General features: G+C 43.2%; 1 protein-coding gene across 1 annotated transcript; it reads right to left on the reverse strand.

Moving 5' to 3' along the window:
- Positions 1-19,536: 19,536 nt before the first annotated feature.
- On the reverse strand, positions 19,537-55,731 carry LOC144693841 (erythropoietin-like). The gene is made up of 5 exons (XM_078563926.1): positions 55,564-55,731; positions 55,128-55,255; positions 38,377-38,457; positions 33,627-33,791; positions 19,537-20,698 (listed from the first exon to the last, which is right to left on the reverse strand). The coding sequence occupies exons 1-5, from the start codon at positions 55,574-55,576 to the stop codon at positions 20,546-20,548; spliced, it is 540 nt and encodes a 179-aa protein (XP_078420052.1). The 5' UTR covers positions 55,577-55,731; the 3' UTR covers positions 19,537-20,545.
- Positions 55,732-72,089: the final 16,358 nt, after the last annotated feature.

A 72,089-nucleotide genomic window follows, 5' to 3' on the forward strand; every position in this document is an offset into this window, starting at 1 on the left:
AAAGATGAAAATGCTTGCACGAAGCTATGTCTGGTGGCCATGCATTGACAGTAACATTGAAAGCATGGTCAAGCACTGTCTCCACTGTCAGCAACAGTTGCCTGTTTTAGCTCTGCTGCATCAGTGGGAGTGGTCTTGTTGACCTTGCGTTAGACTACATATCGATTATGTAGAACCATTCTTAGGTACCATGTTTTTGTTGATTGTAAGTGCACATTCTAAACGGATGGATGCATACGAAGTCAAATCACCAACATCGAGTGCAACTATTGAGAAGTTGCATCACTGTTTTAGCATACATGGCCTACCTGAAATTGTCATTTCTGATAATGGTACAGCCTTTACCAGCCCAGAGTTTCAGAAATTCATGAATCTGAATGGAATCACACTTATTAAAACAGACCCTTACCATCCCTCATTAAATGGTTTAGCCGAGAGACCTGTACAAACTTTCAAGTCTGGTATGAAAAGGTTATCAGAAGGTGCTCTAGAATCTCGACTTTCCCGTTTTCTTCTCAGTTATTGTACAACGCCACATTCAACTACAGGTTCATCACTGTATGAGTTATTGATGAAACACCGCCTACATACACAGTTAAGCCTGGTGTTTCCAAATTTAGAGGGGAAGGTAGAGCGGAATCAGAGTAATCAAAAATTTACTCACAATTTACACAGAAAAGCTCGCACATTCAGTGTAGGTGACATATTATTTGTGTGAAATTTCGGAAGTGGACCTTGTTGGGTTCCAGGAACCATTGTCTCAGAGACTGGTCCATTATCTATCCAAGTGCAAGTGGAAGATAGAATCATCCGTAAGCACGTAGATCATATTCATGCTAAAGACATTCCAACAACCAGCTATTCTGCCTGTGATTAACATCGGACCGTCAATTCCTGAGGTGAATGATCGACCTAGAGTAGACGTGCCCAATGTCTCCGTAGAATTGCCAAACCCTGAACTGCCGCTTTCTAATGATGTGTCTCACGCTGCAGTTCCAGATCCTGTTGATCCTGTTGAGGAACCTGAAATGGTAGAGTTACGCTGCTCTAGCCGTATAAGGAGAGCACCTCAGAGACTTGATCTTTAATCACCTGAAGTTGTATATGTATATATGTTGTTGGATCTTCAAATGTTTCCCTGTAAATAGAAAATATAAAAAAGCTAAAGGGGGAGAAAATGTAGTAACTGAGGGTATAGCTCCTCCTGCTGTCTAGGGGTCACATGATGTTCTGGGAGGCTCTGACCATTGAGCCCTAAGCGCGAGAAATCCAGGGAGTGGGGCTTCCTGAAGAGACTCCTGATCAAGCATGTAGCACCTGAAAAGCTCTCTGTAATAAAGGCTGGTGGAGGGTGCAGGTGACTACTGTAATGGCTCTACAGGTGCACTTTCTTCCTCCTCCCAGTGTCCTCGGTCCTTTGTTGCCTGGAGGTACTGCTGGTCAGGCCTTCTTCTTCTGGCCTTCCGCTCTTCCTGCTGGCACTTGTAGGTAAGAAAGGAGAGAGCGAGTGACTGCATGAGCTCCCTCCAACATGGAGGAACATGTGACCCTTAGGTTTCTTTGTGACTACATTATGCATAGATCCTTCCTGGATGGAGGCTGCCTGCTGAATTCTCTGTCTGCACAGGCTTGGTCTGGTTCCTCCCATGCCAGCTCGGCTGCTCGCTTCTCGAACTCTTCAGTTCAGGCAGGTCACCTCTGATTTTCTTTCTCTCTCTCCTGTTGTGCCGTAACTTTTCCTGCGCAAGGAGAGCAATTAGGTTTCAGGTATCTTTCTCATGAGGATTGTGTGCCACGTGGTTGATGCACTGCAGGTTGTCCACAAGGATTTTGGGGCAGCACCTTCCAGAGCAGTGAGCCCATGCAGATAGAAGGATAGGATAAGGTTCACAGAGGCATATCATTAGCGGTGCTTACTGGTGCCCTCAATGCCTAACCCCCTTCCCCGTCCCCCAACATCCCAGACAACATCTGATCTCTCTGTGTGGAAAGGTCAGGGACCCGCAGTGGCCTCTCCACCTGTAGACTAGATGAACTGCAGTGGGGCTACCTTATCACAATGAGTAGCTCTTTTATGCATGGGCTGCATGGATTGTGCCCTTGCTACTGAGGCCCATGTCCTCTCTACCATTCAGGGAGGTGAGTGTGAGCAGTTGAGGGTTCACTTACCCTGGCAGCACAGATGAGGTCATTCATCCGTTTCTGGCAATGCAGGACCGTCCTCCGGTGGAGGCCTTGGGCACTGACCACCCTGGCAACTTTCTTCCATGCAGGATTGGTCAAACGGCTCAGCCTCCTCCTTCCAGCCCTGGGGTAAGGACGCCCCTCCTGGCCTCCACTGCATTGAGCAGCACATGAAGGGAAATGTCACGGAATCTGGGGGCCGAAGCTCCCTGGGACCTGCAGGCCATCTCCTCCTTCCACAAGGTTTGTGGCAAAGAAATTGATGTCCGGGTGTCTTTTAAATATGGCGCCCTGATATGATGGTGATGCGTGTGTCATCCAACTTGCTCCCCCCCCCCACCCCCCCCCCACCCCCCGCACAATATGTCAGGAAACCCCCGACTGCATAATTAATGAGCCCAGCATGGTGCAATTCAGCGCAAATTCCCAATGGGCTCTGCGGCGGGAATCACTCCCAATTCCTGGCCCTGCTTTGGGACTTAGGCCCAGGATGGAAAATTCTGTCCACAGTTGCACTGGCTTATTTCTCTGCATGTCTACTGTTTAAAGATATTGGTTGGGATCCAGCCAACGGGAGTCTTACCCACTGTTCGAAGATGGCAGGGAACCACTGTCAATCCCACAGGGGAGGTCCAAGTGAATCAAGTGCATTTCATGGTCTTCCCTGCGATGGAGGTTCCCGGTGGCCGAAGTCCTGCTTGCTGTGAGCTGCCAGCCAATCAGAGGTCTCGTCATTGCTGCCAGCATCGGCACCAGCAGTGGCTACTGGCAGCACTGCACCTACCAAGGTCCAAGATTGTGGAGCGACCCCGAGCCAAAGGTGAGTAAAGGCGGGATGGGAGTTGTAGGGTGGGAGAGGGCAGGAGAGGGGAAGAGAGGGATCAGAGGAAAGAGCAGGGGTGTTGGCTTTCAGTGACCACTCCCCTGCCCCATGCCAGGGCCCTTGATCAGGCACAAAGTGCCTAAAAGCGAGGAACACCCCCCCAGCACCCCCGCATGTCCCGGGATGCCTCTGGAGCCCCAAGCTGCCTCCACCGCTAAATTGGGTGGGCTCAGGGATAATGGGTGACAATTGGCTCATTAATTAGCCTTATTGACATCCCGCTGGCAGTGGCCAGGAATCCCACATCGATCCCTTCCTCCCTTTGACTTAGTCTGGGGGTTCCCTCTGGGAAACTGACACGGGGCCTCTTCCACAATTAACTGTGCCCAGCGGCCTTCGTTCCCACCAAATTGTATAAAACCCAGCCCATTGTGTGTATCTGCATTTGGTCACATACAAATAAAGAATATTCTGAAACATAACCTGGTTTGGGAATCAAACTTGTCACCACAGGACATACCTCTGGGCAATTTTCCACTTTGTCAAATATCTTTAGATGGCAGTGCTGTTGATATACTGAAATAGCTTGGCTAGAAACACAACTAGTTTTGGAACACAAGTTTTCAGCACTACAATTGGGATGTTGTCAGGACCTTTGCTGTATAGAGTGTGCTTGGATGTTTCTGGAAATCATGCGGAATTAATCTAATTGGCTGAGTGCCATCTGTGATGGTGGGAACCTTAGGGGAGGCCAATATGGATCATCCACTTGGCACTAAAGGTTGGAGATATTTGTTCAAGGTTGCTTCAGCCTTGTTTTAGCACTCGTGTGCTGGGCTCAACCATTACCGAGGATGTGATGTTCATTGAGCCTCCTTCTATTCGCTGCTTAATTGTCCACTGCCATCCATGACTGGATATGGCAGGACTGCAGAGCTTTGGTCTGATCTGCTGGCTGTGGAGTTGTTTCACTCTGTGTTTAGTATGCTTTTAAAAAAATTATCTTGTGTTGTAGCTTCACTAGATTTGCTCATCATTTTCAGGTGCTGCTCCTGTTCTGTGGGCCACGAGTCACATACTATTTAGGCCAGAACAAGTAAGGACAAGTAAGGTTTCCTCCTAAAGGACATCAGTGAACCAGTTCTATTTTTATGACAATCCACTAGCTTCACGGCCAACATAACTGATACTGGCATTTTATTCCAGATTTATTTAACTGTCTTTTTTTCAACTGAGTTCGAATTCACAAACTGATTTGAACACATTGGGCTGTAAATTCCAAGTTCCAGGGCATCGTATTGGTGGGGGGGGCGGCTACCTTCAGAAGTTCACAGGTAAGATTTGCATGACAATTGCCCAGAAGTACAAACTCCCTGTGGGCAATTGCCCTGCACTGGGAACCATCTGAAAACGCGATTGAAATCGCAAACTTCAGATGGTTGGAACTGGGTCATAGCAATAGTTACCCAGAAAAAGTTAGAAGAATTAAAATCTCTTCTAACTTCTGGGTAACTATTGTACAGACATAGACCAAGCCCCCCAACCAACTCCCATGGGACACCCCCACACCCCAAAGCCCCAGGAGGCTCCCCACCACTCCCAACCCTCAGGTGACCCCCCCACCACCCCCTGACTACCCTCCCAATGGGAGACCCCTCCATCTCCAGGGACTACACCACCCGATGAAACTCCCTAACCCATGGGATACACCCAGCCCCACGGGGACTCTTCCCCCCTCATACCCGCCAGGCCTGACTCTCACCCCGCCCCACTGCAGCCAAGCCCAACTCTCACCACCTCCCTCCCAGGCCTGACCCGACCTGACCTGACCTGACCTGACCCAACAGCCACCCTCACCCCACCTCCCAGGATCTTCAAATGTACCTGGTTTACGGCAGCAAGTGCCATAAAAAAGGGGGCGCGGTCTCATTCCCTTCGACTGAGCGGCCCTTCGAAGCTAGGCCCCGGGGACACAATGCCCTACTAGGATCTCACTCAGCCTGAGTCGGAAGGTTGGGTGAGATAGGATGGAATAAAATTTAAGGTAAAAACGAGGAGCAGAGTGGCAATCCGATTCTGATTGCTTCTCTGAGGAAATTCAGGCCCACCATTGTCTACAGATTGTTAGTCCAGGTCTCTGGATTACTTAGTCCATTAACATATCCACTACACCACTGTACCCTGGATAATGTTCAACCTCTTCGACCACATCTTTTCACTTCCCAAGTTCCGTATCAACTTAAGTCATTTTAACTGCAGCAATGAGTTCAGTATTCTTTTACGTCATGGGTCTGATCCAATTAGGTCTCATTAAAATCTAAAATATCCAAGTAATTTGAAGAAAAATTACAGAAGATGGGCAAAGGAAGTGGTTACACACTCAAAGATTAAAAGCACAGTAGCACTTACCATTCACAAACACAAAATGAAGCATTCTCTGCAGTTTGAACAGATATAAAAAATACTATTAGCACTTAATGCACCTAATAAAATACATCAGGGCACACGATTTCCCACTTGTAACCAGAGGAAGATAGATTTCTTGATCTGTAAAGTGAATGTTTTCAGTTAATAAGTGCTAAAACCATACAAGGTATTAATTAGATCTAAAACTATACAAGGCACTAGTTAGAGCTAAAACTATACAAGGCACTACTTAGACCATACCTAGAATACTGTGAACAGTTTTGGTCCCCTTATCTAAGGAAAGATATATTGGCGTTGGAGGCAGTCCAGGAAAGGTTCACTAGGTTAATCCTGGGTATGGAGGGATTTTCTTATGAGGAGATGTTGACTAGGTTGGGAATACAGTTATTCTCTCTGCAGATGCTGTCAGACCTGCTGAGTTTATTTTTGTTTTTGTTTTGGATTTCCAGCATCCGCACTTTTTTGCTTTTATCTTATTTGAGTGGGTTGGGCCTGTACTCATTGGAGTTTAGAAGAATGAGAGGCAACCTTATTGAAACATATACGATTCTTAAGAGATTTGACAGGGTAAATGCTGAGAGTCTAGGACGAGAGGGCATAATCTCAAAGTAAGGGGTCGCCCATTTAAGACAGAGATGAGGAGGAATTTCTTCTCTCAGAGGGTAGTAAACCTGTGGAATTCTTTACCGCAGAGGGCTGTCAAGGTTGGGTCATTAAGTATATTCAAGGCTGAGATAGACAGATTTTTAAACAGTAAGGGAATCAAGGGTTATGGGGAAAAGGCAGGAAAGTGAAGTTGAGGATTATCAGATCAGCCATGATCTCATTGAGCAGACTCAATGGGCCAAATGGCCTACTTCTGCTCCTATGTCTTATAGAAACATAGATTCATAGAAACCAGGAGCAGGAGTAAGCCATTCGGCCCTTCGAAACTGATCCGCCATTCATTATGATCATGGCTGATCATCCAACTCAATAGCCTGCTCCCGCTTTCTCCCCATACCCTTTGATCGCTTTCACCCCAAGAGCTATATCTAACTCCTTATTGAAAGCATACAATGTTTTGGCCTCAACTTCTTTCTGTGGTAGCGAATTCCACAGGCTCACCACTCTCTGGGTGAAGAAATTTCTCCTCATCTCAGTCCTAAATGGTCTACCCCGTGTCCTCAGACTGTGACCCCTGGTTCTGGACTCCCCCACCATCAGGAACGTCCTTCCTGCATCTACCCTGTCTAGTCCAGTTAGAATTTTATAGGCTTCCATGAGATCCCCACTCATTCTTCTGAACTCCGGCGAATATAATCCTAATCGACCTCAAGCTCTCCTCATATGTTAGTCTTGCCATCCCAGGAATCAGTTGGGTAAACCTTCGCTGCACTCCCTCTGTAGCAAGTACATCCTTCCTCAGATAAAGAGACCAAAACTGCACACAATATTCCAGGTGTGGTACAATTGCAGCAAGACATCCCTGTTCCTATACTCGAATCCTCTGGCTATGAAGGCCAACATACCATTTGCCTTCTTTACCGCCTGCTGCACCTTCATGCTTATCTTCAGCGACTGGTGTACAAGGACACCCAGGTCTCGTTGCACTCGCTGCAGTACCCCACTAGTCACTGCCTGCCATTCGGAAAAAGACCCGTTTATTCCTACTCTTTGTTTCCTGCCTGCCAACCAGTTTTCTATCCATCTCAATACACTACTCCCAATCCCATGCGCTTTAATTTTACACGCTAATCTCTTATGTGGGACTTTGTCGAAAGCCTTCTGAAAGTCCAAATAAACCACATCCACTGGCTCCCCCTCATCAACTCTACTCGTTACATCCTCGAAAAGTTCCAGTAGATTTGTCATGCATGATTTCCCTTTCATAAATCCATGCTGACTCTGTCTGATTCTGCCACTGTCTTCCACGTGCTCAGCTATTAAATTTTTTACAATGGACTCTAGAATTTTCCCCACTACCGACATCAGGCTGACTGGTCTATAATTCCCTGTTTTCTCTCTGCCTCCCTTTTTAAATAGTGGGATTACATTAGCTACCCTCCAATCTGGAGGAACTGTTCCAGAGTCTATAGAATCTTGGAAGATGACCACCAATGCATCCACTATTTCTAGGGCCACTTCCTTAAGTACACAGGGATGTAGATTATCAGGCCCCGGGGATTATGGCCTTATGGTTTGCATATTTTGGACAATAGACAGACAACACAAATAAAAGTTACAGTTACCAATTATTCATTAAATTATTTTCTATTATTTTAAAATTGTAAAGCTTGTAACATGTGAACTTTACAAGAAATTCTCTATTAATTAGATGAACTCTCCCAGTGCTGTACATGTGGAGTCAAGACTAAGGTCAGCAATATTAGAGTGCAACATAATTGAACCTGGGCAGGGAAGGGAGAGGAAGCAGATTGGAAGGGGTAGAGAGATGTGAGGTGGGAAAAAGAGAGAGGGGAGGGAACAGGGAAGGGCAGAGAAAGTGAATTGGGAGGGGTATTGGAATGGAGCGAGGAAGAGAAAAAAGAAGGCTGGGGGAGAAAAGAGGAGGAGGAGGAGTGTTGCAGTCAAGGTGAACAGAGATATGAGTAAAATGGCAGAGAAGTGGGGAGAGGAGAGGAAGGAAGAGATGGGGGACAGGAAGGGTAGACAAGATGGGAACAGGGAATAGGTGGGGTGGGAAGTAGAACAAGGGATGGGAAGGAAAATCAGTGGAAGTGAAAAAGAGAGGGAAGTGGGTCTGGGAAAGAAAGAGGGGAAGGGAGCAAAAAAGGGAAGGGGGCAGGAGAGGAGGGAGATGGGGCAAGGGAAGGAGATGTGTCAGCTGGGGATGGGGGATCTGAATGTGAATTTATTGACTTGGTGGGCACGGTGTGGGTTACGCTTATGATGTTTCCTGCAGGATGTTGCTTTTTCCTTGACCTAATTTTCCACCACACATAATCATAGTAACACAAATGAGAAGAGAAAGCATGTATTGAACTCATCATGAATAAGTGTTCATTCAATTTAAAACATTTTTATACACTGGCCCAGATTTTGTGGTCAGTGGCAAAGTGATGGTGCTTACTGCTGACCTCAAAGAAAGCTGCCCACAAAGATCCAGAGATCTTGGTGGTGTGGATTTCACGTCCTCAATGTTAATTTCAATCTGGCGCCCAAGTTCAGGGAATCTCCAGGTATCCAACAACAGTGTTGTAATCAAGCAAAGTAAGCAACATTGAAGTATTCTCATAGACAGCAAAGCGGGAAGAAAAATGGCTTGATTATTTTGAAAATTTTTCCAATGAGTGAAGTAAATGATTGGGATATAAACATTAAAAGCTGAAACATCTTAGATAAACTTTTTAAAAATTCTGTATTAAAAAAACTCGGAGGTTTTATCTGTAAGGAAATATTTGACATTGTACAAATACAAATTTAGTTTTCCAGGGCCAGAGTGGTTCTCCAACATTAATTATGACTTAGTACCAGTAAAAATCCAGTTACACCTCATCATCAAGGCATGACATTTTTGGGCTATGGTGGGGTTTTAAGTGATAATATGGTATAAAACTACACATTCTAATCAATTCAGTGATTTCTAATTCATTCAAATCTGCAGGGACGTCAACAGTGCACTGCATGGAGAAACTGCGAGAATCACTGACAGCAACGTCTGGATTTTATGTTTAACTGCGCATGTGCAGACTCCAGAAGTTTCTCTCAGTTTCAGAAGTGTAATGATACAAATGTTGACAGTTTCCACACTCAAATCCGCAATGTTTTCATAAAATTCAGGTCAATGTCAGGTCTTTTGAAAAATTCTGCCCAAATATACTTATGCACCAGAAATGCCACTAGGTGGTGCTATCTTATTACTAAACTGTACAAAGTTTTATTCAAATATAAGATGCTTGGAAAATATATCACTGAATCTTGAGATAATTCTGGTGTATTAAGTTGGATATATCATTCGATGAAAAGGTGAGGGGAAATTTGCAAAGACCCAATTATTTTTTAGGGTTCTGGTAGGGCTACATTTAGGGATTTCTGCACATTTGGTATTCTGGTTAAGGTGCATGTGGAATTACCATGGCTAATACTTTCTTTGTGTAAAATAAAGACAAACTGATGCTTGCTCCAGCATGTCCTGAATAAACTAGGGCTCACCAGCTCTAAAAGGAAAGACTTACATTTATAAAGCACGTCTCAGGACCTCAGGGCATCCTAATGCACTTCGTAGCCAATGAAGTAATTTTGAGTGTATTCAGTCTTGTAATGTTAAAACGCGGCAGACAATTTTGGGCTCTGCAAACTTCCACTAACAGCAAGGTAATAATAATTATATACTCTATTTTTAGTGATGTTTTTTGAGGGACAAATATTGACCAGGACACTTGAATGTTCCACATACCCCACAAAAAGGCAGGCACAGCTAGGGCCTACGCGAGTATCCATAGCAACACCTTTCATTTGGAGGAAGTGAGTTGAGTTGAAGGAGAAGTTGTTTAATGTGAGAACAAGTTCAGTTGGGCAATGGAGGGCAGTGGTAGATAGGGATTGGTTGGGCCTCTATTCAAGGAAGAAGTGGATAGCTTCAGGAACATCCTGGTGGGGATGGAGGTGTAGAGTGATTGATTAAAAGTCCCCACATTGGACAACTAAGATTAGAAAGTAAATAACTACATTTCAATTAAATATGAGAGAAACATAATTTTTATTTCTAAAATTACCTGCATAGAATTCAAGGGAGCTGGGCAAAGATTTGGGGATGAATTTTATGGGGGTGGGGGGGATGTACTGCCTTACCGGAAGAAATGTTGGTCCAGACTAAACTGATTTTAAACAAGGTCACTCCACAGCCATAATGCACTCCGGGTGACTTTAAGTAGATGAAAGTGGGACTTCTCTTCTGCATGCAGGACCAGAACTCAAAGAATTATAATTGTTATAATATAATAATTTATAACAAAGATAAACCCAGTAGTTGGGACCAATGGTGAATGCTTCAGATGAAAACAGAGAATGTTGAAAATACTCAGCAGGGTATTCCCCAACCCTAGTTTCCCATGAACAACATAAAACATCTGCAAGCAGTCCTGAAAGAAAGATCGTGGATGCTGGACTTAGAAGTAAGTCTGGGGTTATTGGTTGTGGAGGGATTGGGGACCCTAGGGAGGGGGGGCAAAGTGGTGGAAGGATGTGTTTTGGTATTCATGTGGAAAGTGTCAAAGGGGAAGAGTAACATCTTGGGGGGAGGGGTGACTCGATGTGCATAAGGTACCCTCACGAAGTATGCTACCTCCCCTTCCTTCCTGCCTTTTAACCAGTTTGGTTAAAAACGGCCTGCTCACTTCTGCCTGCCTGCTCACGCCAACCATATTATGGCATGGGAAGCGTAATATTCAGGTCAATTGGCTTATTAACAAGCTCAATTGCCTGTTAATTTTTTTTTAAATGGTGGATAGGCTGCCAATTTCAGCGCCCTCCTGGCTATAGTTTTATGGGGAACAGGTCCGGTGGGGAGTGGGGCGGGGAGCTAGCAAGAAGGCAGTGGGCTAGCCTCCCATTATATTTGATATGCTCCCTGCCGAAAACACACTCGGTGGGGGCCGTAAAATCCAGACCTTGCAAAATTTAATGCAGAACCACCTAGTGCTCAAAGGCTGCAATCATGACCATAAGACCATAAGACATAGGAGCAGAAATTAGGCCATTTGGCCCATCAAGTCTGCTCTGCCATTCAATCATGGCTGATAAGTTTCTCAACCCCATTCTCCCGCCTTCTCCCCGTAATCTTTGACCCCCTTACCAATTAAGAACCTATCTATCTCGGTCTTAAATACACTCAATGACCTGGCCTCCACAGCTTTCTGTGGCAATGAATTCCATAGATTCACCACTCTCTGGCTAAAGAAGTTTCTCTTCATCTCTGTTCTAAAAGGTCTTCCCTTTACTCTGAGGCTGTGCCCTCGGGTCCTAGTCTCTCCTACTAATGGAAACATCTTCTCCACGTCCACTCTATCCAAGCCTCTCAGTATTCTGTAAGTTTCAATCAGATCCCCCCTCATCCTTCTAAACTCCATCGAGTATAGACCCAGAGTCCTCAAACGTTCCTCATATGTTAAGCCTTTCATTCCTGGGATCATTCTCGTGAACCTCCTCTGGACCCTCTCCAGGGCCAGCACATCCTTCCTGAGATACGGGGCCCAAAATTGCTCACAATATTCTAAATGTGGTCTGACCAAAGCCTTATAAAGCCTCAGAAGCACATCCCTGCTTTTATATTCTAGTCCTCTCGGAATAAATGCCAACATTGCATTTGCCTTCCTAACTACCGACTCAACCTGCAAGTTAACCTTCAGAGAATCCTGGATTAGGACTCCCAAGTCCCTTTGCACTCCAGAATTCTGAATTCTCTCCCCATTTAGAAAATAGTCTATGCCTCTATTCTTCCTATCAAAGTGCATGACCTCACACTTCCCCACGTTGTATTCCATCTGTCACTTCTTTGCCCATTCTCCTAACCTGTCCAAATCCTTCTGCAGCCTCCCCGCCTCCTCAATACTACCTGTCCCTCCACCTATTTTTGTGACAGAGGAACTTGATGCAGCAGATAAATCCAATGTTAATATTGACAGTGGAACATTAACACAGGGATGTCACCAAATATCATGGAAAATGGAAGTAAGATTGATGGATAGGTAGAACATGTCATGTACATCATTTTTAATGAAGTAGATAGATATTGCCAGTTTTGTTATCTGATCAGGCAAATTACAAGTTTTATGTAGTTCATGTTTCTTTGGCTTCCTGATGCCTTGGTCGGTAAACACCTCACTTTGTGTAGCTCTAGTCCCTACAAAAAATTTCTTGTTTGATTCTCTGTGTTGGATATATAAGGGTATAAGATTTGATGGTCTTCATGTCAAATAACATATGGACATTGATTATCTGGGATCTCACATGAAGGAAAAAGAAAAGAAAGAATAGCCATTTTGGTCTAATGGTTTTTGAACCAAGTCAGTGTTTATAGGAGAGGATGTGAAAACTTGACAAATTGTTTTTATAGCACAAAAATCCTGAATATTCCAATGATTAGATGTAGCAAAAAAAAGGAATGAAACCGGATGGACCATTCAGTATCGACCTAGGCACCGGAAACGACAACGACAATCTCAGCCTAGTCGACCCTGCAAAGTCCTCCTTACTAATATCTGGGAGCTAGTGCCAAAATTGGGAGAGCTGTCTCACAGACTAGTCAAGCAACAGCCTGACATAGTCATCCTCACGGAATCATACTTACAGATAACGTCCCAGATACTACCGTCACCATCTCTGGGTATGTCCTGTCCCACTGGCAGGACAGACCCAGCAATGGTGGCAGCACAGTGGTATACAGACAGGAGGGTGTTGCCCTGGGAGTCCTCAACATCGTCTCAGGCCCCCCATGAAGTCTCATGGCATTAGGTCAAAGATGGGCAAGGAATCCTCCTGCTGATTACCGTGTACTGCCCTCCCTCAGCTGATGAATCAGTGCTCCTCAATGTTGAACACCACTTGGAGGAAGCACTGAGGGTGACAAGGGCGCAGAATGTACTCTGGGTGGGTGACTTCAATGTCCATCACCAAGAGTAGCTCAGTACCACCACTACTGACCGAGATGGCTGAGTCCTAAATGAGATAGCTGCTAGACTGGCTCTGCGGCAGGTGGTGAGGGAACCAACAAGAGGGAAAAACATACTTGACCTCATCCTCACCAATCTGCCTGTCGCAGATGCATCTGTCCATAACAGTATCCGTAGGAGTGACCACTGCAAAGTCCTTGTGGAGACTAAGTCCCAGGCGATCAAGCCTGATTTAATGAAGAGTGCAGGAGGGCATGCCAGGAGCAGCACCAGACATACCTAAAATGAGGTATCAACCTGGTGAAGCTATAATATAGGACTCCTTGCATGCCAAACAGCATAAGCAGCAAGTGATAGACAAAGCTAAGTGATCCCACAACCAATGGATCAGATCTGAGCTCTGCAGCCCTGCCACATCCAGTCGTGAATGGTGGTGGACAATTAAATAACTCACTGGAGGAGGAGGCACTATGACTCTATGGCTCCATAAATATCCCCATCCTCAATGATGGAGGAGCCCAGCATATCAGCGCAGAAGATAAGATTGAAGCATTTGCTACAATCTTCAGCCAGAAGTGCCGGGTGGATGACCCATCTCGGCCTCCTCTGGAGGTCCCCAGCATCACAGATGTCAGTCTTCAGTGAATTTGTTTCACTCCATGTGATATCAAGAAACGGCTGAAGGCACTGGATACTGCAAAGGCCAAGGGCCCTGACAATATTCCGGCAATAGTACTGAAGACTTGTGGTCCAGAACTTGCTACGCCCCTAGCCAAGCTTTTCCAGTACAGTTACAACACTGGCATCCACCTGGCTATGTGGAAAACTGCCCAGGTATGTCGCGTACACAAAAAGCAGGACAAAACCAACCCGGCCAGTTACTGCCCCATCAGTCTACTCTTGATCATCAGGAAAGTAATGGAAGGGGTCATCAACGGTGCTATCAAGTGGCACTTGCTTAGTAATAACCTGCTCACTGATGCTCAGTTTGGATTCCACCAGGTCCACTCAACTCCTGACCTCATTACATCCTTGGTTAAAACATGGACAAAAGAGCTGAGCTCCCGAGGTGAGGTAAGAGTGACTGCCCTTGACCTCAAGGCCGCAGTTGACTGATTGTGGCATCCAGGAACCATAGCAAATCTAGAGTCAATGGGAATCAGGGAGAAAACTCTCCACAGGTTGCAGTCATATCTAACACAAAGGAAGATGGTTGTGGTTGTTGGAGGTCAGTCACCTCAGCTCCAGGACATCACTGCAGGAGTCCCTCAGAGTAGTGTCCTCGGCCCAACCATCATCTGCTTCATCAATGACCTTCCTTCCATCATAAGGTCAGAAGTGGGATGTTCGCTGATGATTGTTCAATGTTCAGCACCATTCACGACTCTTCAGATACTGAAGCAGTCCATGTCCAAATGCAGCAAGACCTGGACAATATCCAGGCTTGGGCTGACAAGTGGCAAGTAACATTTGCGCCACACAAATGCCAGGCAATGACCATCTCCAACAAGAGAGAATCTAACCATTGTCCTTTGACATTCAACAGCATTACCATCGCTGACTCCCCCACTATCAACATCCTGGGGGTTATCATTGACCAGAATTGAACTGGACTAGCCATATAAATACTGTGGCTAGAAGAGCAGGCCAGAGGCTAGGAATTCTGTAGCAGGTAACTCGACTCCTGACTCCCCAAAGCCTGTCCACTATCTACAGGGCACAAGTCAGGAGTGTGTTGGAATACAGGGCCAGATGGATTGTTTCCGAGGCTGCTGAAGGAAGTCAGGGAGGAGACAGCTGATGCTCTGAGGATGATTTTCCAATCTTTACTAGATACAGGGGAGGTACTGGAGGACTGGAGAAATGCAAACATAGTTCCATTGTTTAAAAAGGGATCAAAGGAAATGCCAAACAATTATAGGCCAGTTAGTCTTACATCGGTGGTGAGCAAATTAGTAGAATCAATCCTGAGAGATAGGATTAACTGTCATGTGGAAAGGCATGGACTGGTCAGGGATGGTCAGCATGGATTTGTTAAAGGAAGGTCTTGCCTCACAAATTTGATTGAATTCTTTGAGGAAGTGACAAGAAGGGTTGTGCAGTGGATGTTGTGCACATGGATTTTAGCAAGGCATTTGACAAGGTCCCACATGGCAGATTGGTCAGGAAAGTAAAATCCCATGGGATTCAGGGTAATGTGGCAAACTGGATAAAAGGTTGGCTTTGTAACAGGAAACAAAGGGTAATGGTCGATGGATGCCTTTGTGAATGGAAAGTTGTCTCAAGTTCCACAGGGCTCGGAGTTGCTGTTTGTGTTATATATTAATGATTTGGACGTGAACGTGGGGGGCACGATTGGGAAATTTGCAGATGACACATAGATTGGCCGAGTAGTGGATAGTGTAGAGGATAGCCATAATCTCCAAAACGGTAAAGATGGGTTGGTGAAGTGGGCGGTAAAGTGGCAGATGGATTTTAACATAGAGAAGTGTGAGGTCATACATTTAGGGAGGTCAAACAGTTGCAGGGATTACAAAATAAAGGGAATATACTAAGAGGGGTAGATGAAGTGAGAGATCTTGGCGTACAAGTACACAAGTCCCTGAAGGCAGCAGTTCAAGTAGACAAGGTTGTAAAGAAGGCATATGGAATGCTCTCCTTCATTGGCAGAGGTATAGAATATAAAAGTAAGGATATAATGTGGGAATTGTATAAAACACTGGTGAGGCCACAACTGGAGTATTGTGTGCAGTTCTGGTCACCACATTACAGGAAGGATGTAATAGCTCTGGAGAGGGTGCAGAGGAGGTTTACAAGAGTGTTGCCAGGGTTAGAAAAGTGTAGCCACGAGGAGAGATTGGATAGGTTGGGGTTATTTTCTTTAGAACAAAGAAGGCTGAGAGGTGACTTGATTGAGGTGTACAAAATTATGAAGGGAATAGATAGAGTGGACAGGATAAAATTGTTTCCCTTGATGGAGAATTCTAGAACCAGGGGACATAGATTCAAGATAAGTGGCAGAAGGTGTAGGGGGGACATGAGGAAGAACTTTTTTACGCAGAGGGTAGTGGGTGTCTGGAATTCGCTGCCCAAGTTGGTAGTAGAGGCAGAAACTTTAAACTCTTTTAAGAAGTACCTGGATCTGCACTAAAAGTGCTGTAAGCTGCAGGGCTATGGGCCGGGTGCAGGAAGGTGGGATTAGAAGGGGCACCTGGGTGTCCTTGGGCTGGCATGGATAAGATGGGCCGAACAGCCTCCTTCTGTGCTGTAACTTTTCTATGGTTCTATGGTTCTACTCCCCACTTGCCTGGATGAGTGCAGCTCCCACAACGCTCAAGAAGCTTGACATCATCCAGGACAAAGCAGCCCGCTTGAATTGCACCACATCCACAAGCGTTCACTCCCTTCACCACCCACGCACTGTAGCAGCAGTGTGTACCATCTACAAGATGCACTGCAGGAATTCACCAAGGCTCCTTCAACAACACCTTCCAAACTCACGACCACTACCGTCTAGAAGGACAAGGGCAGCAGATAGATGGGAACACCACCACCTGAAAGTTCCCCTCCAAGTCACTCATGTCCTGACTTGAAAATATATCGCTGTTCCTTCACTGTCGCTGGGTCAAAATCCTGGAACTTCCTTCCTAACAGCACTGTAGGTGTACCTACACCACATGGACTGCAGCGGTTCAAGAAGGTAGCTCACCACCACCTTCTCAAGGGCAACTAGAGATGGACAATAAATGCTGGCCCAGCCAGCGAAGCCCACACCCTGTGAATGAATTAAAAAAAAGTTCAAACCTCTGATTATTGACATTTTTCTAGGGTAGCTTTTTAACTAATGTTGGTAGCATACCACAATGTACTAATATTGCTATATTGTATATACTGTCTATATTAGGAATGTAATGTACGACAAAATGAATCAAAGAACAACTGAAATTAATAAATATTAACGAAAATATTATGGACAACCCTGATGCTGTTCCTTGAGCTTGCACTGAGATTCATTGGAGCATTGTATGAAGAAAAGATGGAGAGAACAGGGTGGAAACTTAGATAAAAATAATTGTGCTGAACAATATTTTGATTCATTATTCAGGCAACAGAAAAATAATCACTGTATTTCTATTCTCACGCAGTACAGCAGCAGCAGATCAAGTTCAGTGTGCAAATTGTTCAGGAAAGATACAGAAGAGAAAAAAGGTGAAAGAGGTTTAAATTTATTGTACTAGAAAGCATAGCGTGACTGGAATTTCATGCAGACTGGAGAGATCACTTTCTGCAGTTTTGCTATGTGTGACATTGCTGCAGTAGCTGGAACTAATAGTGAATGATTCAGATAAAAACAGAGAATGCTGAAAGTACTCAGCAGGGTATTCCTCAACCTTAGTTTCCCATAAACAACATGAAGCTATTGCAGGCACATTTTCTTATAATTTTATTTAACGACCTTTAACGAAGAAATGTATACCACAAGAAAACTAATTTCATTTAATTAATAGCTTACTTTTCACTGCTGTGAGCTTGAAGTAATTTTTATTGTTCATGACTCAGTTTTCACCCTTAAAGTACTTATAGTGCAAAAGGAACATTTGTACCTCAAAGGCATGACAATCAAACAAAAATTCCCACACGGTTTTAAGAAAATATGTGAATTGAAATGGCTGCGACTTAATTGCACTTTCCATAAGGGCAGGCAGAAACTGAGTTTCAACAGTAATTTTCTTTACATTGGAGATCTTACTCTACAAAAAGCTGCTCACTTCAGTGGAAGATTATTTTCTAATCAGAGTACAGCAAATGAACTGTAAATTCACAGAAATGTTAGATCTCACTGCTTTGATCCCATAAGGATAACCATACCTGAATAAGGCAAGTACTACAACACCCAGTCAGTATTATTAATACTGGGTGAACAGTTGGGCTCAGCTTATTTTTTCTTCCAAAACAATGGTGCCTATTATAGAACAAATTTGGTTTGTTCAGAAACACAGGGCCCTATATTTAAAACCACAGTCTTATTTCTTAAATTGAACTTTTAAAACAACTATACAAAAGAAACATTAAAGAGCTGAGCATAATATGTATTCGCTTTTAGAGACTTCTGTTTCTGCCTGGGAGTAACTTTATCTCTTCTCACCAGGAGACTGAGATAATATAGCCTCAATTTTAACTTAGGGTGGGGGTCAAGGTGAGCAGAAAACCATCCTGGCCTTGGCAATATTAGATGATTTTAACTTCTGGGGCTCATTTGCATGCTGCTTGTCCAAAAGTGGCAGGAAGCAACAGTTGGCCAGTGGGCTGGGTAATGCCAAGAGGCAAAAGGCTACGGCTGGAGACTTAAGGAGCAGTCCCTGGCAGTCAGATAAGTCATGGATTGAGAAAAGCCACAGGCAGGAGATGACTAAACTTCCCTTGTGGGGATTGGAGGAACACTCCTTCTCCTTCAGGTCCTCCACAGTAAACAAACATTTTTTTAGAAAAGGACCTCTTTGAGCTTCTCCTGGTTCTGATACCTCTTCCTGCTGATTTTACCTTATATGCCTTCCTTGCTCAAGCAATGGGTTAAAATAGCAGTTGATGTCCAAAGACATCACCAGAGCCTGATCTGCATATTTAAAGAAGGACTCAGCTGGTTTCCAGTATATTCTTTCTACCTGCTCAGAAGAGCAGGTTAAAATTGAATTGAGCAGGAAAGGAGTGGAACATTAGCAGATAAGTCTCCTGGGTGATTTTAGCAACCTGTCCACCAACCCAGTTTTTGATCCAGCTTCTGATTTGTCATTAATTGGTAATATATCTAATTCTGTGCTATCTGCTTCTTTTCATGTGGTGTGGTTGATCTTGCAGCCGATTTTGGATCTGGGACTGGATGAATACTGAGGGATGAGAGAACACAAAATGACATTAAGAGACTCCTTAATAATGGTGGATGAATTTAAAGGGATGTGGCTGCTTAAAGATGTGTCTACAGAATATTGGTTGTCTTTAACAAAGACTTCTAATATTTTTGATAAAGGCATGAGCCTTTGTACAGACTGTTTAGGTAACAAATATACCTGGCAAATGTAATGGCAGACACAATAAATGTAGAGGCGTGAAACCAAATCTGTCTTGGTGGATTGGTGCAACACTCCAACCCCCCATTTAATGACTTGTTAAGTGGAGGTGGCGCAGAATGAGTTGGCAGCAAGAAAGAGACTCTTACTTGCCAGTCCAGGCCATCCTCCCCCTAGGATGGCATTGGAAGGCAGTGAAAAAGATCCTGCTGCTTGCTGGCATTGTCAACAGGTGTGCTTGTAACAGGTTGTACACCTCTGCATCTGGTATCTCCTGATCTAAAAGCTCTATAGCCAGTTCTAAATGGTCATTGCCAGATAGTGGGCTTCTACCCATAAAGGTAGTTTAGAAGGAAGCCAATAGTGAGTGCAGTCTGCTCAGGTGCCTGAACTACCTAGATCCCTCCATTGCTCTTTTTCTTTCTTCAAAAATATAAGTAAAGACAAGCCCACTATTGTGGACGTACCAAAACAATGCCTATGCAGAACACATGGTACAAACCTTGGTTGAAAAAGAAAAGAAACAAGAGAAAAAAATCATAAATATCCTCAAAATATTGTTAGAAGTCTTAGTCTAGGACTCTTTAAATGTACTTCCATAAACAGCACACCCTGGAAGTCACAGTCAACTATTTTATATGAGGTGGTAAATGAATGAGCACTACAACTGTAAATTGCGAGGACGTTTAAATGACATCTAAATGACATTAATTTAAAAATGAACTGTAAACTGGCAGGCACATCTGGTGTCAGTACAAAACCTGACTGAAAAATTGGATGGGGGCTAAATATACAGAAATCAGATGTGACGGATTTCCATCCATTTTTTAATCAGTTCTGCCCACTTTATGCCTATTAATTGAATGTAACCAGTTTGAAAGTCTATTTGCCTTCTCAGTTTGTAGGGTGTACATGTGATTCTACTGCAGTAATTGGCAAATATCATAATACTAATAAATTGTATGCAGGAAGGATTGGTTCTTCCTACCAATCATTAATAATATGTCATCTATAATATATTGATAGAGCTGACTCAATAAAAAAAAGATTATTCTGAATGATAAATTGCAATAGTCTTTTTTTGGTCAAGGTTGAAGAAAGTTCACTTATGTTGTTTAGGTTATACAAAGCATTAAACTATAACAAAATCACTGGGGCTAAAAACTGTCAAAATGAATGGAAAACTGCCAATGTAAGTTGATTTGTAGCCAGTCACGGGTAGCATATTTTCTATAACTTGAACTGTAGCCATATCCTCTTGCATCCGAATGATATCTCGGAATTTGCTGGCACTGCAACAAACAGGAACTGGATTTGGTAACTTGTCCTAAACATAGAATTTGCATTTTCTTTTTCTTGCATTGCACACGACAGTTCGAAATTTCAGTGCTGAACTCCACAAAGTGCACCCACATGCATGAATCTGGCCATTGTCACCTCTTCCTTTGCTTACAATATTCTTCTGCCATTTCTCGGTAAAAGATGTTAATTTTTCCGTGCATCAAGCGAGTGTATGTGTATAATACGTTCTGGACAGTTCTTCCCATAAATGGCTTTGTACGTCCATGCAACTGGTTTGATGTGTCCTGTAAGGTACCACAGAAGTTTATGACATGTAAGTGGTTTGATGAAATTTCACCAGTATTCCCCATCAGGCCTGTTGGAACTTAGCAACATGCTACAGAACTGACAATGGTTCATCTGGACTGTGCTGAATACTGTTCTGCCTTTGCAGAATTAAATCTCTGAACTGAAATTGAATCATTTCCACTGAAAACAGAAGAGAACAATTCCAACTAAAACAATAAAAATACCAACATTTTAGCCACTTTCCTAGGAAAAAGAAAGTAGTCAATCAGGACAAGGCCACTCACAACTTAATATGATTTTAACATGTAACATCTGTTCCTATTCATTTTCCTCCCTATATCTAAAACAAGATGTATAGGAAATATTTTGACCTCATTTCAGGAAGCAGTCCCATAAAGCATAACTGATGTTGGATTGCCAAAAATGCGTTATTTTGTTATATTAGGACTAGATCAATTATAAACAGAATAAACATAAGCAAGATGTATAGAATCACATTAATAGTAAAGCAAGTTATAGTGATTGAATTAAAAGCACTTGTTATTCTGTTGTTACAAGTGCATTCCTTTTTTACTAGTCTAAGAGTTCATATGCTAAAAACCAACAACATATTTCCTAATATAAAAGACCTTTGATCACCAAAAGACCTTTTTGACTTTCAAGGATAAGCAAAATCTATTCTTTCAGATCACATCTGTTAAAATGTTGATACATTTCCCTTTTTCACCCTTCTTCCTTTCCAGAAAGCAAGGATTCACAGTGAAGCAAAATTTTCAATGTCAGCAGTCTTATCTTCCCTCAACTGAGTAGACATTCTTTTGTGAGCTTAGACAAGAATACTCTGGGCCAAGTGTCTAATCTTTTCCTCACTCAATGTTCACACAAACTAAAAACCAGTGGGAATCGCTGAAAGTAGATCAACAATGGAAACCCTGGTTGAAGTTAGCTAACTCAAATCAAACCTGGGATCTATATGGCTTAGTACACAACTAACAGTGAGGAAAATACTGTGGATGCTGGAAATCTGAAATAAAAACAAAAAGTGCCAGAAATATTCAGCAGGTCTGGCAGCATCTGTGGAGAAAGAAACAGAGTTAATGTTTCAGGCCTGTGACCTTTCATCAGAATTGGGAAAAGTTAGAAATGTAATAGGTTTTGAACAAGTGAAAGGGGGAAGGGTGAGAAGAAGAACAAAAGTGAGGTCAATGATATGGTGGAGGGCAGGAGAGATTAAATGACAAAAGGTTTTATGGTGCAAGGCCAAAGGGAGCGGTAAAGGGTTTGCTTTTGTATTAATGTTTAATTCACTGCCACTTCTCTTCCAGGAATGCCCAATTTGAAGAAGTTTTGCTGTCCTCACCGACGGAATTTCCATTTCTCTCTTCTACCTTGTTTCCCCTCTTTGCTCTCTATTTCCCTTTTCATGTTTGATAGGGTATCTGCCAAAAATCACTTTCACAGACACATCTCCTTCCTCTGCAACTGTCTCCGGCCCCAACTTATTCTACATGGATTCCAACTGAAATTCCACCATCCATGTTTTGGATTCACCCATGATTACAGATCTGTCCTAGACATTCAGAATTCCTCGAACCGCTGTTCTTGCCGCATCCTGAGATTCACACTCATGCCAAGTGCCAGCACATGCACGCTTTCAACCTCTCTAAGCACCATGGAGTCACTATCTCAAAGCTGTCCTGGTCCACAGTTTCACTTGATCCTTTGCATCACCTGCACTTTACCAAAAAAACTTTTTATCTTCCTTTCAGGTTTGAAGAGTTACAAGTTTCAACAATCACGGATACTAATACACCTCTGGATCCTTCCTCCCCTTCTCTTCCATCCGACCCCATCTCTTCCTCGAATTTCACCCCTTGCCATATATTCATGGTACCCTCCGATCTTCCCCTTCCTGACTCTGAATGATCCAAGAACACAAGAACAAAAGCTCCGTCCTTAAACAAAGGCCTCAGCTTCATCTCCTTACACTCATCTCCCTCACCTCAAGTTTGGCATGATGCTGAACTCTTCTTGTGTCGCCTTCACCTCCGTACCCACTTCTTTGGCCAGGAATCTTTCTGCTGCTCAGCGAACCCTTTCACATTTCTCCAGTATTCTCCCTCCAAATGGACCCTTCCCCCTGGCCTCTTACCCTCACTAGATTGTTTCATTGAGAATTGTCGCTGTGAAATCACCAGCCTCAATTTCTCTGCTCCCCTCACTCACAGAGTGTCTCCCTCTGACCTTGCTGCACTCCCTTCTCTTAGGTGCAACCCTAACATCATCATCAAATCTACTGACAAGTGTGTTGCTGTTGATGTCTGGCATACTGCCCTCTAACTAGCAGAGGCCAGACCGCACTCTCTGACACTTCCTCCTACCTTCCTCTGGACCGTAATCTCATCACTGAATAGTAAACTGTCATCTCCAGGTTGTCACTGACTTCATCCCCCCTGGAGAGCTGGCCTCCACCTCCTCCAACTTCAGCCCCCCAACCCCTCCAACCTCAGTCCCCCCAACCCTGAACAGCCTACTTCTATTTCCTTCCCAAATCCACAAACAGGAATGCACTGGTAGACCTATCATTTCTGTCTGTACCTGCCCCACTGAACTAATTTATTTCTATCTCAATTCTATTTTTCTGTTCTTGTCCAGTCCTTTCCCACCTACATCAGTGACTCTTCCAATGGTATCTATCCCCAACAGTTTCTATTTTCCTGACTCTAACCATCTCCTTTTCACCAAGGACGTCCAATTCCTTACATCTCCATCCCCATCAGAATGGTCTGAGAACTCTGTTTCTTACTTAAATGGAGGCCCAACCTTTCCATCTATCACCACCCTCCTTCACCTGGCAGAACTATCATTGATTTTGTTTCCAATTTTCGCCCTTCTCTTAACTTCACGTGGTTCATCTCCGACTCTTCCCTTCCCTTCCTTAAATTCTCTGTCTCCATTTCTAGGGGTAGGTTATTAACCAATATTCACTATAAGTCAACTGACTCCCATAGCTACCTTGATTACACTTCCTCACACCCTGTTTAATGTAGGGACTCTTTCTTATTCTCCCAGTTTCTCTGTCGGATGATGCAACCTTCCTTACTAGTGCATCGAATATATCTTCCTTTTATTCAACTGAGGATTCCACCCCACCTGCCCAACGCCCGCCCCAGCATGGTTGACAGGGCCCTTAATCATGTCCATTCTATTTCAGGTACTAATGCTCTCACCCCTTCCCCTCCCTCCCGGAACCACAATAGGGTTCCCCGTGTCCTCAGTTTCCACCCCACCAGCCTTTGTATTCAACGGATCATCCTCCACTATTTCTGCCAACTCCTGTGTGCTGCTGCCACCAAACAGATCTACCTCCCCCCGTCCCTTTAAACATTCCAAAGGGACCATTCCATCTGTGACACCCTGGCCCACTCCTCAGTCGCCCCCAGCATGCCTCCCTTACCTAGGCACCGTTCCATACAGGCACAAGAGATGCAACACCTGTCCTTTTATCTCCCCTCTTCTCACTGGCCAAGGCCCCAAACTCCTTGCAGGTAAAGAGCAATTTACTTGTTCTTCTTTCAATTTCACATACTGTATTTGCTACTCACAATGTGGTCTCTTCTATGCTGGGGCGACCAAACAGACTAGGTGACAACTTTGCAGAACACCTCTGTTTAGTCTGCAAGCATATTCCTGAGCTTTCAGTCGCTTGTCATTTCAATTATTCACCTTGCTCCCACTCTGTTCTTGACCGTCTACAGTTGTTCCAGTGAAGGTCAATGCAAGCTCGAGGAACAGCACCTCATCTTTCGACTGATCACTTTACAGCCTGCTGGACTCAACAATGAGTTCAACAATTTTAGATCATAATGTGTGCCTCCATTTTGTTTCGTATTCTGTTTTTGCTGGTTTGTTTTTTCTTTCTGAATTACTTTGCATTTGGATGGCTGCTATCCTGCCATTCACACCCCCTCTAGACACAAATTTTGTTTCTTTGCTTGTCCCATAACCACTCCCTTTGGCATTGTACGATGAAAACTTTTGTCACTTAATCTCTCCTGCCTTCCACCCTATCACAGATCTTGTCTTATGTTCTTCTTTCCACTCTTCCCCCTTTCACTTGCTCAAAATAAATTACATTTTTAACTTTTCTCAGGACTGATGAAAGGTCACGGATCTGAAATGATGGGCTTAAGTTTATGGCCCTGTGGGGACGGGTTGTCAGGCAAAGGAGGGGGCTGTAAAATTGAGCATCATGCTATTGGTGCTGTTCCCAGTGCCTACCCACCTGCCCCTGCCCCATGCCCCTATAACCCTGCAATTTTACCAGTGATGGGGGAGGCTTCTGGAGGCTGCTCATCCAAGGACAGTTAATAGCCACTTAAGGGCCTCCTCCTGCTGCTGCTGGGATTTCACCAGGCTGGCAAATAGTGCCCAGCACATTTAGTGAAATGTGACCCTTGGCTGGGCAAAAGGTTTGTCACCTTTCTGGGTCCCCTTTGCCCAAGGTACTCCCCCCTACATTTCCCCTACCCCCTGACTTGACCATCCCTGTATGCTGTCCCATCGCCGGGGCCTGCTAGCCTGGCCCCGGCGATGACCCGGACTCACCTTGAAGTTTGGCTCCTGGTGGCGCTGCTGGGACCAGAGAGGCAGGACTTCCTCTCTGATGACCAAGCCAGCGGTGGACTTGACCCTGGCTTTTACACAAGGGGATAGGGACCCCACCCCAGTGTAAAATTCAGTCCATAAACTCTGTTTCTCTCTCGACAGATGCTGCCAGATCTGCTGAGTATTTCCAGCTATTTATTACTTAATCACTGAGGCACTAGAAAGCTTGTTCAAATTTTCCTAATAATAATTTCTAATTCTAATTATAATTAAAAGCATTGAGTAAAAATTGACAATGCTGCCAGGCCAATTACATTGATCAGTTGCTCAAACCTGGCCTGAGCTGTGTTGAAGTGCTATACATTCCTGAGTTCTGCACTTAGCCATGTCGAGAACTTCAATGTAGTATTGTCAGCCTGCAGCATGCGCATCAAATTATACATCACACTTCTCCATTAACTATATGGCTGTGTAATGAAACAGCCATTTGCACTCAGAGACTTTCTCACCATCTCTCCTGAATGTCAGGATTATGGTTAACATCCCACAGAATTGTAATGGAAGAGCGCCAGAGTTGGGCCCCTTGAAAAATCCCATTTGGTAATGTTGACTGCATCAAATTACACATTCCAGCCTAAGTGTTGGGTGATTATTGTCCTCCTACTTGCTGGCGTGTACAACTAGAAATCCTCTTAATTACACTGTGTGCTGTCAATATTTGCAGTCTTAAAAATATCGACAGAATGTTAAATCCTGCAATCTAGTTTTTTGACTTTTACTTAATATTATACAGTTTATTAAAGTTTAACATTGCAACAGAAAACAATGCCTATCATGAGAGTTCCAGCCTTAAAAGAAGAAAAGTATTTCACAGCTGATAGTTTGGATAGCAAATGGTGAGTGCGTTGATTTCTCCATATATTGCTGTTCCCTCAAGTGACACGTGTTACTTCAAAACGACTGTGAAATACTTTGGCCCTGAAACCACTCTGTGGAATATTATGATTTAAATGCTTAATGCATTTGCTCTAAATTCTTCTTTGCTGTAACAGCCAAGAAATTAACCCATTACTTTTAAAAAGCTTGGTGCCTCCATGAAAATAGTAGAGATAGAAAATTCAGATGAATGCATTAAGGGCGGAATTTTCCGTGCCTTTTGGTGTCGGATGTGTTCGCCGTGAGTGGACAATATGGTGGGAAGGCCAAAAATCGGTTCTATGCCGTCGTGAAACCAGTTTGCGATCGTCTGCTCCGCCTGTCAATGGCAGGTCGGGTTTCTCGCGGCCTGATGTTGGGAACGTCACTTTAATACATCTGCATATCATTATAAGCCCTGCTTTCCGGAATCATCCCACCATGCTGGATCATCCAGGCACATTTACAAGGCCATTGTAAGTGCATCTGGCGATCTGCACTTGGAGGGGAACTCGGAGGTGAGTGCTCACTAACGTTGCGCACCGCTCGTGTGGGTCACCCATTCGATTTCTCGGTTGAGTTGTCTGCATTCAGGTGAAGGCACAGGCTTTTTCCTGGCTGGCTGAAAGTGTGGTGCCGGGGCAAGGGCTGCACTGCAGTTTGGGCGAGTTGGGGGGCGCAAGGCAGCAAGCTGTGAGGCGAATTGTGGGGCGGGGGGGAGGGTGCGGCATAAGGGCTGCACTGCGTCTGAGGCAAGTCAGTGGGGAGCAAGGCAGCCAAGTCTGATGGTAGTGCACAAGCACAAGCAGGGGGGGTTGGGGGGATGGTAAGCGGCCAAGCATTAGGGAAAGCATTAGGGAAAGTGACCATTCCTCCTCAGCTGAGACAGTTCAGGCGCAGCCACATTGACATGCTTGGAGTTGGGCTTCTAGCTTATGTGCCCATTCAAGCAACACACAGGCATGAAAGTTCCACCAAATGCTCCAGAGCTTTTCACCTCTTGGGCACAGACTGCAAACTAATGAGTATTTAAGTGGACTGCAGAACCGTTGGACGGCTGAGCACATTGTACAATCTCCTTGCGAAAGCTGACTATGGAGCAGTCACTGGTGGAGGTGCTCACAGCCCCTTGCAATGTCATCATCCCAGTTTGGACCAGTCTCCCCCATGGTTCATGTTAACGGTGCAGCCTTGCAGTGTGGTTTAAGAGAATGCCTGTGCCTGAGCTGAGAGCACAGCATGAAGTCCAATGGACGAAGCTGCCGCCAGTTGGTCAAGTGGAGTGGGGCGGAGATAGATGGGGTTTCGGGCAGCTATGCAGCGCACTAAACTCTGGCCATACAAGAGAGGTTCCATGTTAACCCATGCATCACTCTCTTTCATACTGCCAGAAGAGTACATCAGGTGCATGAAGCCTGGTGACCTAGCTGTTTGCCTCATAGCTTACAAGGAGCGGAGATGAAGGAGATGAGAATGATGGAGGCACCTGGCTGGATAGAGGGAGGAGTGGCACCCTCAGGAAGAAGCGAGCTGTCACTGGTCGGCGCCTACCTAGACCCAGGGTCTATAGACGGCGTTTGTCATTCCTGCAGATGACTGAGAGCCAGTTTCACTGAAGACTGCATGTCCAGGGAACTAGTCAGTCCACCTGTTGCAGGATTTGGCACCACGTGGACATGGAGGGCATCCACAGCCAGTGGCTGTGAAAGTGACCGCGGCGCTCAATTTTTATGCCGGTGGCTCCTTCCAGGGCTCCACAGGCGACTTCTGTGGGATATTACAAGCCTCCACATACAAATGCATCCATGAGGCCATGGACACCATATTCACAAAGGCACACAACTTAATGCATTTTGGATCAGGAAAGCCAGGAAGCAAGAGCCCAAATCTCAGGTTTCCCACAGGTGCAGGGTGCCATCAACTGCACTCACATGGCGATCAGACCTCCATGGCAACAAGCAGTCAACTCCATCAACTGCAAGGGCTTCCACTCACTGAATGTTCAGCTGGTGTGCGACCACCACAAACGCATCCTATAGGTCTGCGCACGGTTCCCAGAGAGCATCCACAACTCCTAAATTCTCAGTAGGTCTCAGATCCCTAACATCTTCCAGGGTCCAGAGAGTCTGCAGGGATGACTCCTTGGGATCAAGGGCTATCTGCAGAGGACGTAGCTGATGACACCCTTACGGTGGTCTCAGAGTGTAGCAGCGAGAGAATACAACGAGGCTCATGCTGCAACTCATACTTTGATGGAGCAAACCAGATTCCATTGCCTGGACCAGTTTGGTGGAGCCCTGCAATAGTCCACAGAGGGTGTTAAGCATTGTTGTCACCTGCTGAGCCTTTTACAACCTGGCGCTGCAATGGGGAGAGGAGCTGGCTGAGGAGGAGATGGAGAAGCTGGAGGTCTCCTCTGATGAGGAGGATATCGACAGTGATGAGGGTGAGGAAGTCCTTGAAGGCGAGGATGGTGGCGATGAGACCATTGCACTGCCAGATGAGATAGGCATGCTTTGGGGGCCCTCATAGCTGCTAGATTCGTGGAGGATGATGACGACATGAAGTAAGAAGACACCATTGATCCTCGCATTGCATCTGTGAACGTTTGACTCCTGTCTGGCTGATGGTAGCGTACATACCCTCTGTGATAAGGCTCTTGCCATAGATGCCCATAGTCCCTATGTTCCAGGAGGATGGTGATGACATGCAGTGAGGACATTCCATAGATCCTCACATAGCTTATCTGAATATCTGATTCCTGTCTGTCTGATGGCTGCTCGCTTTCGCTGTGTAAACAGGGTCATGTCATTGAGATGCAGTGGTGAAACTTTAACTTCTCCTGATCCTATGACATCCTTTGTGAGCTGAACTCTTCAGGACCATGCTGTCACTGGATATAGGTGCTGATGAAATGGGGGGTCAGCTGCACCTCAAAGGTGCTGAGAGCACACAGAGAGAATGATGGAACTCTGTGCCACTGGCCCAGGACATTCTGGCAGCAATGACAAGCCCCATCGAGGTGCAGGCATGACTGATGTGTCCAATGACTGTGAAGGTGCACCATCAGTGTGCTGGGAAGATTGAACAAAGCAATCGAGGCGGCCCTGGACTGAGACACCTGCCTTTATCTTGTGCCGGGACCAAGGTTTCATATGTGAGTGACACAAACACTGCTCATCAGAACAAGGAACGACAGGCAAGGAGACATTCTTGGGAGTTTATTTATAATAGTGAACATTATGTACAAGTAATTAACATCCGTGCCCAGGCTGTGCAACTACACCTTCTTAACCTTCTTAACCTTGCCACTATGTCTTGGTGCTCCCCCGACATCAACAGCTGAGGTGGAGGCAGCCTGCTAACTGCTACACCCTGTCTGTGATGACCTTGGTGGGCATCATCTGGAGGGCCAAGACATGGAGGGCCCCGGCTGCTTTCGGAGTCCTGCAGTGTGGCAGCAGCACCCTCCTCGGCCTGTGGACCCAGAATCGCCTGGGTGGATAGCCCCGGGGTGTGCACCTGCTGATCCTCCTCCCTAAGGATGCCCCAGGCTGACTCCTTGAGTAGGGGAAGCTGGAGTGAGATTGAGCTGCCCTGCAGCCCTCTCGCGTTGACACTGTTGCAGGCCAACTATGGCGTCAGCGATGGAGTTCAGCCACACAGCAGTGCAGGACCGATGTCCTGGACCATGGTCTCCTTGGCGGCCGTCATGCTACCAGTGTTGACCTCGGTGTGTTGGCATGACAGCACGATCACCTTGAACTGAAGGCTGATGGACTCCTCCTTGTACCTTACAATCTGAGGAGTGCGGCTGTTATTCCTTCCTGCTGTTCCTGTGATTGTCACTGTCATTCCAGCAACTGATTGAGGACCTAGTCCAGAGGCTCATCATCTGACTCGGACTCAACAGATCCCTTTCTTCCAGCAGTCCTCCGAATGCCAGTGACATCTGGTGTCTCTGCCTCCGCCTACTGTGGGACAGATTGTGTACTGTGCTCACCAGATAGTGAACTCAACCTGCTGTACATGTAGGTCCCACCGAGGTGTGTGTCGCTATGCTGCTGGAGGGTGTGGGTGAGTGCTGTGATGGGTCTTCAAGGGTGCTGTCCTTAGGGTCCTCATCTGAGGTGCTATCAGCGCTGGAGTTGGGGCCAAGGTTGCCTGAGGACGACGTGGCAGATGTGCCATGAGAGCAAGTGGAGATTGTTAGTGCATGGCCACCACGGTACACAGAACAGTGGACTCAAGTTTGAGATGCCAGAGGGATGATCTGTTGCATGATCCTCACTTGGATTCTTGGCGCCCACCTCACCGTCACCACAGGAACAGTCCACGTCCCCTTCGGCCAGCTCTAATGTCTTCGAAGGGAGTGAGGACCTTGATGTCCGGCACTCCACCACCCGGTCTGGGACCTCTCCCTTTTATTGTGCGTGATCTTGTCCTGCATAAAGACAGATGGAGAGAGTGTGAGCAAGGTGCATGCCCGGCCAAATGAGAAGGATGCCAGGTGTAAGTGTGTGTGTGCTGAGTGGAGCGGAATGGATGGGATGAGGCAGCGATCTCCAGAGGAGATGAGGGCAGATGGAGTTGTGAGGGTGTGTGTGAGAGAGTGCGTGGTGATGTCCCTTGAGCTGGCAGCGAATGAGATGCCAGTGAATGTGTGATGAGCTTGTGAATGTGTGAGTTTAGAGTGATGTGATGGCTGACTTACCCTGGCAGCACGGATGAGATCATTCATCCTCTTTCTGCACTGGATGGCCGAACTCTTGTGGACAGCATTGGCACTGACTACCGCTACCACCGTCTTCCAAGCTGGATTGGTGATGTTGCTGCTCCTCTGTGGCCGGAGTGGGGTTAGACGACATCACGGTGGGCCTCTACGGCATCCAAAAAGCGTTCCAGAGACGCGTCATGGGTTCGGAGGGCATGCAGTCTTCTTGCCTTTCAGGGCCATGTCTTCTGTGCTGGAGTCCTGAGAGGTGTGCACGTGGCTGCACTTTAAATATGGTGCCCAGCATGAGGAAGCGGCAAGATGACTGCATGGCGGGTGAATTGGAGGCCGCCCGCCAGTGAAACGGTGTGTTTCCCAGGAATACTTGATTAATGAGGCAGGATTGGGACGATACAGCACGAAAACCCACCATTGTGGCCAGTGGGTAAAACGTCCCTTTTCCTACCTGCTACTGCACTTAGTGCAAATCTGGGATGATTCCGCCCTAACCCTTTGTTCTTTGATATTCTGAAGTGTAATTTAAGAGCCTTTGTTTAAATGGGGCAAAAATTATATCTGGCATCATAAAATGGGAATTTCAGAAGAATGTGTTGGGGACTCATATCCTACTAGCTTATAGTGTAATTTAAGGACTAAAATATTTGTCATTTTGAAATAGTATTGGGGATTGGATCTTTGCATAAAGGTGTTAATGATTTTATTCTTTAAACCCAATATCAGAAAATATTCTCACTGCCAATATTTACAAGGATTTTAAATCAATTTACTCATTTTCCAAATGCAAACTTTCATGCTGTTGAAGAAGAAAGGGAAAACACAATTTTTGGGGCATCAGTGCTTTTCTTCCCATTACTGCATTTTCAATTCTTTGTCTTTCATCAGCTTTGAACATTTCAACATATCTATCATTAGAGGATGTATTAGAGCTCAGGAGCTAAGAAATACTTCACATAAATATTTTAAAAACTGTTTTACATTCCACGGTGGATAACAGAAACAATGGGATATTAAATGAGGCAGGCAGATTGCTCAGCTTCTCTTTATCTCTAAATTAGATACAGGCATTTAGTAGTAAAGTAAATGTTTGCATTGTAAATAGTAAAATTTAAAAAGATTCATGGCAACATTTAAGCAATTTTTCAGTCCAGAATTCCCTCAGATTTTTGAAGACAGCTAAAACAAAAATATCTCAAAAAGGGCACTTTTAAGTTGGAAATTCTACTCAAGTTCTGTTTAATATGAGGTTCTTATCTTCCAACACCTTGCAACAATGTTGTTGCACATTTTTATATGGTGGGAAACTAGTTTAGCCCTTAACCGTCAGATTTGGCTGGACCACATAAAACAGTAATGAGTCCTGCTCTTGTTTGCCAAAATTGCTCACTATTCCAGGATCACCCTGAAATGCAAAGATAACCCCTGGATTATTTTCTTAACTGCAAATTTTCTTCTTAAACACCAATCCTCATCTCCTCCACCCTCATCTTCAACAGGTTTGAGGAGCTTATGGACTTCTTTGTCACTAAGATTGAGACCATCCAATCAGCTACCTCTGCTACCCTTTTCCCTCCTGCTGTCCACTGTGCCAAACTTCCTCTAAGGTCCCCCCCCTCCCCCTACTGCCCCCGGCCTAGCACTGGATTTGCACCTTCTTTTAGTTTCTCTCCTATCTCCCTTCATATTTTCCCTGAGCTCACCTGACTATGGGACCCTCATCCTGCTCCTTTGACTCTATTCCTACTAAACTATTGAACATTCAATTTCCCCTCCTGGTCCTTGTGTTAGCTGAAGCACAAAGAATTATAAATGCAGTAATGAGGAGAAAATTACTGATTGCCCAAAAACTCTACTTCACTTTTCTCCTCTAGGTGCTCCTTAAAATCTATCTCTTTAACTAAGCTTTTAGTCACCTGTCCTTGCACGGGTTTGCTTGTTGCGTGTCCCACGCATGGCAAGCCCCATGTCCACCATTGGGTTAATCCTGGGTTCATAATAGTTGCCCACTTAAGGGCCTCAAATAACGGTGGGATGAAAAGACTGTCCCTGGGTCACATGGGTCTTCCTGCCATGGGATGGGGGGTGCGGGTATTAAATTCCATTCATAGAGCACAAAAGCAAGGAGGTTCGGTTTCAACTGAAGTATTGTGCCTAATTCAAGACACCATCCTTTAGGAAAGATATGATGGTTTTAAAGTGGGTGCAGAAAAGATTTATGTTAACAACCAATTTAAGATTGTCAGTCAGACTTGCAAAGTGGCACAGTTGCCTGTACTGGAATCTAGATATATTAATAAACAGGGCCCTGTTCTTTGCAGACAGAAAGAACATGTACATACATTGCGCCTGTTTCAGCTAAACAAAATAAGTGACAGCCATTCACAGAGTCATTCCTCAGGACGATGCCTTGGCCAACCAGGGTCAAGCTGCCTGGTTTAAATTTCAAACAATGTTTGACAGTTAACTGTCAGTCACCATCGTGGTGCATTCTCCATGGCAACGTCACTTGCCAACCAATCAGCACTCTCTTAACATACTGTATAAATTGTTGTTTTCCCTTATATTGGTATTCTTGCGAGTATCCTGATGAGTACAAGACCAAAAGGTTAGACATGTCTCTTTTATCAGTAACACATAAGGAATGGATAATTTCTTAGTTAAGTACTTACCGGCACATTCATCAGTTGTAGGATGTGAATAAAGGTCCTAGTATTCCTGTAAATCTTATCTAAGAGTGGTACTGTGGAATTATTAGTGATAAAATGTTTTGCCGTCTGCGTTGCATTAGAGAGCATAATAAGGCCTGCCTTAATTTCTTCATTTTTCATACGTTTCTGCAAAACAAAATAATATTAGAAAGAAATAAGCGTTTAAGTGACTTCATGGGCTGGATTTTTGAGGCCAGATGGAACGGGACCAGAAGTGGAATGGCCTGGAAATCCCTAGTGCTGGCTGGCGTGCTTGCTTGCTGGAATGGCTCTGACCCAGAGCTATTTTGTAAAAGGCAAGATGGGGACAAGATCGCCATCCACCTGCCAATTAGCCTAGTTAAGAAGCCTATTAAGTCCTGTTTCTTGCACCGACTGGAATTTTCCAGCTGGTGGTAAGCTCCATACTGCAGCCAAAACCTGGCCAGTTAAACGAGGCCACCTCCCTGTGAAGCGGGTTTACCCTTCATTTCAACAGAGAACCCTAGCCATCGGGCCAGATCTGCAGCATCTGGCCTTCGATTGGAAGGGTTGCCCTTCCATGATCACAGCTAGTCATCTGTGCATTTTTCTTCCATTTACATTTTATTACCTGGTCTTCACATACTACTTCCATCTTGAGGTGCCCTCTCCCTTTCTCTCTTTCTATATAGGTACCAGCAGCTCCCACCTCAACCAATCTGTTGCCCATGTGTCATTTCCGGAGGGCCTCCTTTTGGCCCTCCAGCCTTGGGAGCCCGCTCACTATCTTTAATTGGACAACAAGCGCACCCTCTGGTCATTAATTGACCAATCCTGCAAAAATTGTTGTTTGGTGACTACTCATGGCACAGGTTCCACATTTGGTCCAAACCCCAAACAGAAAATCCAGCCTCAGGTCTCAAGTTCACCTTACAGTTTATAGATGCACAATTTAGTTAGCTACATGCTGCTCCATTTGCGAGTTGCTTTTGAGCTGGTTTGGCAGTGATCAGACTGCCACTAATAGCTCTGGAAGTGTATAATTATGGGGTCATTGCATTGTTGATTCCAGATTGGTGTTCCTATGAAAGGGTATGTGTTATGATATTAAATTATACAGTGATATCCTAAAACTTAAACATGTCACCATGTTAAAATGTGAGGTCTGCAATGCTGGCATCTACTTGCTTCCCCATGGTAGGGTACTATTCTTATTTAATTCTCCTGCAATAAATTCTCTCTTGGAAGAAATCTTGTATTTGCCAGCAGGATAGTCGGGATGCTATTATTACCTCGAAGAGGGCCAAGTTTGGAGGTAGCGTAACATTATTAAAGAATTTGTTACCTTTTTTCCCATAACAGTCAATTCAGGTGCAACATTCTACATGTGAAGTGCACCTGCTGATACAGTCAAAATAATTGGAGAACTGAAAGAGTATATTGTTTTAGGGAACTGTGTTTTAAGAAATTGCATTTTTAATGTTGAGAGAAATTGTTTATGCCCCCTTCTTAGATACTATAAACAGCTGCAATGTTAAAACATATCCTGCCAGGAATACTCGTGATGAATTTTTTTTTAAAACCCTGTACTAATTACACAAGTTATTACTGGATAAATATTTTAATCCTGGGGAACAGTAGCATAGTGGTAATGTTGTGGACATACTGCCAACATAGTGGACTAATCTAGAGGCCTGGACTGATGCTCTGGAGACATGAGTTCAAATCCCACCATGACAGCTAGGCGAATTTAAATTCAATTAATTAATAAATCTGGAATAAAATGCTAGTCTCATTAATAATAATCATGAAACCACTGGATTGTAAAAAATAATCCATCTGGTTCATTGTTGCCCTTCAGGGGAGGAAATCTGCCATCCTTACCCAAATCCTTATGACTCCAGATGCACAGCTATGTGGTTGAGACTTAACTGCCCTCTGAAATGGCCTAGTAAGCTTATTAAATCATTACGAAAAGTCAAATGAAAATAAAAATGGATGGACCACCCGGAATTGACCTAGTCACCAGAAACAACCAAAGCACACTTTTCCCATTTGACCCTGTAAGTTCCTCCTCACCAACATCTGGGGACTTGTGCTAAAATTGGGAGAGCTGTCCCACAGACTAGTCGAGCAACAGCCTGACATAGTTATACTCAACGAACCATGCCTTACATGCAATGTCCCAGACTCCTCCCTCACCACCCTGGGTATGTTCTATCCCACCACCAGGGAAGATGTACCAAAGGTGGAAGTGGCTGTAAGAGTTCTCAACATTGACTCCAGACGCCATGAAATCTCATGGCATCAGGTCAAACACAAGCAAGGAAATCTCTTGCTGATTACCAACAACTTCTCTCCCTTAGCTGATGGATCAGTGCTGCTCTATGTTCAACACCACTTGCAAGAAGCATTGAGGGTAGTAAGGGCACAGAATGTACAAGATTTGTTTGGTCGCACCGCTACTGACTGAGCTGGCCGAGTCCTAAAGGGTATATCTACTTCACTGGGCCTGTGGCAGGTGGTGATAGAACCAACAAGAGGGAAAAAACTTACTTGACCTCATCCTCACAAACCTACCTGCCGCAGATGCATCTGTCCATGACAGTATTGGTAGGAATGACCGCCACACAGCCCTACTGAAGATGACCCCATCTTAACATTGAGGACACCGTCCATTATGTTGTGTGGCACGACCATTGTGCCAAATGGAATAGACTCAGAACAGATCTAGCAGCTCAAAGCTGGGCACTCATAAGTAGCTGTGGGCAATCAGCAGCAGCAGAATTATATTCAACCACAATCCGTAACCTCATGACCCAGCATATCCCTCAATCTATCATTTCCATCAAGCTGGGGGACCAGCTTGGTTTAATGAAGAGTATGGGAAAGCATGTGAGGAGCAGCACCAGATATACCTAAAAATTAAGTGCTAGCCTGATAAAGCTACAACACAGAATGGCATGCATGCTATACAGCTGTAGCAGCATGCAATAGACAGAGCTAAGCAATTCCACAACCAACGGATCAGATCAAAGCTCTGCAGTCTTGCCACATCCAGTGGTAAATGGTAGTGGACAATTTAACAACTAACTGGAGGCTTTCAAAAGCATCTCCATCTTCAATGATGTGGGAGCCCAGCATATCAGTGCAAAAGTCAAGACTGATGCATTTGCAACCACCTTCAGCTAGAAGTGCTGAGGAATTATCCATCTTGATCTCCTCCTGAGGTCCTCACTATCTTAGATGCCAGTATTCAGATAATTTGATTCATTCCATGTGATATCAAGAAATGGCTAAAGGCATCAGGGACAGCAAAGGCTTCAGGCTCTGACAATATCCCAGTCATAGTAATGAACACCTGTGCTCCAGAACTAGCCTCACCCGTAGCCACAAAAAAGCTGGACAAATTGAATCCGAATTCCAATTACTGCCTCATTAGTCTATGCTCAATTATCAGCAAAGTAATGGAAGGTGTTATCGATAGTGCTATCAACATTACTCAGCAACAACCTGTTCACCGATGCTCATGACAACATTGCTCCAACTATAGACAAAAGAGCTGAATTCCAGTGAGATGACAGTCATGCTCTTGACAAAAAGATGCATTTGACTAAGTATAACAACAAGGAGCACTAGCAAAATTGAAGTTAATGGGAATCAGGGGGAAAACACTCCACTGGTTGAAATCCTATGAGCACAAATGAAGACAGTTATGGTTATTGGAGAACAATCATCTCAGCTCCTGGACTCTTTGCAAGAGTTCCTCAGGGTAGTGTCCTAGGTGCAACCATCTTCAGATGCTTCATCAATGGCCTTCCCTCCAACATAAGGTCAGAAGAGGGGATGTGCAATACCATTCACATCTCCTCAGATATTGAAGTAGACCTGTCTGCATGCAGCAAGACCTGAACATTCAGGCTTGGGCATATCAGTGGCAAGTGACATTCCTGTCATACAAGTGCCAGGCAATAACATTTTCCACATTAGTGGAAATCTCTTCTTAACATTCAAAGGCTTTACCATTGCTTAACCTCCACCATCAACATCCTGAAGATTAGCATTGAGCAGAAACTTAATTGGACCAGCCATATAACTACTGTGGCAACAAGAACAGGTCAGAAGTTGAGAATTCTGTGGCGGGTAAATCACTTCTTGACTCCCCATAGCCTGTCCACCATCTACAATACATAAGTCAGGAATGTGATGTAATACTTTCCACTTGCCTGGATGAATGCAGCTTCAACAAAACTCAAGAAACTTGATACCATCTAAAACAAAGCAGCCCCCTTGAATGGCACCCTATCTACCTATCTGCCACCTTAAACATTCACTCCCTTCACCATTGGTGCACAATGGCAGCAGTGAGTACCATCTACAAGATGCACTGCAGCAACTTGCCAAGGCTGCTATGACAGCCACTTCCAAACCCATGACCTCTACCACCTAGAAGAAGGGCAGCAGATGAATGGAAAGACCACCACCTGCAAGTTCCCCTCCAAGTCACTCACCATTCTGACCTGGAACTATATTGCCATTCTTTCATCATTGCATGGTCAAAAAGCTGGAAACTCCTCCCTGACAGCATTGTGGGTGTACCTACACCACAGGACTGCAGCAAATTAAGAAGGCAGCTCACCACCACTGTCTCTAGAGCAATTAGAGATGGTCAATATATACTGGCCTTGCTAGCGATGCTGATATCCCATGAACAAATTTTAAAAAACCCTTTAATCATTTGGGTACTTACACTTTTGGACCTCCATGTTCGCAGATTAAGACCAGTATTTGGAAGAGGAATTGCATTAGGAAATTGAAATATCCTGTTACACTGCATGAAAAGACAAAATAGAAAAGACTATTGGAATCATTTTGGATAGGATAGCATGCACTCAGCTGATAATTTTACATAATCTGAGTGTAAATTTGGCCTTTCATTGTGAAAATTTTTTCTCTTAAATTTTCCCCATTCTCTTCTTCTCCAAGGACATTGTCTCCCTTACTGGAGTATGGTTCAAATAGTCTCCATTTGATACTCCCCTCAAATGACCTTTATTCATATCCAAACCTTAAAAATAGCTACCCCTTTTTAGTGTTGCCCTTATACTTTCAGGGTTCACCCAAGGACAGGCTAAATGGTACAGATTCAAGCATTTGGAGGCCATGCAAATAAGACAGGCATGGCATCTCCATGCTATCTCAATCATTTTTCCATGGACCTTCACTTGTCAAGAGTCCCAACTGCAATCAGAGGGTCTTAATACTTGTACTCAGCCCCCTCACATTAGAGTTGCTGCAGTAAGCAGCAGTGACAAGGAAGCTACAAAAAGGAAGTGTCACTTTTTATTCCAACAGGAAGACTTGAAGTTGTAGGCTTTCTGGCCTGCAGCAGCAATTCAATTTGTGCCCTGTTTCCAGCTGCCAGCCCCGCTAAAGGGTTGGACCGCACATAGAGTATCTTGGGCTGATTAAAATGGTTCAACCTTGGAAATATCGGCTAATTCAAGTCAGGTTAAGTGGACTACTTTAACAGAGGCATTAATTATTTTATCCACTTACAATAAATAGATTTGTATCACCATTAAAATAACAATTAGTGGAACATCCTTCTAATATCTTATGGATTCATTCACGAAGATCATCAACAGTACTAATTTCTCATGCAGTATAATGATCAAACATAAAAAAAACTTGTACACAGTAAAATATCAGCCCAATTCCGAAAAACATTTTCTTTGAACTTATTTATGATGCGAAGACCAGGATAACCAGTTCAATTAAATTATAATTGTAATCTTTTATTGGACTATTAAGTTTTCATATACTATAAGTGGAGGTTTTAAAGCAGAATGTGAAGTATTTTCATTATGTTGCCCCTAAAGTCTAAGATTGATTTTGACAGCTCTTGTATTCAGAATAGTTGGACAATGAAATTCAGGCTTTAAATTTAACTTGTTAAATATGTATTCAACAACTTTATTGTCATTAATTTCTCTCTCCCCGCCATCTCTGTACCCATCCTCTTTAAAAGGAATTTATTTGTTACTGGTGTACAGTCTCATTGGTGCTTGATACTTTCAGGCATTTCTCTTAAGGGCAATTATTCTTGTGTAATTCTTGATAGTGATGATTACCAAGCTATTCATTCATGGATATAAAAGCCAATCACAAACCCTATACTCACCTTATATACACATCTACACTATCAGCAAGGGTTGCTGCACAGCAATCAGCACTAGTCATATGAAATAGTTCCCCTTTCCTAACATAAAGACACTAAAGCCAGTTGTAGTGCCTGTACTGCCAGATTGTTATGCATCACGTGATACAGAAACCAATTTCAGAATGGTGTCAGCAGTATAACAGCCGTACACATAAACACAAACTGATTCTTATTCAAACACACAGATAGTGCAATAGCATTGCAGGCTAATTAAATGTCTCAAAGAGTACAAATTGCAAAGTGTGATAATTTTCACAGTGTAAGACAAGATTGAATAATTAAATTTCAAGAATGTCTTATTTTTAGAGGGTCAGATTAAATACAAACAGTTCACTCATCATAAAATCATCACACTGAGACATTGCAGGACAGATTTTCACTTCAGATGGTAACAGGCAGGCAAAGGGCAGCAGGCAGAATACTCCTACATTCATTGTTGCTATTTTGAGAGGCCTGGGCCGCATTTACACAGCAGCAGCGACCTACAAGTAGCAAACTGAGGGCCTCGTTCAACTCTCCGGTTGTGGGAGGATGAGAAATAATCTGGCTCCCATCCTGAGCCAGCCGACAGTCAGAGCCTAGGAGGGGGGAGGGCAGGTGTTCCTGCATCCTGGTTCTGGGGATATGGGGGTGCACCTAGGATGAGCCGCTCGTGGGCTGGAATTACAAGGCGCAACACTCCTGTCCTCCTGGCCCCTTAGCAGTACCTGATGCTTTTTAATCACCCTCCTTCAACATAAGATAGACAGAAGTACATTTCTTATTGCTCAACTGATCTCTGTCAAATGTTTATCCCTAGGACAAATCTTTACCATTCCTACCTGCAGTTTATTAAATAGCTAACTCAAAGCTCCAATTATACTTTCAATTCTGCAGACAGCACATGCAATCTCTATGGTTTCCACTCAGGGACAATCCCAATGCAATTCATATGCAGAAGGTATTAATTCAGCTGCCTAACATATGATACCCTGAGTTTAGATTTCCAGCTAAAATCTGAATGTGATTTATTTTAGGTGGTTCCACTAGCTTGGTGTGAATTTCTTGAATTCCTGCTTCAGATTGCTCTGAGGGGAACATATGGGTATTTTCATTCTGAGATCTGGTTGGAGTAAATGATTCCCATATATGCATGATCAGCTGAAATTCTACAATCTCACAAATTTGCTGGAAATTTGCCGCACAAGAACAGCTATGCTATAAAGCAAACAAGCAAAATTGGTGGTAATTATGTTAAAGGTCTATATTTTTGTTATTCATATGCTTGTTACTTATACTATTTAAGCAGGGGCCGGTTAGCTCAATTGGCCAGATTGCTAGGGTGTGGTTTAGAATAATGCCAATGGCATGTGTTTGATTTCCTTTCTGGCTGAGGAAGACTTGGGACCTGCCTCCTCACCCTGTCCCTGAGAGTGGAAGGCAATGGCAAATCATCACTGACAAAAACTGCCAAGAAAATAGCTCAGGATGAAGCATCAGCAGACAATGACTCAAGGAGCTGCCCTCGAGCGGAGCATGCATGGCATGACTAATACTTTTTATGTTTTTTTAATTATATATTGTTATTCATAGCCATTTGGTAGTACAGAACTTGAGTATTACCGAAAAAAGAGACACGTCTAAGCTTTTCACCTTGCACTCATCAGGACACTCGCAGTTGGTCGAGCTCGCAATGTGGAGCATTTGCGTGTACTGGAAGCTACATGCATTAATAGACAGGGCCCTGTTCTTTGCAGACAGAAAGAACATGCACATACATTGCGCCAGTTTCAGCTAAACAAAACAAGTGACAGCCTCAGGGCAATGCCTTGACCAATCAGGGTCAAGCTGCCTGGTTTAAATTTCGAACAATGCTTGGCAGTTAACTGTCAGTCACCATCAGTGGTGCATTCTCAATGGCAATGCCACTTGCCAAGCAATCAGCAATCTTTTCACATACAGTATAAATTGTTGTTTTCCCCCTTATATTGGTATTCTTCCGAGTGTCCTGATGAGTGCAAGATGAAAAGCTTAGACATGTTGCTTTTTTCAGCAATTGATATTTCAATGATCTTACAGATGTAGCTGATGGAATTTTCAATCACAGAATCTTTACAATACAGAAGGAGGACATTTGGCCCATCGAGTCTGCACCGGCTCTCTGAAAGAGCATTCTACTTTGTCCCACTCCTCTGCCTTATCCCCATAACCTTGCACTTTCTCTTTTCAGATAGCAAACCAATTCCCTTTTGAATACCCCCATCAAACTAGCCTGTGCCACCCTCTCAGGAAGTTCGTTCCAGACTCCAACCACCCTCTGGGTGAAAAAATGTTTCCTCACATCACTTTTACTCCTTCTGTGAATTATTTTGAATCTGTGCCCTCTAGTTCTTGATGCTCTCTTGAGTGGGAACCGTTTCTATTTACCCTGTCCTTATTCTTCAGGATCCTAAATACTTCTATCAAGTCTCCACTCAGCCTTCTTTTCTCCAAGGGAAACAGACCCAGCCTCTCCAATTTATCCTCATAGCTACAGTTCTTTATTCCTGGAATCATTCTTGTGAATCTCCTCTGTACTCTCTCCAATGCCTTCACATCCTTCCTCAAATATGGCACCCAGAACTGGATGCAGTACTCTTGATGAGGCCTAACTATTATCTTATACAAGTTCAACATGACCTCCTTACTCTTGTACTCAATGCCCCTATCAATAAAGCCTAAATTATTATGTGCTTTGTTTACCGGTCTCTCAAGATGCCTTGCCACCTTCGATAACTTATGTACATATACACTAAGGTCCCTCTGTTCCTGCATCTCCTTTAGAGTTTCTCCCTTTATTTAATACTGTCTCACCATATTCTTCCTGCCAAAATGAATCACCTCAAATTTCTCTGCACTGAACTTCATCTGCCCCTTATCTGCCCAATCCACCAACACGCCCATATCCTTTTGAAGTTCAAGATTACCCTCACCACAGCTGATAATGTTTCCAATCTTCGTATCATTAGCAACACAGCCTAAGTCATTAATATATATCAGGAAGATATAGGGTCCCAATACTGACTCCTGGGGAACTCCAGTACAAACCTCCCTCCAATCTGAAAAACAACTATTTATCACTACTCTCTGTTTCCTGTCACTCAGCTAATTTCTTAGCCAAGTGCCTACTTTCCCTTTTATTCCATGGGCTAGAATTTTGCTCACAAGTTTGTTGTGTTGCACTATTTCAAATGTCTTTTGAAAATCCATATACACATTAACAGCGTTGCCCTTATCAGCCTTCTCCATCACCTCCTCAAAAAACTCCAGCAAATACGATTTTCCCTTAATTAATCCACACTAGCTTTCCTTAATTATCCTGCACTTGTCTAAGTAGCTATTCATTTTGTCCTGAACTATAGTTTCCAGATGTTACTCTTCCACTGAAGTTAAACTGGCTGGTCTGTAGTTGCTGGCTTTATCCTTGCACCCCTTTTTGAACAAGGGTGTAATATTCGCAAGTCTCCAATCCTCTGGCACCTCCCCTGTGTTTAAAGAAGACTGGAAGATTATCACTAGTGCCTCTGCAATTTCCACTCTCACTTTCCTCAGTACCCTTGGACGCATCTCATCCAATCCTGGCACCTTATCTATTTTATGTAAAGATAGTCTTTCTGGCACTTCCTCTTTCTAAATGTAAATTCTTCTAGTGTATCAGTTACCTCCTCTCTCACCTCGGCCTGGGAAGCATCTTCTTTCTTTTTAAAGACAGATGCAAAGCACTGGTTAATTACCTCTGCTGTTTCTCCTGCCACCACATGCAAGTCCCCTTTTTTATCCCTGATCAGCCCTACTCTTTCTTTTATCACCCTTTTATTATTTTCTTATTGAAGACCTTGGAATTCCCTTTTATGTTAGCTGCTAGTCTCTTTTCATGCTCTCTCCTTGCTTTTATTATTAGTTTTTTCACTTCCCCTCTGGTCCTTCTATATTCACCCTGATTCTCCATTGTATTTTCTACCTGACATCGTCATACGTGCACTCCTTTCTTTTCATCCTCACCTCTATATCTCCCGTCATCCAGTGCTCTCTGGATTTATTTGCCCTACCTTTCCCCTTCAAGGGAATATACCTTGAAATTGCCTGCAATACTTTTTCTTTGAAGATGGCCCATTGTTCAGCCACTGTCTTTGCTACCAGTATTCCAACCTACTTGACTCAGATGCATTCTCATCCCATTGAAGTTGGCTTTTATCCAATTAATTATCCTGCTCTGGATTGTTCCTTGTCCTTTCTCATGGCCAAACTAAACCTTATGATAGAATGGTCACTGTCCCCTAAATGCTCGCCCACTGATATTTGATCCACTTGGGCCAACTCATTCCCAGGACCCAAGTCCAACAGTGCCTGCTCTCTCGTTAGACTGGAAACATACTGCTGCAGAAAATTATCTTGAACACATTCCAGGAACTCTCACCCCTCTTGTCCCTTTGCACTATTCCTATTCCAGTCAATATTTGGATAATTGAAGTCTCCGATTACAATTGTTCTATAATTCTTGCACCTCTCTGTAATTTCTTTGCAAATTTGTTTCTCTACATCCCTTCGACTAGTTGGTGGTCTTTATAATACACTGATCAACGTTATTGCACCTTTTTCATTCCTTACCTCTAGCCAGAGAGATTCCATCCTTGACCACACTGGAACATCCTCTCTCGAGTACTGTAATGCAATTTTTAATCAATAGTGCCAACCCACCACCACCGCCACCCCCCTCCCCCACTCACTCCTCTACACCCCTTTTCTTCCTTTCCTGTCTCTCCTCAACACCTTGTACCCAGGAATATTTAACGCCCATTCCTGTCCTTCTTTGAGCTAGGTGTCTGTTATAGCAATAATATCATAATTCCATTTGCCAACCTGTGCCTGCAGTTCACCAATCTTATTAATCACAGTCAATGCATTCACATACATGCACATTAGCCCTGATTTAGGCTTTTTAACTTTCCACCTTATTCTGACCCCATCTAATGACTTACTATTGCCTACTCGAATTCTATCAAACTCCCTCCAAGTATTCTATTTAACTTGATACTACTGTCTGATATATACTACTTACCAGTTAATACTTCTCTACTTCCCACTGCCAGTTTTTCCCTTTCCACTCTGAATTTCCCCTCAGGTTCCCATCCCCCTGCCAATCAATTTAAGCATATTTATTCATATAGAAGCACCTTGATCATAAACCTACTGACGTTTTCTGAAGGTTGGAAACACAGTGCGTGGCCTTTGCAAGATGAGAATATCAACCCTACAGGAACTGACTAATTAATTTTGTTGAATTTCCAGTCAATATTTTACCACGATACAAATCATTTAATAAGAACATAAGGGGCAACATAAGAAATGTGTAATGCATTGTGTCGGTGTTCTCAAGCAAGAGGGTCGATGTGACAATGGAAATCAGGCAGAAGGACTGTGATATAATTAAAGAAATTAGCATAGAAAGGGAGGAGGTTCAAAGTGGTCTGGCAGGCTTAAAAGTAGATAAATCTCCAGGCCTGGATGAAATGTATTTCAGGCTGAGTGAGTGAGGCAAGGGAGGAGATAGCGGGGGCGCTGGCAATAATTTTCAACACCCCTCTGGCCACAGGAGAGGTGTCATAGAGTCATAGAGGTCTACAACACAGAAGAAGGCCCTTCGGCTGGTCAAACAAGTACCTAACTATCCTAATCCCATTTTCCAGCACTAGACCCATAGCCTTGTATGTTATGGCATCACAAGTGCACATCCAAATACTTCTTAAATGTTATGAGGGTCTCTGCCTCTACCACCCTTTCAGGCAGTGAGTTCCAGATTCCCATCACCCTCTGGGTGAAAAAGTCTTTCCTCACATCCCCTCTAAACCTCATGCCCCTTACCTTAAATCTATGCCCCCAAGGGGAAAAGTTCCTTCCTGTCTACCTTTTCTATGCCCCTCATAATTTTATACACCTCAATCACGTTCCCCCTCAATCTCCTCTGCTCCGGGGAAAATAACCCCAGTCTATCCAATCTCTCCTCATAACTAAAACTCTCCAGCCCAGGCAACATCCTGGTAAATCTCCTCTGCACTCTCTTGTGCAATCACATCCTTCCTATAATGTGGACTCCAGAACTGCACGCAATACTCTAGCTGTGGCCTAACCAGCGTTTTATACAGTTCCAGCATAACTCCCTGCTCTTATATTCTATGCCTCGGCTAATAAAGGCAAGTATCCCATGTGCCTTCTTAACCACCTTATCTAAATGTCCCGCTACCTTAAGGGACTGGTGGACATGCACACAAAGGTCCCTCTGATCCTTGGTACTTCCCAGTTTCCTACCATTCATCGTGTATTTCTGTACCTTGTTTGTCCTTCCCAAGTGCATCACCTCACACTTATCTGGATTAAATTCCATTTGCCACTGATCAGCCCATCTGACCAGCCTGCCTATATCTTCCTGTAATCTAAGACTATCCTCCTCACTATGTACCACCCTACCAATTTTCGTGTCATCCGCGAACTTACTGATCAACCCTTCTACATTCAAGTCTACAGGCCAGTCAGTCTAACCTCAGTGGTGGGGAAACTATTGGAAGCAATTCTGAGGAACAGAATTAATCTACACTTGGACAGGCAGGGATTAATCAAGGACAGTCAGCATGGTTTTGTTAAAGGGAGGTCATGTCTGACCAATTTGATTAAATTTTTCGAAGAGGTGACCAGGTGTGTAGATGAAGGCAATGCATTTGACGTAGTCGACTTGGACTTCAGCAAGGCTTTTGATAAGGACCCGCCTAGGAGATTAATAATGAAGGTAAGAGCCCATGGGATCCAAGGCAATTTGGATCCAGAATTGGCTGAGTGGCAGGAAGCAGAGGGTGATGGTCGAGGGGTGATTTTGTGACTGGATACCTGTGTCCAGTGGGGTTCCACAGGATTGGTGTTGAGTCCCTTGCTGTTTGTGGTATATATAAACGATGTAGACTTGAATATAGGAAGGTTGATTGGTAAGTTCGCGGATGACACGAAAATTAGTGGGGTGGTAAATAGTGAGGAGGATAGCCTTAGATTACAGGAGGATATAGCGCTCAACTCCCCAATATTTCAAAAATCTATCTACCCCCTATTTAAATACTTTCAGTTATCTAGCCCCCTCAACTCTCTGAGGTAGAGAATTCCAGACATCCACTACCCTCTCAGAGAAGAAGCTCCTTCACATCTCAGTTTTAAATTAGTGTCCCTTTATTCGGAAACTATGGGCAGAATTTTCTGCCTGTCGGGCGGATGGGCCCGACCCAATCTCCGGGGAGCCGATCCCCGCTGGAGAAGCGGGCCACACCGCCATCTTATGTGGGCGGGCAAATTAAGGCCCGCCCAGTGTGACGTCCGGTGGGAAGCGCTATGCGCTTCCTGTGCGTGCGGGGGGGGGGATTCCCCAAAAGCGATAGTGCACTCTTTCGCGCATGCGCACGAAAGAGCGCAGATCTCCCTGAGGCAAAGTGCAGCCTCAGGGAGATCGTTTCCATTTTAAAAAAGACTAAAAATAGAAAACAAAATTCCCTAACATGTCCCCCTCATGTGACAATGACACATGAGATGGGACATGTTCATAATTTACACTATAACTTTATTAAACTTTTTAAAACCCTGCATGAAACCTTTCATATTTTTTCTATTTGCCGCCGGGGCTCCTGGCCTGCCAGCCAACCTCAATGTTGGACAGGCAGGTCCTTTAATTGTTTAAATAATCCTGTCAATGGCCTCATTGGTCGGCAGGCCCACAGCTGATTTTGCTGCGCCCCCACCTTCCTGAAAATTTAACTGGGGCGGGATGATGTAGGGGGTTCCGCCTGATGTCATCCCATGTTATTTTATGCGTCGGTGAGCTGGCCCCGCCCCCTGCTCGCCAATGGCAAAATTCTGCCCTATGTCCCCTAGTTCAAGATTCCCCTACTAGTGGAAACATCTTCTCAACATCTACCCTGTCAAGCCCCCTAAGATTCAATAAGATCACCCCTCATTCTTCTAATCTATAATGAATAAAGGCCTAGCCTGTTTAGTTGTTCTTGATAAGTCAATCCCCTTCATCCCTGGAATCAGCCTAGTGAATCTCTTTAGAACTGCCTCCAATGCCAGTATATGCTTTCTTAAATACAGAGACCAAAACTGTACACAGTGCTCCAGGTGCAGCCTCACCAACATCCTGTACAGTTGTAACAAGACTTCCCCATTTTTAAACTCCAACCCCGTAGCAATACAGGTCAAAATTCCATTTGCTTTCTTAATTACTTGCTGCACCTGCATGCTAACTTTTTGTGTTTCATGCACAAGAACATCCAGATTCCTCTGTGCTGCAATTTTTTGAAGTCTCTCTCCATTTACCAAAGTGCATGACCTCACACTTTCCTACATTAAACTCCATCTGCCAAGCTTTTGCCCATTCACTCAACCTATCTATATCTCCTTGCAGATTCCTTATGCCCTCATCACAATATACTCTCTCACCTATTTTTGTATCATCAGCAAATTTGGATTCATTACACTCTGCCCCCTCCTCCAAGTCATTAATAAAGATAGTAAATAATTAAGGCCCTAAGACTGATCCTTGTGGCACTCTGCTAGTTACGACTTTCCAACCTGATAAAGACCCATTAATCCAGACTCTCTGTCTTTTGTGTTTTAACCAATCCTCAATCCACGCTAGTACATTACTCCCAATACTGTGAGCTCCTATCTTGTACAGTAACCTTTTATGTGGCACCTTATCGAATGTCTTCTGGAAATCCAAATACACTACATCTACTGGTTCCCCTTTACCAACTCTGCTTGTTATATCCTCGAAGAATTCTAGCAAATTTGTCAAACATGATTTCCCTTTCACAATACCATGTTGACTCTGTTTGATTGCGTTAAGCTTTCCTAAATGTCTTATTTCTTCCTTAATAATGGACAGATGTTAGGCTTACTGGCCTATAGTTTCCTGCTTTTTGTCTCCCTCCCTTCTTGAACAGGGGCATCACATTAGCGGTCCGCTGGGACCCTCCTGGAATCCAGTGAGTTCTGGAATATTACGACCAAAACCTCCACTATCTCTGCAGCCACTTATTTTAAAACCCTTGGATGCAGGATATCAGGGCCTGGTGACTTTTCTGCCTTTTGTCCCATTAGTTTGTCAAATACTTTGTCCCTTGGGATAGAAACTGTTACAAGATCTTTCCTCCCATTAGCTCCTTACTTATCTGATAGCTTTGGGATGTTTATAGTGTCCTCCACCGTGAAGACCAATGCAAAATATTGGTTTAAATTATCTGCCATTTCCCTGTTGCCCATTATCAATTCTGCAGTCGCATCCTCCAAGAGTCCCACGTTCACTTTAGCTACTGTCTTTCTTTTTATATACCTGTAGAAGCTCTAGCTGTTTGTTTTTATATTTCATGCCAATTTACTTTCATAATCAATTTTCTCCCTCTCTATTAGCTCTTTAGTCATCCGCTGCTGGTACAGTACTGCCATCTAAATACTGTATATGACACATACAACTGTCAACATTGGATGAAAATCAGCTGATGAAACACCTGTTCTCTATTCAAAAGTTTAAAATTTCAAACAGTGAGGAATGGCACTCAGTCTGCTAATCCTTCAGAACCACATTGAAGTTGTAATTATGGGCAGGATTTTCAGCTCGGCATGTGGGTGCACGCCCGACACACCTGAGCATGAAATAGCACGCAATATTGTGGTCGGTGGGCGTGTGTGAGAGTCAACAGCATGCCTGCTGGCAACTAAGAGACCTATTAAGGCTCTTAAGTAGCTAATTAAGTAGAATTTTTCGCTGCCCGTCCAACCTTACAGTTGGCGGGCGGGTGAATAGGCCAGGCGGCCTTTGCATTTTTTGTAAAACATCATCCACAGGCGGGATGAGGCTTCCAACAATGAATTAAAAAAAAAACAATTTTAATCTCATTTTTAACATGTCCCTCTTCATGTGACTGATTCATAAATTGGCCAGCCATTGTGAAATCGTGGTTGGGGCCCAATCACAGGTGGCAGACCATTTTGTGGCTGCTTGCCACGTCCACCTGACGAGGGGCAAATCCTGCCCTATGTTCACTGATTCTGAAGTGAAGTGGAGCAAGACTCCTTCCTGTAAGAAGACTCACTCCACTTTACTTCAATATTAAGTTAGGCCCCAATTTTGAATTCTGGTCACATTTACAGTTAAATTGCAATGTAATTGATGCAGAGTGAAATAGCTTTCCTGACACTGCAGCTGTAGTACAAATGCATCCATAGGCTATTAAAATAATGGTTAAGAAGTGGTGAAGTAGTTTGTTGCTGCTGTGTTATAAAATAATTGAGCTCCAATTTATGTCCATGATTCCTAGTACGTTGAGTAATTAATTTCAGATGTAGCATCATTCTGGAGCAGTAATCCTGAACAGTGACAATTTCACACAGTGAACAAAGAGGAAAACCATAAGTAGCCTTCGCTCAGCTACTCTCATTCTTGCTGATGGAATTGTGTGAGTGTGAGAGCAGGTCATTTGTCTGCTTCTTGGCTGCATATTGTGAGTTGATCAGGAGCAGAAGGTTAAGGGGGACTAAAAAATAAAAGAAAGAAGTTGCATTTGCTTAGTCTCTTTCCTGACCTCGGAGCACTCAGACATGCGATATTGGCCTTCACATGGAGTAATGTCAAACTACTACCTGAATTTATCATTTACTTTCTCTAGCTTTGAGCAAGCAATTTTACTCAGTTTGGATTATTTCCCTTCAGTTTTCTCCTTGCCTGGAGACCTGGGATATGGCTCTGCTATGTCTGTTTACTAATTGGCCCATCATCACTTTTTATATATAAACCCAGGTAGTGAGTAGTGGTAAACTACCCAAATGAATGAATTATGGTGAAGGGATCCACATATAATTTCAGTCCTGTTTTCACCTGATGCTGACACACATACAATTTATAACAGGTTTGACTGAATAGCAACCAGGAGTGTGACGCCAAGCTGATTTCCTCCTTCCTGATTTGGGGACACTGAAGCAGGCTATAGTGTCTACACCTCTGTCCTAGCTGTGACCAAGCAAACTTGAGGATCAGTGCCACATTTTAAATCATCAACACTGTTCTAGACAGCACATGTTGGCAATAGTTTTGCTGTAGCCATTTACACCTGCTCTGGATCTATGTTTTGTTTTTGTAATTATCCCATTACCAGCTCCATTTTACCTTGCACTGTCATCCATTTGTTTCATTTAATCATTCCTGCCCTCCATCCCATCAAACGTTTCTTTTTCTCCTCTTCCCATTTACCCTGGCTTTATACTTGCTTAAAAATGTTAACCTATGACACCTTCCAGTTCTGATGGAAGATCATCAACCTGAACCTTCAACTATTCCTTTCTCCACATAAGCGGCACTTTCTGTTCTTATTGCAGTTCATTTCATTGAAGTACTTTTAAAGTGTAGCCACTGTTCTTAAAAAACAGATCTTTGCATTTATGTGTAAACACAAATGACTGGAAATGCTGGAAATCTGAAATAAAAGCAGAAAATACTGAAAATACTCAACTAGTCTGGCAACTAGAGAACCAGTCCTCATTTCAGTTCGGGGACCCTTTGTTCAGGTCTCTGCCCTGAAACATTAACTCTGTTTCTCTCTCCAAAGATGCTGCCAGACCCCTTGAGTATTTTGAGCATTTTCTGCTTGCATTTATATAGCACCCTTCACAACCATAAGACCATAAGATGTAGGAGCAGAAGTAGACCATTCTGCCCATTGAGTCTGCTCCGCCATTCAATGAGAGTATGGCTGATCTGATAATCCTCAACTTCACTTTCCTGCCTTTTCCCCGTAACCCTTGATTCCCTTACTGATTAAAAAATCTGTCTGTCTCAGCCTTTACAGCCAACTGCGGTAAAGAATTCCACAGATTCACTACCCTCCGAGAGAAGAAATTCCTCCTCTCATCTCTGTCTTAAATGGGTGACCCCTTACTCTGAGATTATGCCCTCTGGTCACAGACTCTCCCACAAGGGGAAACAACCTCCCAATATCTACCCTGTCAAGCCCCCTAAGAAGGTTTCAATAAGGTTGCCTCTCATCCTTCTGAACTCCAATGAGTATAGGCCCAACCTACTCAACCTCTCCTCATAAGAAAATCCCTCCATACCCAGGATTAACCTAATGAACTTTCTCTGGATCACCTCCAATGCCAATATATCTTTCCTTAGATAAGGGGACCAAAACTGTTCACAGTATTCTAACTATTGCCTTGTATAGTTTTAGCAATATTTCCCTATTTTTATACTCCATTCCCTTTCAAATAAAAGCCAACATTCCATTTGCCTTCCCTATTAACTGTTGAACTTGTATGCTAGCTTTTTGGGATTCATGCACAAGGACCCCCAAATCTCTCTGTGCTACAGCTTTCTGCAGTCTTTCTCATTTAAATAATATTCAGCTCATCCATTATTCCTGCCAAAGGGCATAACCTCACATTTTCCCACATTATATTCCATCTGACAATTTTTTGCCCACTCACCTAACCTGTCCATATCCCTCTGTAGACTCTTTGTGTCATCCTCATCACTTGCCTTCCCATCTATTTTTGTGTCATCCGCAAACTTGGCAATAGTGAATTCACTTCCCTCATCCAAGTCATTAGTATATATTGTAAATAAATGTGACCACAGCACTGATCCCTGCAGCACTCCACTAGTTATAGGTTGCCATCCTGAAAATGCCCCCCTTATCCCAACTCTCTGTCTTCTATTAGTTAACCAAATCCTCTATCCAAGCTAATATACTAGCCCAAACACCATGGGCTCTTATCTTATTAAGTAGCCTTATGTGTGGTATCTTATTGAATGCCTTTTGGAAATCCAATATATTACATCTACTGGTTCTCCTTTATCTATCCTGCTTCTTACCTTCTCAAAGAGTTCTAATAAATTTGTCAGGCATGCTTTCCCCTTCATGAAGCTATGCTGATTCTGCTTGATTATATTATGTATTTCTAAATGCTCTGCTGTTACATCCTTCATAATAGACTCTAACATTTTCCCAATAATAGATGTTAAGCTAACTGGCCTATAGTTACCTGTTTTTCGTCTCCCTTTTTGAATAAGGGAGTTACATTGGCAGTTTTCTAATTCTCTGGGACTTTTCCAGAATCTAAGGATTCTTGGAAGATTACTACCAGAGCATCCACTATTTCTGTAGCTACTTCCTTTAATATCCTAGGATGCAACCCATCAGGTCCAGGGGACTTATCGGTTTTAGCCTCATTAGTTTCCCTAGTACTTTTTCTCCAGTGATAGTTATTGTATTTATTTCCTCCCCCCCCCCCCCCCCCCCCCCAAACCCCCACTCCTTTTGCCCCTTGATTGTTTAGTATTTTTGGAATGCTATTAGTGTCTTCTACCGTGAAGACTGAAGCAAAGTATTTCTCCAGCTCCTCTGCCATTTCCTGGTTCCCCATTATTATTTCCCCCGCCTCATTCTCTAAGAGGCCTATGTTTACTTTGACCTCCCTATTCCTTTTTATATATTCAAAGAAGCTCTTACTGTCCGTTTTTATATTACTTGCCAGCTTACCCTCAAAAGTTTATTTTCTCTCTTTTTTGGTCATCTTTTGTTGGTTTTTACAAGATTCCCAATCCTCAGGCGTACCACTAATCTTTGCCATATTGTATGTATTTTCTTTCAATTTGATATTATCTTTAACTTCCTTGGTTAACTACGGTTGGTTTATCCCCTTCCTAGAATCCTTCTTCCTCAATCTCACAATCTCAGGTTATCCCAAAGTACTTTAGGGTGAATTAAGAGCTTTTGAATTGTGGTCACTGTTGCAATATAGGAAAGGTGGCAACCAGCAAGCTCCCATAAACAGCAACGTGATAATGATCAAATAATTTTTACGATATTGATTGAGGGGTAAATAATGGCCAATAACTCCCTGGCACCTCTTCCAAACAGTGCCATGGGATCTTTTACAGCCAGCTGAAAGAACAGATCTGGCCTCAGTTTAATATTTCATCAGAAGGAAGGCAGCTCTGAGAGGGGAACACTCCCTCTGTACTGCCCTGGAGTGTCAGCAGAGATTTTTGTGTTCAATTCTCTGAAATGGGACTCCAACACATATCCTTCTGCCTGGGAGGCCAGAATGCTACCCATTGAGCAAACGCAGCACAATAAAGCTCCCAGTAACAGCAATGAAATAAATAACGCGATCATCTATTTCAGCGATGCTGTTATTTGAAGGATAAATGGGAGCGATGACAGGATGGGGGGTTCTGGAGACACAGTCTGTGTTCACTTCGGCCAAGAAGTGTGAGCACGCTGATGCATCTCTCACCCCAGCAAGAATCGGCGTCAGGAGAACGAATAATTGAAAAAAAAAATGCCCGAATCTGGAAATACTTCTAGAGATCAAAATATTAAAACCATGTAAGGCAGGAAACATTTTAAGTGGAAATAGGAAAACCGCTCGAACCGGGAATTATTGAGTTAATTGAACAAATATTGCTGAACTAGCAGATCTGTCTTACTCAGTTCTGACTGACATACTGTATTTATACTGTATTTATATCCCAACATAAAAAGTTCGATTCTACAAGACAAAATAAACGGCGCAAGCACGGATCAAACGGGAAAGATGTGTTCACTGAAAGGACCGGCTGCATCTGTCACTCTGACCGGCCACACTAGAAGTGATTCCCTTTGTTTCCCCCAAGCACATCTTGAATTCACTGAAATCTGAGGACGTGTCCGATCCGACCACATATTTCATGCTTCCCTCACCTGGTTCGCATTTTACCAGCTGGCCGTTTCTAACATTTCATATATTTTACAGACACTAAAAATCATATTTATTTTGGCAATTACGTTCGAGAAAAGGAATGTCGAACCCCTGGGCACTTCCAACAATCACACCGCTTCGGTTTATTTATCTGGGCTTTCGTTAATAGGTCCTGGATACCGATCGCTTTATCAAGTCCCTGTGTCGCCCGCTACCCGGCTTCACGCAGCCGACGTTTAAACGGTTGGCAGACTAATTAAAATCTTGAAACCTGGCCACAACCAACAGTTTAATGAGCACTTTCTGTGCAACATGTGGTAACATAACAGTTACTCTTCACTTTGCATTTTTTTCTTTTTTGACTCCAATATCATTGTGAGCAGGCTTAGCTCGGTTTCTTGCAGAAAACGAATAGGAAACTAGAAAAGCGGCGGCGACTGAAAATGTACAGCATCCAGTTCAGTACAAAAACTTGAGAGTGCTCTTACCGGTGCATTGAGCAGATCCTTAGCTTCTCTGATGTATCTGTCCATTACGCGACTGTCACACAGAGGGCGTAACGGTATCATCTTTGCAAGCCTGGTCTGTACAAGGCATACTAAGAGGAGCAAAAGTCCTGCAAATCAGTATATTAAGTTACAAGGGGTAGTTAGTAGCCCTTGATGCCACGCAAAGTGCACTTTCAGCTTAGTTTTTTTTTTCAAAATAATACATTCAAACGTTACAATGTCTCTGACAGAGCCGAAGGCAACATTAACGATCTGAATTAAATCCATGTGCTTCTTCTACTTAGTGGTGAGAAAGTGCATTATTCAAATGATTAATTAGCAAAATCTAATTTTCTGGATGCAGCTTAACCTAGTAACGTGAGCAAACAATGAAATGCTTCATTTTTAATCGTTAAAACATTCTCCAGGTACTTACTACTTAAATCCATAACCAGCGGGTTCTACACTCTTCTTTTACACGCCTTGATCCCACATGTCTGAATCTGTTTTCCATTTATATAGTGTGAGAGATAGGAAGAGCCCCAAAATTTCGCAGGATTTTGTTTTACTTTCGCGTTCAAAATTGGAAAGGCGATTTTTATCTTATCACTTACAATAAATAGTTAGACTTCCGGTTATTAAATTGTTCTGCATATCTGAACCGAGTGACATCTCAACAGACTCCGTGATCTCACTAACTTTCCGCAACGTCAGGAGAAGAGCAGAGATGAAAGACGTTCCAATTTATATGGTGCAAGTACATCCCGAAGCTAAACGGACAAGTTTAATATTTTACAGGCTGGAGCGGTTCGCTGAAGGAAACTGCAGTTCATTTCAGCACTGCAGTGTGCCTCACACCAGACTCTTCAGGGTTTAATAGCACTGTAAAGCTCATTACAACATTTGTTCCACACAATAACACATAGATTTAATATACTGGGGGATCTAGGGCTGGGCGAAAGGATGTGGTGTCCAAGGCGCGATATAGCGTGTTCTCCCAAAAATACATGTGCAGTTACTGTTGTCAGCCTCAGCGACTCCTTATGAAAATCAATTCTTTACCAAGGAAGCGACTTGTTGTCGGAGTTAAAAGTTCAGTTCGCTGCAGGTCATTAAGACAAATGCTTGTCATTTCGTTCTTCAAGTTGACACCTCGGTCTAAGAACGAATAAATCGATTTCAATATTAGCCCGTTGGGTGAAAGAAGCTAAAAATCCAAACCATGGCACCAAAATGTTTTATTTACATCTTGTTTACTGCCAATCAAAAAAAAAATGTTATCTCCAACTTCTGGTAGCTAGTAAAACAGTAAACATTCTTCCTGACGTGTCACATAGAGTCGGAATCCTGCAAACATCCGCTGGTGAGCAAGATAAGCTTGTTCTTGCTGTGGAAATCACCACTGAGGTGAGCACATGAGATTAGGACTAATGTACACGTGGAATACAAACATCAACACGGACTGGCGGTAATTTCTATGTAATGCTGGTTTTCAAGGCTTGTGATGCTCCGTCTTCTGGGGTTAGGATTTTGGAACGTCTGCTGCTGCTGACCACCTACATGTGCGCAATAGTCAGGACTCAGCAGTTTGGGTTTGAAATCTCAGCAACTGGGAGTTTCACTTTCCCGATCTGACATCTTGGTTATGTTTGATCTTCAGCATTGAAAAAAAAAACCTCTTCACAACAATTCTAAATTTGGTGTATAATTACTCTTTTAAATGGTTTGTGTGTAGAAAGTAGGGCAAATGATTTATTGCGCGTTTTCCCAATCACTTAGATCTGGAAATAAACCATTATTTTAATTGTCTCCAGGACTTTTCTATAAAATTACAGTGGTTGAGCTGCAAATCACCCTACCCGTGGTTAGTATATAAATTCATGGGATTCGTTATAAAATGTTGTGATGTGCTAAATCACTCAGAATATATGCAGTTTGGAAGTGATTCTCCCTAAAATATTCAGAATTGTTCAGACTTCTAGACTACATCTATTGATGACATTTTCATATTTCATGGATTGCATTACATTCCTATTAATCAATCTGTTTTTCATTTGAAGACAAGATTGAAGGATATATTGCATTTGTATACGTTCTAATTTACTTCACACACAGTAGCTTAATTAATATCTGCACTACCAGTACTGCAGGGAAACCAAGCCATAAAGAAGCTTAGTGCATGATTAAACTTAACATTTTTGAATATAATCAAATTACTTTGCCTGAATTTTGTTTTTGGGTGTTTTTTTAAAAATTTGATCACTGTGTTATCTTCTTGCAAGATAGTACTGTGTGGGACCTAATTAGGCACCTAATGGTAGCAACAAGCACTTTCAGAACAGGTGCAACAAAATTCCAGCAATGTTATTTGACCCCAAATCTCAAAGACCACCTTTGTTGCACCAGAGTTTGATTTCAGATTGTACCTTTTTTCTCCCCTATTTTCCAAGTTGGCCATCATTGCGGCCTCATTGAGTGAGTTTGACAATTTGTACCAAATGTCGAAGAGTTTTTGTGCCATACCCCACTCAGAATTGTGCGTGTTGAAGCAGAATTTGAGCAGTAGCAATTAGAAATGTCTTACTCCGCAGAATTGTATATTTACCAGTAATATTGGCTGGGAATTATCTTCAACAAAACCATAGAAATGGATGCCCTTGTCATATTATGGTTTTATTGTTGCATCAAATAAATGAAAATCCGCTACATGCTAACTTTATTTCCAGGGGTCTGCAGCAGCAAGGCTGCAGTTCCAATGTGACAGCTGGAGGCAGCAACAGTATTGAATACAATACACACAGTATCATGGTGCACATTAAAATGGATATTAGATTAATACTGATAAGTAGATTGAAATGTGTGCATTGTGTGATCCAGATTACACAAATAGGGCACTCAAATTTTCTTCAAAATTAGCTTGCCATTACAAATAGGCTGGGACTTTCCACCCTCTCTCCGCCCCCCCCCCCCCACCCCCCCCACCACCCCTGTTCATGCTGGGTGGGAGCAGAAAATATGGCAAGAGGGCTAAAAATTGCTTTTTGATTGTTTGCGATTGTGCGCTTCACCCATCAATGGGAGTCCCTGTTTCCTGCCACGGCACTTTGGGAATGTCATTTTAATTCATTTGCATCACATTATAAGCCCTGCTTGCCAGAATCATCCCCCCATGCTGGATCATCAGGCCACGTTGCTGTGCAATTAGAACGATGTGTTTTACAACAGGATATAAGTGACCTGCACCTGGCAACCTGCACTTCGCTCATTAGTTCAAGGTTAGTTTGTCTACCCTGCATCACACAACATTCACAGGAATCAGTGCCAGGCCTCACAGGCAGCACCATATCACTTTCAGTGGGGTGTCATAGGCAAGTCTCTACCTACTAGACCAGTGGTAAGGCGGGTGTGGGTTTTAATGGGCTGCAGGGTTAGGCCTGTACTGGGGGTTATGAGTGGGGAAGCTTGCACTCATACACATGACTGGGGGGGAGGGTGAGTGGAGGGTATATGTTCAACAGTGTAAGTGGCCTCAAGATGGGGATGAGGTCCACATGGGCCACAGGCACATACACTTCAAAATGTTCAGGGGCTAACAAACGGACATGTATCAGAAGCATGATGGGATCGAGGAATACAGGGGGTGGATGAGGAGGTCAGTAAGGGACAGAAACTTGAGGGAAACCTCTGGAATGATGGGAGGGGTTTCCATACTCACATAGGGAGGGTCCAAGCTGGTCTAGCAGTGAGAGTTCTGCACCATCGTCTTCCAACCTGCAGTGATGGCGCAGTGCAAAATTAAAATGGGGAGAAGCTGATGCGGGCTCTGCGGGTGGATTGAAGGGCAGATGCATGCACTGGTGAGGCTGATTACATTGACATGCAACTGAACTGTGCATTCCCAAATGAAGAGACATATTAGGAACCTTTCAATGACAGTGCAGGGAGTCAGGACAGTGAAGCAATGATGCTCATTCATGTGAGACTAATCCCACATCTCTTTTGTATGCCTTCTTGTTATGATGAGCTGTGTCGCAGTCATTCAGGTGACACACCACTGTCCATCCCCCTCACATGTTGCACATGTTGCAATCATGGGCCTCTTGTCAAAGTAGTGTGCTTCCATATCACCACAGTGTGTGCCCCTTGTCTCCACTGACCACTGCTGCCACTGCCTCCCAAGCCTTTGTGGTGAGGTTGATGACCTCCAGCAGCCAAAGCGGGGCAGAGGACATTGTGGTGGGCCTCCACGGCATCCAAAAGTTGTACCAGTGAGGCATCACTGAACACTGGTGCTGCCATCTTCTAAGCTCTCGGGGCCATGCCTTGAGTGAAGGAGTCCTGGGCTGCAGACATTGAGAACTTTGTGCGCAGCTGCAGTTTAAATGTGGCACCCAGAGTGAGAAAGAGGTGAGGTCATGGCGTGGCGGGTGAATCAGAGGCTGCCCGCCAGTGATAAAACATGTTTCCCATTCCTGCATAATTAATGAGGCGGGAAGTGGACGATTCAGCATGAAAACCCACCATTGCAGCTGGCGGGAAGAACACCAATTTTTAGGCCTGCTACCACACTTAGTGCAATTCAGGGAAGATCCCACCTATGTACTTGACTTTATTACAATTACACATACATGCTTGTATGTGCATGATGACCCTCAAAGTTTTAGAGAATACTACTGATGAAGAACTGTATAAATAAAGCAGCATTGTTTAACAGTCAAATGACACTCAAACCTTGGATGACTAACCAATGGATCACGTTTCCAGATGATTTCTATCAGAGGGCAGGATTTTCCAGCCCTGCCTTCCGCCGGAATTGCCCAGTCCTGATGAAGTGAATGGACTTTTGGCTGGCCCGCCGATCCCCATGCATGGCCGGAAAATCCCGGCCTAAGGAGGTATTATTTGGTCAAAAACATATTGGAGTGCTTGGTGAAGTTTAATGAACAAATAGTAGAACCACAGTTAAATATTGGAAACAAGTTACTTTGTTCAGAATTTATATATGCATTCACAGGAAGTAGTCATTTCTGGCCTGGCCAGCATTTATTGCCCAATAATTGCCCTTGAGAAATTGCCTGCTTGATAAGTGAGTGGCTTGCTAGGCTGTTTCAGAGATCATTTAGGAGTCAATCACATTGTCTGGAGTCAAATAGGTACCAGATTGGGTAAGGATAACAGATTTTGCTCCCTAAAGGACATTAGTGAACCAGATGGGATTTTATGACAACTTGGTGGCTAGACAGTCACCATTACTGATAATAGCATTTTAATTTCAGATTTATTTAATTAACTGAATTTGAAGTCCACAGCTGTGGTTGTGGGATTTGAACCTCTGTCCCCAGATCATTGTGTGTCTGGATTACTAGTCTAGTAACATAACACTATGCTACTGTTCCCAGCCGCCAAGTTGGCTGAGTTGATCAGAAAATTTCAAACTGTGGCTGAAAGTCATAGTGCAAAGGGTGTTTAATGATATGAAGCGTCCATTGTTGTTTTAGAGGTAAAGGAGGATAGCAATAGGTGGCTGAGGGTTACACACTCACCAAATTCACATACAAGTCAATAATTCTGAGATAGTATTACCATCCAAACCAGTGTTGATTCCATCTTCTGTGGAATGTAGCAGAAGGTAAGGAAAATATTCCATCATGTAAAGTAACAGCTAAAATAGGAGTGCTCTTTAGGTAACATGGTGGTCTTGTGGCACAGTGGGTAGGGACATTAGGGATACTACCTGTAAGGCAGAAGCTCTGGGTTCAAGTCCCACATGAGGACTTGATGACCACAGAAGGTGTGTTCATGGCATGGCCAGGCAAGTTGATTAGCAAACTGTAAATTCTTTCAATATGCCTATAGCAGGTGGCAAGAGCGGAGAGTTTTCTGGTCAGCCAGAACTATGTGGTAGCTGCAGTGCTACTACCCATGTTTAAAAAACTCCACATGTAAGATCTTGCTAAGGGTTCCATAGTAAGCATCCTCCTCATTTCTAGGGACAGCTAGAGAAAGGTCTTTAGCTATCAAACAATGACATGGCATCAAAAGGCACTGCAAAGTAGCAGAATCGGGCAAAAATTGAGTCAAAGAAGGAAATATTAGGAGGACTCACTAAAAACTTGGTCAAAGAGGTTTTAAAGAAGGTCTCACAGGAGGAGAGAAAGATGGAGAGGTTTAGGGAGAGAATGCCAAAGTTTCGGACCTGTACAACTGAAAGCACATCCGCCAATGATGATGCCAAAGAAGTAGACAAACCAAAAGAGTAGACAGGGCACAACTCCCTTATAGTATAAAGCAGGAGTTGCTAGATAGCATTCAAAAGAGGGAACCTTAGTTAGCTTCCTTAGTTAGCTCCCCTTCCCAAAACACTGACAGAGTTGTTAATACTCTTCTAGCATAAAAATGTCTTTAAAAAGTTTTATCTTCAAGATTTGCATTGGTTGAGTTATACTGTGGCTAGTGCATCAATTTGGCCTGAGGTTTCCTGGACTAACCTTGTCATTCCATTGTCATGATGATGTGATGTGTGCATGTATTATATTAATCTTTAATTTCATTGGCTGGTCAAATAAATATATATTTAACTTCTTTAAAAATACTTTTTTTAAAGCAAAGGCACTGACATAAGTTGGGCTGTCACAGATGACCTGATATATCTGGTATTACAGTTGGTCAATTTCTAGAAGTTTCCAATGTGGATTACAAGCATTCAAAGCAAACCTCCTATGAAATATCACACCCCCTGATGTCAAGAATTACTTCAAAGATGAACTGAAACTTGTAACTGGCTCTTACCATTTGTATTTCTAGAAAGCTAACTTTCAGGCAGAGACAGAGCATCTACCGGAATAATGGCTATGTAGAAGGTGTTCTTCCTAGCTCATCACAGAGAAGAATGGTCTGTTCAGGAGTTATATCTTAGACATTAAAGAAATTAATCATCTAGACAATAAAACAATAGCCAAGATCTGTCCAGACATTATCTAATCAATTACCATCTATGGAATACCCAACTCATTATGGGAGAGAGGTCATGTGACCAGAATAACCATTTTTGAAATGTCTTATATTACAACACCCTGGTTGTTTTTGAGCAGTCTAGAAGAAGGGATCTGCAAATGGAGCAGTAAAACATTCTCTCCCGCCCCCTCTCTCTCTCTCTCTCTCCCTTTTTTCAAATTCAGAGCCCTATCTCTGTTACATTTTGGAATCCACCACCGAGATAGAGAATTTCAATCAAAAGTAACCTCAGGTACAATAGCATCGACTTTTGGAGAAGACAGATTGTGGTTTAAAAGAGGCTATCTCCAGAAATTGAAATTTACATTTTCCTCAAAACAGCTGGAATTTCAAGACCACCGTGAAAAAAAATATGTCTCAGCCACGAACAACAGCAAAGGACACATGTTGTGATCTCTCTTTTTTAAACCTTCTATCATTGAATCCTAATTTGGCCAAAAGGTAACCTCCTATACTGTACAATTTGTAATTTTACATGCTTGTGAATGTGTGTGTGTTACAAAGTTTGGGATGTGTATTGACCTTTTTTTAATATCTTTATATCTTTAACTGGGTGTGTTTTTAACACAATAAAAACTAACCCCTTTGTGTTTAAATTCAAGAAAGCCTGTTGGACTGAGTTCTTTGCAATCAACACATAAATTATTAAGTACAGGTAGTGAATAAATACCTTCAACCTTATAAATTACCAAAAACATGTTATGATCAACCGAGGAGTGGGAAAGAAAGGTCGAATCCTGAAATGTGTCCTCACCGGTTGTAACATGGTATAATTGCCTTGGCTTCTCCTTTGCCTATTCCTTCCATAAGACCATAAGACATAGGAGCAGAAATTAGGCCATTCGGCCCATCGAGTCTGCTCCGCCATTCAATCATGGCTGATAAGTTTCTCAACCCCATTCTCCCACCTTCTCCCCGTAACCTTTGATCCCTTTACCAATCAAGAACCTATCAGGACAGATATCAATGATACATTTCCATTAAAAGTGATCCTCAGGAATTTAGGAAGAAACTATTAAATTACCTTCTGGGAAGCAAACACAACCAATCAAAGGTTAATGCTTCAACGTATGTATTTATATTTTATTTCCAGGAACAATTTCATAAGTTTGGACAAAGGTTAGTGCCCGCTACATTAATGCTGAAAATTTCCAATCCTTAAGATGAAGTTAATAAGACATTATACAAGATCAGCTGCACTGAGGAACTAACATCCTTTGGTGGCAAATAATGTGTAAGTGCACACAATCTCATAGTGTCAATAGTTTTGGTTAAAAAGTACCAATGTCAAGTTATGAAAACCCTATGAAGAGGCACTATTCTCTGACTGAAACTTGCATTGGTGCTCCTCAACATCCTTCACAATATATTGCTTTAAGGCTGGAATTCCCTTTGCACTATCATTTTCATCATAATGGCCACTGATGCCCAAGTCATCAGAAAATGCTTGGTCTCAAATTGGCTAAGCTCATCAGGCATGAGAAATGCCTTGCTATTTTTGCTGGTTTATGAAGCTAAACATGGTACACCACATGCATTGTGTGTGGTTCTGTTTGTGTGTGATGGCCATACAGATTTTTCTATTTAAAGGCTATCCACCAGATGGCATAAGACACAAATAATAGCCTTTGTCCTTGGCCGAACTTTGACGATAACTACAGTAAAAACTTTAGCTGGCGTTCCAGATTTAACTGTGGACCAGCATGGCAAACTTTCTATGTATTGAATTGTCATGTAACATGGTTGGCCATGCAAATGATATTAATGAGTAAGTGCTGAAGTTGGAGTAAAGGATTTACAGGGTGTAGCAAGAAATGACTGTACATAGGAAATCAGCTTGAAAGCATAGCCAGACTTCATTTATGCAAAGATCCACATCTGGTTGCACACTCAGGCTAAATATTTCTGTTTTACAGTCGGCCTGTTTCAAAGTACTGGATTGATTAAATTCTGGCAGCTCTTCACGTGAGCTCAGCCAGGAGCCTTGAGCCTTGAGGAGATTTCCAGAGGCAAGGTCCCAAAGATTTGAGTGACACATTGTTAACTGATGTAGTTTAGCAAGAAAACTAATGGCTAGACCGATGTAGTCAAAGAGTGTCTGGGGTAAGGTTAGGGGCTGTCTTATTATTCCAGCAATCAATGTTGTTGCACAAAGGCTTTGACAACTTATGAGCTTTTCCACTGTCTAAACTGGAAAGTATTATTCAATATTTCTTATGGCTTTGCAGAAAGGCACTTGATGGTCCTATTTTCTTGTACAATATTACTTCTGGATATTGTTTTAATACATTTTAAAGCAGAAAAGTAGGAAGGCTAGAATCATAGAATGGCTACAGTGCAGAAGGAGGCCATTTGGCCTGTCATATCCATGCCAGCTTTCTGCAAGAGCAACTCAGCAAGTCCAACAGCCTTTTCCCCGCAGCCCCACAAATCTTTCCTCTTCAGATAACTATACAATAACCTTTTGAAAGCCATGATTGAATCTGTGTCCTCCACACTTTCAGGAGATGCATTCCAGATCCTAATCACTCACTGTGTAAAAAGATTTTTCCTCATGTCGCCTTTAGTTCTTTTCCTACTCGCTTTAAATCGGTGCCCTCTGATTCTCGATCCTTCAGGCAATTTCTCAGTTTCACCATTTTCTCCTTATCTACTATATCGAAACCCCTCGTAATTTGAACATCTCTATCAAATCTCCTCTTGACCTTCTCTTCACAGTCTCTGCATTAAATTTCATCTGCCACATGTCCACCTATTCCACCAGCCTGTCTATGTCCTCTTGAAGCTGATCACTAACATCCTCATAGTTCATTATACTTCCAAGTTTTGTGTCATCTGCAAATTTTTAAATCTTGCCTTGCAAACTCAATTAATACAGAGCATTTAAAGCAGTGGTTCTAATAGCGATCCCTGAGCAACCTCACTTTCTATCTTCCCCCAGTCCAAACATTCACCACTAGCCTCTTCAATCTGCTAGGGTTGAAATTTGAATTAGATTTTTCATAGATTTATGCACTTTCTCGAATAGTACCAGAGATTATTATAGCATCATAGAATGATACAGCTCAGAAGGAGACCATTCAGTCCGTCATGCCTTTGCTGGCTCTTTGGAAGAGGTACTCAGTTAGTTCTGTTCCCTTACCCTTTCCTCATAGCCCTGGAAATTTTCCCCTTCAAGTATTTATCTAATTCCCTTTTGAAAGTTATTTTAAAATCTGCTTCTACCATCCTTTCAGATAGTGGATTCCAGATCATAACAACTCATTGTGTAAAAAAGTTCTTCACATCTCGCCTTTGGTTCTTTTTCCAATTGCCTTAAATTTGTGACCTTTGGTTATCGACCCTTTTGCCATTGGAAACAGGTTCTCTGGACTCACTCAACCAAAATCATTCATGATTTTTGAGCCCCTCCGTACCCTTTCCCCTTCTCTGATCTAAGGAGAACAATCCCAGTTTCTCTCATCTGTTCATGTAACTGAAGTCCTGCATCCCTTGTACCATCCCAGTAAATCTCTGCACCCTCTCTTAGGCCTTGATGTCCTTTTTAAAGTTTGGCACCCAGAACTGGACACAATACCTCACTAACTGTTTATCTATCAAGGTTTAGCACAGTTGCCTTGCTGTTGTACTCTGTCTCTATTTATAAAATCAAGGGTTCTGGATGCCTTTTTAACAGCCTTCTCAACTTATTCTGCCATCTTTAAAGACTTGTATGCATGCAACCAGGTCTCTGTTTCTGCACCCCATTAAAATTGTACTATTTAGTTTATATCGCCTCTCCCTCATTCTTCCAACCAAAATGCATCACATCATACTTCTCCGTGCTAAGTTGTATCAGCTGTCAATGCTTCTCTGAAACTGACCGCATTTCAACATATTCTGTATATGCAAATTAATGAAGAAACCCTGAAATTGCATTCTGTCACTCAGGGCTCTGGTATGCTGATGGTTGGGATCAGTCTTGTTGTTCTTCTCTGAAGCATCTCCAAAGCTTGACTTCTTCCCAGTGTCTCGGTGACCAGAGGTAGATGTAGCACTCAGTGTATGTAGTACTACATAGTTAGGACAGAAAGATTAAGAGGACAAGAAGGGATAATTCACCATGGTCATATCCACATAGTGGATGCCATCTATTATCCAAGATTCATTTATTTATGATTACACTTCCGTGAGGAAACTTGGGACATCTTTCTATTTTAAGTGCATTTTATAAATGCGAGCTGTTATTGATAAACACTATTCCTTCTAATCAGAAAAAAATGTATCAAGCTATTGTATGCATCAAATATGGATATGTTGCCCAAATGAAGAAGACAATGGTAATTCTTAAGGATAAGCTGAAAAAATTCTGACACACTAAAGCAGCAATACTTTGTTCAAATGTCATAATCACCTTATTACCCCTCTGCAATATCACCTATCTCTGCCCCTGCCTCAGCTTGTCTGCTGTTGAAACCTTCATCCATGCCTTTATTACTTCCAGATTCAAATGTACTTCTGGTCAACTACCCGTCTTTCACCTTCTGTAAACTTAAACTTATTCAAAACTCTGTTGCCTGTATCCGGACTCACATCAAGTCCTGTTCACCCAATACCCTGTACTCCCTGACCGACATTGGTTCCTGGTCTGGCAAAGTCTCAGTTTTAAAACTCTTATCCTTGCGTTCAAAGCCCTCCATGGTCTCACCTCACCCTATATCTGTTATCCCTTGCAGCCCTACAACATTCCAAGTTCTCTGCACTTTTCTAACTCTGGCATCTTGCACATCATCGATTTTCATTGCTCCACCATTGGCGCCCATTTCTTCAGTTGTCTAAGCACCAAGCTCTGGAGTACCCTCCCTAAACCTCTTCAACTCTTTAACTCTCTCCTCCTTTGCTTCTTTAAAGTTGCTTCTTGGTCTCTTTGACCAAGCTTTTGGTCACCTGTCATATCTCTTTATGTGGCTTGGTATCAAATTCTGTTTGATAACATTGCTGTGAAAGGCTTCGGCAATAGAAGTACATGGATGTATAACCTATAGAACAGTTTAGACATATTGTACAATTCCTTTACATGACATCACTTGTTGAACAGTTTATGGTTTTTATGTATTGCAGAAGAGTCCAGTGATGGTTTGTGATCAACAGGGTGATTTACAATAAGTGAGCTTCCAACAAAAAAAAAATTGACACATAAACATCTTATTATGGCAAGAGTCGAGGCTTTCACAGGAGAACATACACTAACATCTGGATCATTTGACATTGATCTGCTGTTCCATTGAGCCAGCTGGGGTCTGAGCACTAACACCATAACTCATCGCAGGGCCGTGTGTGAATGTAAAGGTCATGTTGATAATGATAGTATGATGTTCACCTCCATTCTCCAAAATTAGAAACCCTGCTTCAGATAGCATGGCCCACTGGGATAGCGTGGTATATTTCCTGTGTGCACTGAAATAAACATTATTTAGTTAAATTGCTGTTGGTTTACAATGTCAGTTTAGTAAGATATTCTTGTTTTACTTTCCATAGAAAGATACTTCGTGGAGAGATTCAGCGCCTCATAAATCAGAGGCAACGTGACTAGATGAGAGTTTTACCCTCGTCAAAGTGTTTCTAATTTGAAGAAAAAGCCAACACTTTTGTATTAAAATGTTCAGTAAGAGAGGAACAAGTGGCTAACAAGCCCCTACTTTTATTTTTCTGCTTTTATTATTTACATATATTTTATGAGTGGGAAGAATTTATTTTTTAAGTGGTAATATCATGATTCAGAAAATATGCTGCTATATTTTTTAGCTGGTTTTGACATTCAGTTTCCAGTGATAATTATTGAATTGCCTCTGATGGAATGTGTCACATTTGTTTAAATTTACTGTATAACAAAGATCTTCTTTCTGCGCAGAATCTTTTCCAATGAACTAACCAGTGAACTGAAACGAACCACATGTAAAGTATATTATTTTTGTGTGGCCTTCTGTCTTTCATCCTGAGCACTTGGTTCTAATTTTAACTATATAAACGCGGTGCCATTGATGTGGTTTCAGTTAAACGTGGCTGGCAAATGTTTTCTAAACAGATAAGACATATTTTAAAATTGACCAAAATGGCTTCCCTTCAAACATCCCTATTTTGATTGAGTCAATTTTCTTGGTAGACATTGGTCTCCTAGATACTTAAAGGATTTTAGAATAGGGAGTGGAGCTGACTTCATCCCTGTTGCAACAGTGTACTTATAAGTATAGTCATGAGACAATATCAATATTTTTCTGTCAGATGTAAGGTAGAAAATTTGGAGTTCAAAAGCTCTACTGTACAATGATGTTCCAATGAATGCTATTTCAATAAATATTAAAAATATAGAGATCATTATTTTTGCCAAACTTTTGTGGTGTGTGAAAATTCTTCCAAGATGTTTGGATCCAGTGTCTGAAATTTGACCACATGATTTGATTCAGGTTTTTTTTTAACTTTTGTTTTTTATTCTTCCAACTTTTTGCTTTTCTGAGCTAATGACTCCTGCTAGAGTAAGGATGTCTAAGGTATTTATCATAGTTTATACTAGAGAAAGAATAATTGGGAGTTTATTTTCTAAAGCAATACATTCAATTTCAATTGATGTAAATTATTTATCACCATTTGAACAGGGTAGGCCATTCAGCCCCTCAAGCCTGTTCTACCATTCAATTTAGATTATGGCTTGTCTAAGAACATAAGAGATAGAAGCTGGAGTAAGCCATGGTTGATTGTCTACCTCAATTCTACTTTTCTGCCCGATCCCCATGTACATCAACTCTATTTACTCACCTTTTGTTCTATATCCCGTAACATCCTTACCCACCAAAATCTATCCATCTCATTTCTAAAAAAAATCATTCGGCTTTATGTCCACAGCCATTTGGGGAAACAAGTTCCAGGTTTTCATCATCCTTTGTGTGAAGAATTTCATCTTGATTGCATTCCTAAATAGCTTAATTCTATTTTTTAAGATTATGCTGTTTATGTCCTGAGTCTATGAGTTCACTAGTCGAGTAAACTTGAATTGCATGCCTTCACATACACCTGTTAGTTGATGCTCGTTATCAATAACGGAGAGAGACCGACATAAGAACAAACTGTGATTGTTTATTGCAACAGAGGGCAGAGCACTAAATCCTTGCATGCTCCCACAGCCACCTCCAGCTCTGGACTTATAGTTAACCAGTAGCCCGTGCTGTACAGTGATTGTTCAGTACTGTCACATGGTTAGTTCACTTGCATTCTCTTAAATGTACATGGTACTCCACTTTACCACATTTCTCCCCCTTTACTTAAAAAATATAGCTGACAAACTTAATAACATGTAAACTATTTACACTAATAACTATTTACAAATCAATTCTCTCAGGAGGCTTTCTTGGACGTGTTGAGCGTCGCAGTTCAACAACCTCGGCTGGTTTTTCCGAGACCGCCTTTTCAGGGGACAGTTGTCGACTAGCTTCCTCAGTGGAAGTTGGCAGGTTTGTCTCCCTGACCCCCTCGGGTCCCACAGGCCCCACCGGTACTTCCAAATCGTGTGACCTGTCCTCTATGTGTGGCACAGACTCAAGTGTAGATGAAGACTGCATTTCTTCTTGTGTGACTGGCGTTCTTTTGCAGAGGTGATCCAAGTGTCATCTAATTATTCGGCCATTTACCGACACATTATAGGAGAGGGACCCAGTTACTGCACTCACCTTGCCTAACAGCCAATTGGACCCATTTCCAAAGTTCTTCACGAGGATCACATCTCCCACTGTGCAAGTTCTTTTGCGACCATGACCATTGTGCCTGGACTTCTGCACCTCTTGGCTTTTCTCCACCCTCCCTCTAAATTCAGCCGGATAAGGGTCAGGTGCATGCGCAGATGTCTCTTCATTAGTCGTTCTGCAGGGGCAGTGCCGGTCGTTGTGTGTGGCATGGTGCAGTACACGAACAAGAACCAGGACAATCTCGTGCCGATGGAATCGCCTTCCATCTTTTTCATCCCAGATTTAAAGGTTTCGACTGCCCGCTCAGCCATGCCATTTGATGCTGGGTAGTAGGGTGAGGTTTTGGTATGGGTAATGCTGTTAAGGGTCGTGAACCTATGGAACACCCCGTTGGTAAAAGCGGTCCCTTTGTCGGACACAAGGACCTCCGGCAACCCATGTACTGCAAAACTCTGCTGCAAACGGTCTATGGTGGCAGCCGACATGGGCGACCAGACTTCATAGATGTCCATCCATTTGGAGTGGGAGTCAATCAATTAAAAGGAACATTGTGCCCAAGAAGGGTCCCACATAATTGACATGGAGGTGCACCCATGGCCACCCCGCTCATTCCCATGGGCACAATGGAGCTAAGGCGGTGGGGGGAGCTTTTGCGATTGCTGGCATTGAGGACAGCTTTTGACCAGGGTTTCAATATCCAAGTCCACGCCTGGCCACCACAAATAGCTGCGTGGGAGCTACTTCATTCTGCTAATGACTGGATGAGCGCTATGTAGCTCGGCTAATAATGGCATTCGCCCCCTCGGGGGCACGATAACCCTTGCTCCCCAGAGCAATATGCTGTCTTGGCAGGAGAGTTCACATTTGCGATCAGAACAGGGCTTCATCTCCTTGGATTTAGATCCACCTGACCAACCATTCAAGACCTGCTCCTGGATGTTAGACAATAGTGGGTCCTGGCTTTTCCACTCACAGCTTTGTCTGATCTGAACAGGGGTGGAATCCAGAAAATTTAGCACTAAGACCAGTGCCTAGGGAATTGGAGCCTCCCCGTTATTAGCTGGCAGGGGAAGATGGCTTAGTGAGTCAACATGTGCGATTTGACTACCCAAGCGGTGAACAAAAGTATATTTGTAGGCGGCTAATATTAGTGCCCATCACTGGATGCGAGTCGATGTGATTGAGGTATCGTTTTATCTTCTGCAAATAATCTCAGTAGGGGCTTGTGGTTGGTTATAATATGGAAATGGCGACTGTAGAGATATTGATGCAACTTCAGGATGCCTAACACAATAGATAAGCCCTCTTTCTCAATTTGGGAATATCGTCGCTCTGCGACATTGAGTGTGCAAGATGTATAACCAATGAGTTGTTCGGAGCCATCCGCCATCCAATGTGAAAGGACAGCCCCTATTCCACAAGGGAATGCGTCACATGTTAAAATGAATTCTTTCTTGGGGTCAAAGTGGACCAACAAGGCTGACGATCTTAACAATCGCTTCACTTTCAGGTAGGCATCTGGTGCGGGGCTTGCCAACTCCATTTCTGGTTCTTCTTAAGCCGGCCATACAATGGGGCCAGCACAGTCGAGAGATTTGGGAGGAATCGGCTGTAGTAGTTTACCATGCCTAAGAAGGCCGTAAGCTCTGTGGTATTTCTCGGGGCAGGTCCCTCGCGAATGGTCTGGACTTTTTCTTCCACAGGATACAGGCCCTGCACATCAACCTTGTAGTCCAAGTAAACTACCTCCTTAGCTTGGAACAGACACTTCTCTAATTTTAAACATACCCCCGCTTGTGCGAAGCGTTTGAGCACCACTTCTAGATTTGCTAAGTGTTCATCGTTGGTCAGTCCCGTGACCAATACATCATCCAAGTAAACGTTAACATGGGGCAATCCTTGGAGCAAGTTTTCCATCGTTCTTTGGAAAATAGCACATGCCGAGGATACCCCAAAGGGTAGACGTGTATATTGATACAATCCTTGGTGAGTAATTAATGGTGATGAATTACCTAGAGTCCTTTTCCAACTCTACCTGCTGGTAGACATGTCCCATGCCTAATTTCGAATATGTGGTGCCCCTGCCGACTTCGAATACAATTCCTCAATCTTGGGTATAGGGTGTCTTTCAAGTTTGATCACCTTATTGACAGTTAGCTTATAGTCACCGCACAAATGCATGCTTTGGTCTGGCTTCAGTATACGTACAATGAGTGCCGCCCACTCAGAAAAT

Source organism: Cetorhinus maximus, chromosome 19 (assembly GCF_964194155.1).
Source record: "Cetorhinus maximus chromosome 19, sCetMax3.hap1.1, whole genome shotgun sequence".
Taxonomy (NCBI): domain Eukaryota; kingdom Metazoa; phylum Chordata; class Chondrichthyes; order Lamniformes; family Cetorhinidae; genus Cetorhinus; species Cetorhinus maximus.

Bases quoted from the DNA above. Each gene is read 5' to 3' on its own strand.
- LOC144693841 (XM_078563926.1), bottom strand. The intron at 38,458-55,127 runs GTAAGAGCACTC...CTTTTCATGCAG, and splicing joins AGGATCTGCTCAATGCACCG to TGTAACAGGATATTTCAATT. The intron at 20,699-33,626 runs GTAAGTACTTAA...GGTACCTTACAG, and splicing joins TACAACTGATGAATGTGCCG to GACACATCAAACCAGTTGCA.